This window comes from Dendrobates tinctorius, unplaced genomic scaffold (genome assembly GCF_039654945.1).
Source record: "Dendrobates tinctorius isolate UK_male_01 unplaced genomic scaffold, ASM3965494v1 ptg000020l, whole genome shotgun sequence".
Taxonomy (NCBI): Eukaryota; Metazoa; Chordata; class Amphibia; order Anura; family Dendrobatidae; genus Dendrobates; species Dendrobates tinctorius.
In genome coordinates this window covers 1,562,808-1,633,353 of record NW_027361688.1, presented here as the reverse complement: position 1 = coordinate 1,633,353, position 70,546 = coordinate 1,562,808, and the positions used below count along the sequence as shown (strand labels likewise).

Here is a 70,546-nt window from a genome sequence, read left to right as displayed (position 1 = left end):
TGCACCTGAGGACACCTCTGGAGCCTGGGGACCCAATGGGGGACAGCGGCGGCCCAAAGGTAAGGGCCTTACATTTCACAGCGGCCCCCAACCCTGCCTTACATTCGGGGGAGGCCTTACATTGAAGGACCCCCCCGTAACCCCCACCCTGTCTTACTTTCGGGGGGGTCCTACTTTCGGGGAAACAGGGTAGGAGGCAGAGATTGGGTCTCTGACATAGAGGACAGGGGAGAGAGATGCAGAACTGCTATATAGCTCTGTATAAGACAATGATGTTTACCGTCCATATACTGATGTAACCAAACCAACATATAGTAATATCGCCCCCACATACTGATGGATACGTCTACATCAGAGCTGGGGCTGTTTGTGTGCTACTCTTTTAAATGGGGAAATTAAGTGTATAGAAAAAAGTGATAAATCAAAGGTACCAAATGCATGAACCACCAAACTCCTATGCCCCCCACCATTACTCCTCGCCCACTGTAGCTGGCAAAGTCCATGTGTCTTCCTGCTGGTCCCCTTAAGGGTATGATTTTTTTTTTTCTCTACCCTTTATTTCCATATAATTTCCTCATATGAGTTATGATCTGATTTACCCCTGGTTTCATTTTTTTTGTCCCCTGTTCTCTCCTCCGCTGCCCCAGCCTGTCTCCGCATCCTAGTCCTCTCTTTGGTTCCACTATCCTGTATATGGCTCATATTATGTGCAGGTAATTTTGATTAAATCAAATGTTTGGATTTTATCCTTTTGGTGGTTTATGTAATCCATCTTTTTCTTTGTGTTTTATATCTATGGGAGCATTCCATCAATTTATGCAAATTCTGCATTTATGCATCTATTCTGGGAGCGAGGCCTTGGTATTTTGAGTTGCTTATTTTGACTTTTGTTCTATGTATACAGATGTAGAGAATCTAGCACTATAATTGTCAATGATTGATCTGCAGGTCCAGCTCTCACATTGTAATTACTCCGAGCAGGATGTCACCGGGGAGAGGAATCAGGTTTCTGACTATTGTTGGTGTCATCCCAGTAGAAGGGGACAAAAAAATGAGCGGGAAATTCAAAATCACTAACATTTCTGTGATTGGCCAATCAGTAGAGGAAGGGGCGGGGCTGATGCAAATTACTTTCCATCCCTGCCCTGGAAACGCGTCATCGCTGCAGTTCTCTTTCTGGTCCGCTCACAGACTATATAAAGGCGGACTGTGCACTCCTCAGTCATAGATTTCTGCTGACTACCTGGAAGATGTCTGGTCGCGGTAAAGGAGGGAAAGGTCTGGGGAAGGGCGGCGCCAAGCGGCACAGGAAGGTTCTCCGTGATAACATCCAGGGCATCACCAAGCCTGCCATCCGCCGTCTCGCTCGCAGGGGAGGAGTGAAGCGCATCTCCGGCCTCATCTATGAGGAGACCCGCGGCGTCCTGAAAGTCTTCCTGGAGAACGTGACGCCGTCACCTACACCGAGCACGCCAAGAGAAAGACCGTCACCGCCATGGACGTGGTGTACGCGCTCAAGCGCCAGGGCCGCACTCTCTACGGCTTCGGAGGTTAATTGTATTCTCTGCTCTATCCTGACAACCCAAAGGCTCTTTTAAGAGCCACCCACATCTTCTGAGGAGAAGCTACAGCTCCTGGGGAGGGAGAGGGGGAAGGGGCAGCTGATAGTCCTGGGCTGGGATGATTGCAGCCTGTGCTGCTGCAGCTGGATACATTGCAGGCACTAATGGGTTAACACTGAGGGCCTGGGGGGGAGTAATCTGGTGCTGCCTGTGGGCGGAGCCATAGCCCTACCGAGTGCTGATTGGCTGAGCACATGGGCTGATGGTTTCTTCTGCTCTTTGTTCTCTGTAACATGTGGTGTCAGGATGGCAGCGGTGGATCTGCTCTTGTCAGGCTGGGAGCTGAGATTACAGGGGTAGTTCCATCTCCAAGACCCTACATTAGTAAATGCCTCCAATTAGAAATGTAGTATAGTTCTTCTGATTTACTATTTCTCTTTCTTCGTGTGCAGTTATTGCAGAACCTTAGGTATCCATGATTACCAACAGTAGCAACTATGTAACATGGATACCTAAGGTCCTGCAACGATTGCACATGAGGAAAAAGTCAGCAAATCCGAAAAACTATACTATATTTCTAATTTGAGGTATTTGCTATTATTATTCTACCTTCTCCATATTGGATAGTATCTTGGAGCTGGGAATACCCCTTTAACTATCCGGTAGTGGTGAGTAAACCATATATATGGGGTGATAGTTTATACTTTTTAGGGGTTATACAGCGCTACATGGAGGGTAAACTACATCATGTGTCGGTATACAGAGCTACATGGAGGGTAAACAGTAGAATATGGGGGTGGAAAGCATAGAGGCATCAACAGCACAATCTGTGTATACAGCACTAGATGAACGGGATTGTGAAGGAAACCATGTTGTCTTCCACCTTGCTTCCTGAATTAACCACATACATGGAATTTTCTCCCTGCATCCCCCAACCTTAACCCCCGAAGTTTTTTCATTTTCATTTTTCACTCACCTTATTCTCAGAGCCACAATAGTCTCCATGGGAGACTAGAATCTGCCATAGCCCGATCGGCTCTGATACATACAGGCGATGATCAGATCGCCTCTATGTAGTGGAATTGCTCACTTGTTATGAGCGCCGACCACTGGGGGGCGCTCACAGCAAGCTGGCAGTGACAACCGTAGAGGTCTCCAGGAGACCAGGCCACAAATTCTCAGTCTGACTGAAGTCTGATGATTACGTGGCCTCTTCACAACATTGTTGATCTGCCCTATTTGAGGTTGTTGTCCTGCTGAAACTCAGTGTTGGTGTCGTCTCACAAACTGTCTGCGGCTTTAGACCCAGTACAAAGCAATCTTGCTCTCATCTGTGTGTAGAAGGTTGCACCACTTCTCCTTAGGCCGCCGGTCAATGTGTTCTTTGGCAAACTATAACCTTTTCAACATGTCTTTTTGTTAATCAGCAATGGTTCCTTATGAGGGTTTCTTGCACATAGTTTGGCTTCCTGTAGGCATCTTCTGGTGGTTGGAAGACTCACAGGTGACTGAAGATCTTCTCTGATCTCCCTGGACCTGATCACAGGGAGCTTCTTTGTCATTCTTCATAATCTATGTGAATGGTTGGCGTTCTTTTCCTACCACGTGCTTTGTTTCTTTTTTATTGCCATTTTAAAGCATTAAAAATCTAAAATGAGCAGCAAATTATTTTCTTCATATGTTTTCCCCTCTCTAATCAACTCCTTGATCGAAATTCTTTCTCCTTCTGTACAATGTCTGGAAAAGACCCATTTGACTCACTGACCAAGGGCTAAAATCAGCAGGTCCAACATTTGCTGCCTTTCTTTCATAGAGGGCCATTATTGGCACTTGCTTCTTCACAGCATAAATGAAATCACTAATTGAACTCCACGCTGGTACTAATTAGAACACCCCCACTTTTATTAAATGAGTCAATAATAGGGATGATCGGCTAGCTTTGGATACGTGATGATCCCAAATAGCTGCTTCGGTCACCTGGAGCGCTCCCGATAATCAGCTGGTCGCCGCCGCAGCTGCATGTGTCGCGGCTGTTTCATTGTCACAACACATGCATAGAGAGCCCAACAAACAGGCTATTTTTTTTTTTTTTTTAATTAACACTTGGTTTCACAGTCTCCATGGGACACTAGAAGCTGCAATCATCTGATCGCCTGAGCTGCACAGAGCACGGCTGAAGCCCTGCGCTGAGTAGCAGAAATGCTCACTTGCTGTGATCGCCGACCGCTGGGTGGTACTCATAGCTGTCCGGAAATGACATCCACAGTTGTTTCCTGCAGACCCCGGCTTGTCATACCAACACAAGGTCATGTGACACATTTGTCGATAGGTGGTATTAGTGACCTGTTCCGGCAAGCCTACAGCCTGCAATGATCCTCGGTCTACTGAACCACCACACAACCAGCTCTACCCTCTCCTACTCTATCCTCACCCTCCCTGTAGACTGTGAGCCCTCGCGGGCAGGGTCTCCTCTCCTTATGTACTTGTGTGTCCCTTGTCTTACACATGTTTATTATTCTTGTCTATATTTCCCCTTTTCACATGTAAAGCGCCATGGGATAATTGGCGCTATATAAATATATAATAATATGCGATGCGCTTCCGACGCGAGCATGTTAAATGACGCTGTCAGAGATTGACAGTGGCATTTAACATGTTAGCAGCCAAAGGTGGATCGGGATTCCATTCGCGACTATTAGGGGAAATCAGATGACATGTGCCGGAAAAGTTGTGTGCTCAGCCCGCAGCAAATAGGGGGAGGTGACCTTAGGTGTAACTATATGTCAAGGTTGGAAAGGGGTTAAAAAATCATTTTGCCTGATAATAGATTTTCCTTGTTCGTTGGATGATTGGTGGCCTCTTCAAAAAAAAAAGTTGATAATTGGGAAACAAGTGTTCCTAGGAATTCTTGTTGCAGCTTGTGTGAATGTGGAATGTAGTATAGGACTATACGACCGCTACATTGAGGAAGGTGTCTATAAAGGCAGCTGAGCCAATGGAGCTCAGGCACTTCTCGTCACCTGCGTCTTCTTGTCCTCCCACCCACAATCTTTCCTATTCACTAGACATGACGGGAACACAAGCAAACCAGAGAACATAGAAAAAAAACAGAGTTTATTATTCAAGTTATTCACTTTAAACTTTTTTTTGCAAAAACTTATACCTACGGTAAGTCAATAAATGTTCAAATATCAACGGAGCACGTCTAACATCAAGTACAAAACTAGTCCCATATGAGTCCTTACAGGACAATGAAGAGATCCCACAAACCACAATCAGGAGAAAAGCAACAATTTTTATTAAAGAATCAATTAAAAGCAGGAATAAAAAAGCTAGAGAAGCGTAAGTTTGGTTTATGGCCACCATATATAGCGAAGAGACAAGTAACCAGAAACAGGGGGAAGGGGTTTTGGGGGGGATGAGTTACCAGAGCTGGGTAGCCAGAACCGGAGATGAGCTAAGTAATCCGAGGGAGCAGAGATGACCAGGCCAGTGACGAGGGGACGATCCTGTGAGCTCTGATTTCCAAAGTACACGTTCGATACACGGGAGACCGGGGCCATGCTTCAAGGGAGAAGTTGGACAGCGTAAGGCTATGTGCACACGCTGCGGTTTTGGCCCTGCGGAACCGCAGCAGTTCCGCAGACATGGTACAGTACCATGTAACCCTATGGGTTTTCAAAACCGCAGTGCTCACGTTGCGTTTTTTTCAGCGTGTCAATTGTTTCTGCGGATTCCGCTGTGGTTTCACACCTTTAAAATAGTAGAGGTGTGAAACCGCAGGCCAAACCGCAGGAAAACCGCAGGTCACTTTACCTGCGGTTCCGCGGGGAAAAACCCGCAGGTGATTCTGCAGTGTGTGCACATAGCCTAACAGTTGTGGAAAGTGACTAATCAATAAGCGATTAGGGCCTAACGGCGTGGTATCCTAGGCCGATATTACGGCTCCTATTACCTACAGAGTGCCAGAGATGGCGGGAACGGGACAGATAATGACTGTGACGCACTGCAGGTGGTAGGGCCACTAGTAGGTATCAGCACCACTTACTCTTAATTTATCCAAGAAATATTTGATTAACCTATTAGTGTCCTCATCTTCTGCGTTGATGCATCCCTGTAATTGTTTACAAGAACACGACACTATGTGGGGGTATACAGCAGGATATGGAGGGTATATAGCACTATATGGGGTTAGACAGTAGGATATGGAGAGTATATAGCACTATATGGGGGTATGCAGCAGGATATGGAGGGTATATAGCACTATATGGGGGTATACAGCAGGATATGGAGGGTATATAGCACTATATGCGGGTATACAGCAGGATATGGAGGGTATATAGCACTATATGGGGGTATACAGCAGGATATGGAGGGTATATAGCACTATATGCGGGTATACAGCAGGATATAGAGAGTATAAAGCACTATATGGGGGTATACAGCAGGATATAGAGAGTATAAAGCACTATATGGGGGTATACAGCAGGATATGTAGGGTATATAGCACTATATGGGGGTATACAGCAGGATATTTAGGGTATATAGCACTATATGGGGGTATACAGCAGGATATGGAGGGTATATAGCACTATATGCGGGTATACAGCAGGATATGGAGGGTATATAGCACTATATGCGGGTATACAGCAGGATATGGAGGGTATATAGCACTATATGGGGGTATACAGCAGGATATGGAGGGTATATAGCACTATGCGGGTATACAGCAGGATATAGAGAGTATAAAGCACTATATAGTGTATACAGCAGGATATGGAGGGTATATAGTAGTATATGGGGTATACAGCAGGATATGGAATGTATATAGTACTATATGGGGGATACAGCAGTATATGGAGGGTATATAGCAGTTTATGGAGTATAGAGCACTATATGGATATATACAGCAGTATATGAAGGTATGTAGCGCTACATGAGTGTATGCAGCACTATATGGCGGTATACATCAGGATATGAAGGGGATATAGCACTATATGGAGCTATACATCAGGATATGAAGGGGATCTAGCACTATATGGAGGTATACAGCAGGATATTCAATTCAAAGAAGCTTTATTGGCAGGACTAAATACACATTAGTTTTGCCAAAGCAAGTGTACAAGAGGGAATAGGGATATAGGGATAGGGACTGTAGGGATGTTGGGTAGGGGCTGTAGGAAAGGTGGATGGGGGCAGATCCAGGGTGGGGGCCACAGAAGTCCATGGCATATCATGGCTGTTTTACTCGCAGTCTATTACATTGGCTCACATATTGCGCTGCTATCTCCACTGCGCTCTCTTCTTCCCCCAGCAGGATATATGTTTTCTCTTCCTCCTTCATGGTGATGAAATCCGGGAAGAGATGTGAGAGTCTCCTGAAGTGAGTGTCCCTCACTGCTGAGTATTTGGGGCAGTGTAGTGGGTGTCGATTCTCCAGGGCCTCCTGGTCACAGTGTTGGCACAGTCTTTGCTCCCTAGGATTGTAGCTCTGCCTGTGTCGGCCGGATTCGATGGCCAGACTGTGGGCACTGAGTCTATACCGCCTCAGGATCTTGCGGTCTCTGGGGTCAGGGATTTTCTCCAGATATGGGGCCAGTCTGTACAGTCATGGCCAAAAGTTTAGAGAATGACACATATTAATTCTTACAAAGTCTACTGCTTCATTTTTTCTAATGGCAATTTGCATATACTCCAGAATGTTATAAAGAGTGATCAGCTTAACAGCAATTACTTGCAAAGTCAATATTTGCCTAGAAAATTAACTCTATCCCCCAAAACACATTTCAACATCATTGCAGCCCTGCCTTAAAAGGACCAGCTAACATCGTTTCAGTGATTGATCTCCAGCCCTGTCCTCATCAACACCCACACCTGTGTTAATGGAGCAATCTGTCATGATTAAGTAAGAATGACACCACTGGACACTTTAAAAGGAGGCTGGTGCTTGGCATCATTGTTTCTCTTCTGTTAACCATGGTTATCTCTAAAGAAACACGTGCAGTCATCATTGCACTGCACAAAAATGGCCTAACAGGGAAGAGGATCGCAGCTAGAAAGATTGCACCTCAGTCAACAATCTATCGCATCATCAAGAACTTCAAGGAGAGAGGTTCCCTTGTTGCCAAAATGGCTCCAGGGCGCCCAAGAAAGACCAGCAAGCGCCAGGACCGTCTCTTAAAAGTGTTTCAGCTGCGGGATCGGGCTACCAGCAGTGCAGAGCTTGCTCAGGAATGGCAGCAGGCAGGTGTGAGTGCATCTGCACGCACTGTGAGGCGGAGACTCTTGGAGCAAGGCCTGGTCTCAAGGAGGGCAGCAAAGAAGCCACTTCTCTCCAGAAAAAAACATCATGGACAGACTGATATTCTGCAAGAGGTACAGGGAGTGGACTGCGGTAAAGTCATTTTCTCTGATGAATCCCCTTTTCGATTGTTTGGGACATCTGGAAAATGGCTTATTCGGAGAAGACCAGGTGAGCGCTACCACCAGTCTTGTCTCATGCCAACTGTCAAGCATCCTGAAACCATTCATGTGTGGGGTTGCTTCTCAGCCAAGGGAATGGGCTCTCTCTCAGTCTTGCCTAAAAACACAGCCATGAATAAAGAATGGTACCAGAATGTCCTCCAAGAGCAACTTCTCCCAACCGTCCAAGAGCAGTTTGGCGATCATCAATGCCTTTTTCAACATGATGGAGCACCTTGCCATAAAGCAAAGGTGATAACTAAATGGCTCAGGGAACAAAACATAGAGATTTTGGGACCATGGCCTGGAAACTCCCCAGATCTTAATCCCATTGAGAACTTGTGGTCAATCATCAAGAGACGGGTGGACAAACAAAAACCTTCAAATTCAGACAAAATAAAAGCATTGATTTTGCAAGAATGGACTGCTATCAGTCAGGATTTGATCCAGAAGTTAATTGAGAGCATGCCAGGGAGAATTGCTGAGGTCCTGAAGAAGAAGGGTCAACACTGCAAATATTGACTTGCTGTATTAACTCATTCTGTCAATATAACCTTTTGTTACTCAAAATATGATTGCAATTATATTTCTGTATGTGATAACAACATCTGACAAACACACATAAAAACCAGAGGGCAGCAGATCATGTGAAAATATAATATTTGTGTCATTCTCTAAACTTTTGGCCATGACTGTAGTCTCTCTGTAGACTCCGGTACATGGTTTCTGTGAGCTGATGATGTCGCTCTTCCAGTCACTTACGTACTTCTCCTGGCCTTCGTCTACCATCTTCCTGATTCCGGCTTTTGTCAGGTTGTTGTGATTGGTGTTCTGGTCAGGTTGGGTTTGGGTGGGCTGTTCCAAGGGTCCTGGTTTTTCTGTTTCACCTACATGTGTCAGGGCTTTATGGTGATGGGAGCTTGGATTGCTCCTTTGTAGGTGAGCCCGGAATGACAGTGCCCTCTTTAGGACCGTTAGGTGTAGAGGGAATCTGCCCAGCTCGGCCCGGCAAGCGCTGTTGGAGGTGCTCCGATGGACTTTGAGAAGGTGCTTGCAGAATTCCAGGTGGAATATTTCTGTTGGGCTGGAATCCCACCTTGACCAGTCTGGGTAGGTGTGAGGACCCCAGACTTCGCTGCCATACAGGAGGATTGGGGCGATGATAGAGTCGAAGATTTTTAACAAGACCCTCACTGGTGGCTTCAGATGGTAGAGTTTCTTTCGGATGGCATAGGTTTTGCAGGCCTTATCTTTCAGGGTCTCTATGGCTTGTTTGAACTCCCTGACCAGTGAATCTCTAGGCCCAGGTAGGTATATTTGTCCGTTCCTGTAAGGGCGCAGTTGTTGAGGATAAATGAAGGGTGCTGGTCTGATTTTCTCTTTCTCTTCTGGAACACCATGATGTTGGTTTTCTTTAGGTTGACCGGTAGAGCCCAGGTGGAGCTGAATTTCTCTAAGATTTTCAGGTTGTCTTGGAGGCCTTTCTCGGTTGGGGCCAGAAGCAGCAGGTCATCTGCATACAGCAGGAATTTCACCTGCTCGTCATGGAGGGTGAGACCTGGTGCTGTGGAAGATTCCAGAGCGGTAGCCAGCTCGTTGTTGTAAATGTTGAAGAGCGTTGGGCTTGGGCTGCAGCCTTGTCTGACTCCCCGGCTCTGCTGGAAATAGGCCGTTCTTCTGCCGCTCACACTCACACTGCAGAGGTTCTCGGTGTAGGAGCTTTTCATAACATCGTAGGTCTTTCCTCCTATTCCGCTCTCCAGTAATTTCAGGAATAAGTCTGGGTGCCACACCGAATCAAAGGCCTTTTTAAAGTCCACGAAACAGGCTTATATCTTCCCGTTCTTTGTATTGTGGACGTGTCTCTGAATGAGGCTGTGCAGGGTGTAGATGTGTTCAGTAGTGCGGTGGTTTGGCATGAACCCTGCTTGGCTCTTGCTGGGGACGTTGTGCTCAGTGAGGAAACTGAGGATCCTCTTGTTCAGGATGCTGTTGAACAGTTTTCCCAGGTTGCTGCTGACACATATTCCTCTGTAGTTGGCTGGGTCATACCTGTCCCCATTCTTGTGGATGGGTGTGATGAGTCCTTGGTTCCACGTACAAGGGAAGTAGCCGGCACTTAGCACAATATTGAACAGTTTAACCATTGCAGCCTGTATTTCTGGTGGGTTGTACCTCAGCATTTCTGGTAGGATTCCATCCAAGCCTCCGGCTTTTCTACACCTTATATATAAAATAGATAAAACGGTGTATGATGGTACACAGCAGGATATGGGGGATATATAGCACTATATGAAGGTATATAACGCTATATCATGGTAAACAACAAGATATAACCCTTTGCTCCTCAGACATTCCCAATGATGATCAGTGATTTGCTTCTGCTGCTGGGGGAGGGGCTGGTGACCGCGCTGTGCCCGATGGCTGCAGTCTGCTCTGCTCTATGGGAGTCGGAAACATCGGCCACTGAAGGGTTAACACTGAGTGTCTTCCAGGAAGTGACCCTGTGGGCGGAGCCATAGCCCTACTGAGTGCTGATTGGCTGAGCACTGAATATGAAATTCCCGCCCAACGGCTGATAGTTCCTCCGCTCTCCTTGTTCTCCACAGTGGTGCTCAGCGCTGTGTGGAGGGAAACATCATATAGCGCTATGTGGCCGTATACAGCACTATATGGAGGGAGTATTGTAGTATTTGGGCACAGACCGCATCATAACCAGGAATACAGCCCGATATTCAGTGTATAAGGCGTGATATCCTGTATCCAGCACTATGGATGGAGGGTGACACTATATGGCGATATACAGCACCACATGGGGGGGTGACACTATATGGCGATATACAGCACCACATGGGGGGTGACACTATATGGCGATATACAGCACCACATGGGGGGTGACACTATATGGAGATATACAGCACCACATGGGGGGTGACACTATATGGCGATATACAGCACCACATGGGAGGTGACACTATATGGCGATATACAGCACCACATGGGGGGTGACACTATATGGCGATATACGGCACCACATGGGGGGTGACACTATATGGCGATATACAGCACCACATGGGCGGTGACACTATATGGCGATATACAGCACCACATGGGCGGTGACACTATATGGCGATATACAGCACCACATGGGCGGTGACACTATATGGCGATATACAGCACCACATGGGGGGTGACACTATATGGCGATATACCGCACCACATGGGGGGGTGACACTATATGGCGATATACAGCACCACATGGGGGGTGACACTATATGGCGATATACAGCACCACATGGGGGTGACACTATATGGCGATATACAGCACTACATGGGAGGGTGACACTATATGGCGATATACAGCACCACATGCAGGGTGACACTATATGGCGATATACAGCCCCACATGGGGGGTGACACTATATGGCGATATACAGCACCACATGGGGGGGTGACACTATATGGAGATATACAGCAGCACATGGGGGGTGACACTATATGGCGATATACAGCACCACATGGGGGGTGACACTATATGGAGATATACAGCACCACATGGGGGGGTGACACTATATGGCGATATACAGCACCACATGGAGGGTGACACTATATGGTGATATACAGCACCACATGGAGGGTGACACTATATGGCGACATACAGCACCACATGGGGGGTGACACTATATGGAGATATACAGCACCACATGGGGGGTGACACTATATGGCGATATACAGCACCACATGGGGGGTGACAGTATATGGTGATATACAGCACCACATGGGGGGTGACAGTATATGGTGATATACAGCACCACATGGGGGGTGACACTATATGGCGATATACAGCACCACATGGGGGGTGACACTATATGGAGATATACAGCACCACATGGAGGGTGACACTATATGGCGATATACAGCACCACATGGGGGGTGACACTATATGGCGATATACAGCACCACATGGGGGGTGACACTATATGGAGATATACAGCACCACATGGGGGGTGACACTATATGGCGATATACAGCACCACATGGGGGGTGACACTATGTGGCGATATACAGCACCACATGGGGGGGTGACACTATATGGCGATATACAGCACCACATGGAGGGTGACACTATATGGTGATATACAGCACCACATGGAGGGTGACACTATATGGCGACATACAGCACCACATGGGGGGTGACACTATATGGAGATATACAGCACCACATGGGGGGTGACACTATATGGCGATATACAGCACCACATGGGGGGTGACAGTATATGGTGATATACGGCACCACATGGGGGTGACACTATATGGCGATATACGGCACCACCTGGAGGGTGACACTATATGGCGATATACGGCACCACGTGGGGGGTGACACTATATGGCGATATACGGCACCACGTGGAGGGTGACACTATATGGCGATATACAGCACCACATGGGGGGGTGACACTATATGGCGATATACAGCACCACATGGGGGGTGACACTATATGGCGATATACAGCACCACATGGGGGGGTGACACTATATGGCGATATACAGCACCACATGGGGGGTGACACTATATGGCGATATACAGCACCACATGGGGGGGGTGACACTATATGGCGATATAGGGCACCACATGGGGGGTGACACTATATGGCGATATACAGCACCACATGGAGGGTGACACTATATGGTGATATACAGCACCACGTGGGGGGTGACACTATATGGCGATATACAGCACCACATGGAGGGTGACACTATATGGCGATATACAGCACTACATGGAGGGTGACACTATATGGCGATATACAGCACTACATGGAGGGTGACACTATATGGCGATATACAGCACTACATGGGGGGTGACACTATATGGAGATATACAGCACCACATGGAGGGTGACACTATATGGCGATATACAGCACCACATGGGGGGTGACACTATATGGCGATATACAGCACCACATGGGGGTGACACTATATGGCGATATACGGCACCACATGGGGGGTGACACTATATGGAGATATACGGCACCACATGGAGGGTGACACTATATGGCGATAGATATACAGCACCACATGGGAAGTGATATGGAGGAATACTGTACTATAGTGATATGTAACACTATAGGGATATATAGCACAATATAACTTCATTGTAAGGACATATACAGCACTAGATAGGGGTGTTTGGTACTATGGGTGGACAAAACAGCACTATCTTGGTATACACATCAGTATATAGCTCTATATGAAGAGATTCCTGCACTATACCGATGTACACAGTGCAGCCCCCTCATTACTGTATATCGACCTTCCCGCACATTACACTCCGCAAGAGACTTTCAACTAATATCCGCACTAATCCATACCTCCCACTTCCAACTTCATGAATTGCACCAATTTTCTGGAATGCTCTTCCCCCAAAAATAGTAATAACTATAACTGATACAGTTTATTATGCATTTATATAGCGCCATTTATTCCATGGCGCTTTACATGTGAAAAGGGAAAATATAGACAAGAATAATAAACATGTGTAAGACAAGGGACACACAAGTACATAAGGAGAGGGGACCCTGCCCGCGAGGGCTCACAGTCTACAGGGATGGGTGAGGATAGAGTAGGAGAGGGTAGAGCAGGTCGGGCGGTGGTTCAGTGGACTGAGGATCATTGCAGGCTGTAGGCTTGTCGGACAGGTGGGTCTTCAGGTTCTTCTTGAAGGTTTCTGTTGATGGTGAGAGTCTGATGAGTTGCAGTTTAGGCAATCCCTCAAAATACATCTATTTAGAGCAGCCTATCACATCCCTAATCAAGGTTCATATATATTATATATAAAGATATAGCCCATTCTTTACTTCTCTGATCATAATGGTCCATTAAACTCCACCGCTCATGCAGCCTTATCCATCTGCATTCCCTCAAGATGGCTGGACCATCATTGTAATTACATCGCTGTATACACACTCTTGTACTGTCTCCCCCACCTCATTGTGGATTGTTATCTCTCACCAGCAGCGGCTTCATCATTTTGCTTTAATTCTTGTATTATCTTTAATGTTGTTACTTATGACTGTTGTATATGAACTGTTGAATTTTTAAAGCGCTGCGGAATATGTTGGTGCTATATAAAGATTATTACATGGCACAATATGGAGGGGATAAAGCACTATGCCGATGTATACCGAACTATATGTTCGTATATAGCACTATACTGGGGAACACAGCACTATAAGGGAGTACATGAAACATAGCAATGAGATGGTGGGGTTATATGACATTTTACCTTATTAGGTTTTGTTTCCTGTGACCCCTAATGTGGACACTGCCCCCCATACTCTGCACACACTGGATGTGCCCTGTCCTTCCACAAAGGCTCTTTTCAGAGTCACCACTGATCACACCTCCAACTACAGGACATGGAGGATAGGGGAGAGGAGGGTGTAAAACCCGATAGCGGACCACTAAGTGCTAGTCACTGCAGATTAACCATCATCAGTCCCAATGTACCAGCCCAATAGTGACAGGATTATACCCACTGCCAGGTGCAGCTACGGCTCCTGTATACTCTGTTCTATGGCTGAGATTCTGTATAACATCAGTACACACAGACCAGAACATCACAATCAGCGGCGTCAGCTCCTGTGGTGACGGTGTGGGTGGCTCTTAGAAGAGCCTTTGGGTTGTGTTGATGATACGGGGGTCGGTGGCAGCGCTCACTTGCTCTTGCTGGACTTGCTGCTCTCGGTCTTCTTGGGCAGCAGCACGGCCTGGATGTTGGGCAGGACGCCCCCCTGGGCGATGGTCACCCCACCCAGCAGCCTGTTCAGCTCCTCGTCATTGCGCACGGCCAGCTGCAGGTGTCGGGGGATGATGCGGGTCTTCTTGTTGTCCCGGGCGGCATTACCGGCTAATTCCAGGATCTCAGCGGTCAGATACTCCAGCACAGCGGCCAGATAGACCGGAGCCCCGGCGCCCACCCTCTCAGCATAGTTACCCTTGCGGAGAAGTCTGTGCACACGACCAACCGGGAACTGCAGTCCTGCCCGGGATGAGCGGGTCTTGGCTTTAGCACGGACCTTCCCTCCTTGTTTGCCGCGTCCAGACATCACTGCGCTCACAGTTATCAGCAGATAGAGAATGCTCTTGTGTGGGGAGTGCGCAGTCTCCTGCACCTTTTATAACCTGCTGCTGCCCCACCTCCTCTCCTGCCATTGGCTGGATCTGAAGTCACCAATGGAAACAAGACTTGTGGAAACACCAATGAGCTGCAGTGGGCGGAGATCATTACCTGTACATTGGTCACATGACTTTCTCACCCAATAGCACAGCGATCTGACAGCATTGCTCATTTGCATAGCCGGTCTATAAATACGGCCGCTCTGGGAGGAGCAGGATCATTATTCTCTCTCCAGTGAAGAGAACATTCTGCTCTCATCATGCCTGATCCTGCCAAGTCTGCACCAGCGGCCAAGAAGGGCTCCAAGAAAGCCGTGACCAAGACTCAGAAGAAGGATGGAAAGAAGCGGAGGAAGAGCAGGAAGGAGAGCTACGCCATCTATGTGTACAAGGTGCTGAAGCAGGTCCACCCCGACACCGGCATCTCCTCCAAGGCCATGGGCATCATGAACTCCTTCGTCAATGACATCTTTGAGCGCATCGCAGGGGAAGCCTCCCGCCTGGCTCACTACAACAAGCGCTCCACCATCACCTCCCGGGAGATCCAGACCGCTGTGCGGCTGCTGCTGCCCGGAGAGCTGGCCAAGCACGCCGTGTCCGAGGGCACCAAGGCCGTCACCAAGTACACCAGCGCCAAGTGATCTGCTCTGTGCTCTGCACCCACAACCCAAAGGCTCTTCTAAGAGCCACCCACCCCGTCTACATCAGAGCTGAATAACACTGTGTTGATAGGAGGCAGAGATTGGGTCTCTGATATTGAGGACAGGGGAGAGAGATGGGGCAAGGTGAGCTGCAGGGAGATGCAGAACTGCTATATAGCTCTGTATAAGACAATGATGTTTACCGTCCATATACTGCTCTTCATATACTGATGTAACCAAACAACATATAGTAATATCGCCCCCACATACTGATAGATACGTCTACATCAGAGCTGGGGCTGTTTGTGTGCTACTGTTTTAAATGGGGAAATGAAGCGTAGAGAAAAAAGTGATAAATCAAAGGTACCAAATGCATGAACCACCAAACTCCTATGCCCCCCACCATTACTCCTCGCCCACTGTAGCTGGCAATGTCCATGTGTCGTCCTGCTGGTCCCATTAAGGGTATGATTTTTTTCTGTTCCCTTTATTCTATTTATTTCCATATAATTTCCTCATATGAGTTCTGATCTACCCCTGGTTTCATTTTTTTTGTCCCCTGTTCTCTCCTCCGCTGCCCCAGCCTGTCTCCGCATCCTAGTCCTCTCTTTGGTTCCACTATCCTGTATATGGCTCATATTATGTGCAGGTAATTTTGATTAAATCAAATGTTTGGATTTTATTATCCTCTTGGTGGTTTATGTAATCCATCTTTTTCTTTGTGTTTTATATCTATGGGAGCATTCCATCAATTTATGCAAATTCTGCATTTATGCATCTATTCTGGGAGCGAGGCCTTGGTATTTTGAGTTGCTTATTTTGACTTTTGTTCTATGTATAGAATCTTGCACTATAATTGTCAATGATTGATCTGCAGGTCCGGCTCTCACATTGTAATTACTCCGAGCAGGATGTCACCGGGGAGAGGAATCAGGTTCCTGACTATTTTTAGTGTCATCCCAGTAGAAGGGGAGAAAAAAATGAGCGAGAAATTCAAAATCACTAACATTTCTGTGATTGGCCAATCAGTAAAGGAAGGGGCGGAGCTGATAATGCAAATTGCTTTCCATCCCTGCCCTGGAAACACGTCATCGCTGCAGTTCTCTTTCTGGTCCGCTCACAGACTATATAAAGGCGGACTGTGCACTCCTCAGTCATAGATTTCTGCTGACTACCTGGAAGATGTCTGGTCGCGGTAAAGGAGGGAAAGGTCTGGGGAAGGGCGGCGCCAAGCGGCACAGGAAGGTTCTCCGTGATAACATCCAGGGCATCACCAAGCCTGCCATCCGCCGTCTCGCTCGCAGGGGAGGAGTGAAGCGCATCTCCGGCCTCATCTATGAGGAGACCCGCGGCGTCCTGAAAGTCTTCCTGGAGAACGTGATCCGTGACGCCGTCACTTACACCGAGCACGCCAAGAGGAAGACCGTCACCGCCATGGACGTGGTGTACGCGCTCAAGCGCCAGGGCCGCACTCTCTACGGCTTCGGAGGTTAATTGTATTCTCTTTTCTATCCTGACAACCCAAAGGCTCTTTTAAGAGCCACCCACATCTTCTGAGGAGAAGCTACAGCTCCTGGGGAGGGAGAGGGGGAAGGGGCTGCTGATAGTCCTGTGCTGGGATGATTGCAGCCTGTGCTGCTGCAGCTGGATACATTGCAGGCACTAATGGGTTAACACTGAGGGCCTGGGGGGGAGTAATCTGGTGCTGCCTGTGGGCGGAGCCATAGCCCTACTGAGTGCTGATTGGCTGTGCACATGGGCTGATGGTTTCTTCTGCTGTTTGTTCTCTGTAACATGTGGTGTCAGGATGGCGGCGGTGGATCTGATCTTGTCAGGCTGGGAGCTGTGATTACAGGGGTAGTTCCATCTCCAAGACCCTACATTAGTAAATGCCTCCAATTAGAAATTAGTATAGTTCTTCTGATTTGCTATTTCTCCTTCCTTGTGTGCAGTTATTGCAGGACGTTAGATATCCATGATTACCAACACTAGCAACTATGTAACATGGATAACTAAGGTCCTGCAACGATTGCACATGAGGAAAAAGACAACAAATCTGAAAAACTATACTAGATTTCTAATTTGAGGTATTTGCTATTATTATTCTACCTATTATGTGTCCGTTTACTGCAATGTTTGTGGCAGAACAGAATGAGGATATACAGTACAATATGGGGGTGGAAAGCATAGAGGCATCAACAGCACAATCTGTGTATACAGCACTAGATGAACGGGAATGTGAAGGAAACCATGTTGTCTTCCACCTTGCTTCCTGAATTAACCATGTACATGGAATTTTCTCCCTGCATCCCCCAACCTTAACCCCCAGAGTTTTTTTCATTTTCATTTTTCACTCACCTTATTCTCAGAGCCACAATAGTCTCCATGGGAGACTAGAATCTGCCATAGCCCGATCGGCTCTGATACATACAGGCGATGATCAGATCGCCTCTATGTAGTGGAATTGCTCACTTGTTATGAGCGCCGACCACTGGGGGGCGCTCACAGCAAGCTGGCAGTGACAACCGTAGAGGTCTCCAGGAGACCAGGCCACAAATTCTCAGTCTGACTGAGGTCTGATGATTACGTGGCCTCTTCACAACATTGTTGATCTGCCCTGTTTGAGGTTGTTGTCCTGCTGAAACTCAGTGTTGGTGTCGTCTCACAAACTGTCTGCGGCTTTTAGACCCAGTACAAAGCAATCTTGCTCTCATCTGTGTGTAGAAGGTTGCACCACTTCTCCTTAGGCCGCCGGTCAATGTGTTCTTTGGCAAACTATAACCTTTTCAACTTGTCTTTGTGTTAATCAGCAATGGTTCCTTATGAGGGTTTCTTGCACATAGTTTGGCTTCCTGTAGGCATCTTCTGGTGGTTGGAAGACTCACAGGTGACTGAAGATCTTCTCTGATCTCCCTGGACCTGATCACAGGGAGCTTCTTTGTCATTCTTCATAATCTATGTGAATGGTTGGCGTTCTTTTCCTACCACGTGCTTTGTTTCTTTTTTATTGCCATTTTAAAGCATTAGAAATCTAAAATGAGCAGCAAATTATTTTCTTTATATGTTTTCCCCTCTCTAATCAACTCCTTGATCGAAATTCTTTCTCCTTCTGTACAATGTCTGGAAAGACCCATTTGACTCACTGACCAAGGGCTGAAATCAGCAGGTCCAACATTTGCTGCCTTTCTTTCATAGAGGGCCATTATTGGCACTTGCTTCTTCACAGCATAAATGAAATTACTAATTGAACTCCACGCTGGGACTAATTAGAACACCCCCGCTTTTATTAAATGAGTCAATAATAGGGTTGATCGGCTAGCTTTGGATACGTGATGATCCCAAATAGCTGCTTCGGTCACCTGGAGCGCTCCCGATAATCAGCTGGTCGCCGCCGCAGCTGCATGTGTCGCGGCTGTTTCACTGTCACAACACATGCATACAGAGCCCAACAAACAGGCTATTTTTTTTTTTTTTTTTAATTAACACTTGGTTTCACAGTCTCCATGGGACACTAGAAGCTGCAATCATCTGATTGCCTGAGCTGCACAGAGCACGGCTGAAGCCCTGCGCTGAGTAGCAGAAATGCTCACTTGCTGTGATCGCCGACCGCTGGGTGGTACTCATAGCTGTCCGGAAATGACATCCACAGTTGTTTCCTGCAGATCCCGGCTTGTCATACCAACACAAGGTCATGTGACACATTTGTCGATAGGTGGTATTAGTGACCTGTTCCGGCAAGCCTACAGCCTGCAATGATCCTCGGTCTACTGAACCACCACACAACCAGCTCTACCCTCTCCTACTCTATCCTCACCCTCCCTGTAGACTGTGAGCCCTCGCGGGCAGGGTCTCCTCTCCTTATGTACTTGTGTGTCCCTTGTCTTACACATGTTTATTATTCTTGTCTATATTTCCCCTTTTCACATGTAAAGCGCCATAGAATAATTGGCGCTATATAAATATATAATAATATGCGATGCGCTTCCGGCGCGAGCATGTTAAATGACGATGTCAGAGATTGACAGTGGCATTTAACATGTTAGCAGCCAAAGGTGGATCGGGATTCCATTCGCGACTATTAGGGGAAATCAGATGACATGTGCCGGAAAAGTTGTGTGCTCAGCCCGCAGCAAATAGGGGGAGGTGACCTTAGGTGTAACTATATGTCAAGGTTGGAAAGGGGTTAAAAAATCATTTTGCCTGATAATAGATTTTCCTTGTTCGTTGGATGATTGGTGGCCTCTTCAAAAAAAAAAGTTGATAATTGGGAAACAAGTGTTCCTAGGAATTCTTGTTGCAGCTTGTGTGAATGTGGAATGTAGTATAGGACTATACGACCGCTACATTGAGGAAGGCGTCTATAAAGGCAGCTGAGCCAATGGAGCTCAGGCACTTCTCGTCACCTGCGTCTTCTTGTCCTCCCACCCACAATCTTTCCTATTCACTAGTCATGATGGGAACACAAGCAAACCAGAGAACATAGAAAAAAAACAGAGTTTATTATTCAAGTTATTCACTTTAAACTTTTTTTTGCAAAAATTTATACCTACGGTAAGTCAATAAATGTTCAAATATCAACGGAGCACGTCTAACATCAAGTACAAAACTAGTCCCATATGAGTCCTTACAGGACAATGAAGAGATCCCACAAACCACAATCAGGAGAAAAGCAACAATTTTTATTAAAGAATCAATTAAAAGCAGGAATAAAAAAGCTAGAGAAGCGTAAGTTTGGTTTATGGCCACCATATATAGCGAAGAGACAAGTAACCAGAAACAGGGGGAAGGGGTTTTGGGGGGGATGAGTTACCAGAGCTGGGTAGCCAGAACCGGAGATGAGCTAAGTAATCCGAGGGAGCAGAGGTGACCAGGCCAGTGACGAGGGGACGATCCTGTGAGCTCTGATTTCCAAAGTACACGTTCGATACACGGGAGACCGGGGCCATGCTTCAAGGGAGAAGTTGGACAGCGTAAGGCTATGTGCACACGCTGCGGTTTTGGCCCTGCGGAACCGCAGCAGTTCCGCAGACATGGTACAGTACCATGTAACCCTATGGGTTTTCAAAACCGCAGTGCTCACGTTGCGTTTTTTTCAGCGTGGTTTTGCTGCGGTTTATAAACCGCAGCATGTCAATTGTTTCTGCGGATTCCGCTGTGGTTTCACACCTTTAACATAGTAGAGGTGTGAAACCGCAGGTCACTTTACCTGCGGTTCCGCGGGGAAAAACCCGCAGGTGATTCTGCAGTGTGTGCACATAGCCTAACAGTTGTGGAAAGTGACTAATCAATAAGCGATTAGGGCCTAACGGCGTGGTATCATAGGCCGATATTACGGCTCCTATTACCTACAGAGTGCCAGAGATGGCGGGAACGGGACAGATAATGACTGTGACGCACTGCAGGTGGTAGGGCCACTAGTAGGTATCAGCACCACTTACTCTTAATTTATCCAAGAAATATTTGATTAACCTATTAGTGTCCTCATCTTCTGCGTTGATGCATCCCTGTAATTGTTTACAAGAACACGACACTATGTGGGGGTATACAGCAGGATATGGAGGGTATATAGCACTATATGGGGTTAGACAGTAGGATATGGAGAGTATATAGCACTATATGGGGGTATGCAGCAGGATATGGAGGGTATATAGCACTATATGGGGGTATACAGCAGGATATGGAGGGTATATAGCACTATATGCGGGTATACAGCAGGATATGGAGGGTATATAGCACTATATGGGGGTATACAGCAGGATATGGAGGGTATATAGCACTATATGCGGGTATACAGCAGGATATAGAGAGTATAAAGCACTATATGGGGGTATACAGCAGGATATGTAGGGTATATAGCAGTATATGGGGGTATACAGCAGGATATGGTGGGTATATAGCACTATATGGGGGTATACAGCAGGATATTTAGGGTATATAGCACTATATGGGGGTATACAGCAGGATATGGAGGGTATATAGCACTATATGCGGGTATACAGCAGGATATGGAGGGTATATAGCACTATATGCGGGTATACAGCAGGATATGGAGGGTATATAGCACTATATCGGGGTATACAGCAGGATATGGAGGGTATATAGCACTATATGCGGGTATACAGCAGGATATAGAGAGTATAAAGCACTATATGGTGTATACAGCAGGATATGGAGGGTATATAGTAGTATATGGGGTATACAGCAGGATATGGAATGTATATAGTACTATATGGGGGATACAGCAGTATATGGAGGGTATATAGCAGTTTATGGAGTATAGAGCACTATATGGATATATACAGCAGTATATGAAGGTATGTAGCGCTACATGAGTGTATGCAGCACTATATGGCGGTATACATCAGGATATGAAGGGGATATAGCACTATATGGAGCTATACATCAGGATATGAAGGGGATATAGCACTATATGGAGGTATACAGCAGGATATTCAATTCAAAGAAGCTTTATTGGCAGGACTAAATACACATTAGTTTTGCCAAAGCAAGTGTACAAGAGGGAATAGGGATAGGGACTGTAGGGATGTTGGGTAGGGGCTGTAGGAAAGGTGGATGGGGGCAGATCCAGGGTGGGGGCCACAGAAGTCCATGGCATATCATGGCTGTTTTTCTCGCAGTCTATTACATTGGCTCACATATTGCGCTGCTATCTCCACTGCTCTCTCTTCTTCCCCCAGCAGGATATATGTTTTCTCTTCCTCCTTCATGGTGATGAAATCCGGGAAGAGATGTGAGAGTCTCCTGAAGTGAGTGTCCCTCACTGCTGAGTATTTGGGGCAGTGTAGTGGGTGTCGATTCTCCAGGGCCTCCTGGTCACAGTGTTGGCACAGTCTTTGCTCCCTAGGATTGTAGCTCTGCCTGTGTCGGCCGGATTCGATGGCCAGACTGTGGGCACTGAGTCTATACCGGCTCAGGATCTTGCGGTCTCTGGGGTCAGGGATTTTCTCCAGATATGGGGCCAGTCTGTACAGTCATGGCCAAAAGTTTAGAGAATGACACATACTAATTCTTACAAAGTCTACTGCTTCATTTTTTCTAATGGCAATTTGCATATACTCCAGAATGTTATAAAGAGTGATCAGCTTAACAGCAATTACTTGCAAAGTCAATATTTGCCTAGAAAATTAACTCTATCCCCCAAAACACATTTCAACATCATTGCAGCCCTGCCTTAAAAGGACCAGCTAACATCGTTTCAGTGATTGATCTCCAGCCCTGTCCTCATCAACACCCACACCTGTGTTAATGGAGCAATCTGTTATGATTAAGTAAGAATGACACCACTGGACACTTTAAAAGGAGGCTGGTGCTTGGCATCATTGTTTCTCTTCTGTTAACCATGGTTATCTCTAAAGAAACACATGCAGTCATCATTGCACTGCACAAAAATGGCCTAACAGGGAAGAGGATCGCAGCTAGAAAGATTGCACCTCAGTCAACAATCTATCGCATCATCAAGAACTTCAAGGAGAGAGGTTCCCTTGTTGCCAAAATGGCTCCAGGGCGCCCAAGAAAGACCAGCAAGCGCCAGGACCGTCTCTTAAAAGTGTTTCAGCTGCGGGATCGGGCTACCAGCAGTGCAGAGCTTGCTCAGGAATGGCAGCAGGCAGGTGTGAGTGCATCTGCACGCACTGTGAGGCGGAGACTCTTGGAGCAAGGCCTGGTCTCAAGGAGGGCAGCAAAGAAGCCACTTCTCTCCAGAAAAAAACATCATGGACAGACTGATATTCTGCAAGAGGTACAGGGAGTGGACTGCGGTAAAGTCATTTTCTCTGATGAATCCCCTTTTCGATTGTTTGGGACATCTGGAAAATGGCTTATTCGGAGAAGACCAGGTGAGCGCTACCACCAGTCTTGTCTCATGCCAACTGTCAAGCATCCTGAAACCATTCATGTGTGGGGTTGCTTCTCAGCCAAGGGAATGGGCTCTCTCTCAGTCTTGCCTAAAAACACAGCCATGAATAAAGAATGGTACCAGAATGTCCTCCAAGAGCAACTTCTCCCAACCGTCCAAGAGCAGTTTGGCGATCATCAATGCCTTTTTCAACATGATGGAGCACCTTGCCATAAAGCAAAGGTGATAACTAAATGGCTCAGGGAACAAAACATAGAGATTTTGGGACCACGGCCTGGAAACTCCCCAGATCTTAATCCCATTGAGAACTTGTGGTCAATCATCAAGAGACGGGTGGACAAACAAAAACCTTCAAATTCAGACAAAATAAAAGCATTGATTTTGCAAGAATGGACTACTATCAGTCAGGATTTGATCCAGAAGTTAATTGAGAGCATGCCAGGGAGAATTGCTGCGGTCCTGAAGAAGAAGGGTCAACACTGCAAATATTGACTTGCTGTATTATCTCATTCTGTCAATATAACCTTTTGTTACTCAAAATATGATTGCAATTATATTTCTGTATGTGATAACAACATCTGACAAACACACATAAAAACCAGAGGGCAGCAGATCATGTGAAAATATAATATTTGTGTCATTCTCTAAACTTTTGGCCATGACTGTAGTCTCTCTGTAGACTCCGGTACATGGTTTCTGTGAGCTGATGATGTCGTTCTTCCAGTCACTTACGTACCTCTCCTGGCCTTCGTCTACCATCTTCCTGATTCCGGCTTTTGTCAGGTTGTTGTGATTGGTGTTCTGGTCAGGTTGGGTTTGGGTGGGCTGTTCCAAGGGTCCTGGTTTTTCTGTTTCACCTACATGTGTCAGGGCTTTATGGTGATGGGAGCTTGGATTGCTCCTTTGTAGGTGAGCCCGGAATGACAGTGCCCTCTTTAGGACCGTTAGGTGTAGAGGGAATCTGCCCAGCTCGGCCCGGCAAGCGCTGTTGGAGGTGCTCCGATGGACTTTGAGAAGGTGCTTGCAGAATTCCAGGTGGAATATTTCTGTTGGGCTGGAATCCCACCTTGACCAGTCTGGGTAGGTGTGAGGACCCCAGATTTCGCTGCCATACAGGAGGATTGGGGCGATGATAGAGTCGAAGATTTTTAACAAGACCCTCACTGGTGGCTTCAGATGGTAGAGTTTCTTTCGGATGGCATAGGTTTTGCAGGCCTTATCTTTCAGGGTCTCTATGGCTTGTTTGAACTCCCTGACCAGTGAATCTCTAGGCCCAGGTAGGTATATTTGTCCGTTCCTGTAAGGGCGCAGTTGTTGAGGATAAATGAAGGGTGCTGGTCTGATTTTCTCTTTCTCTTCTGGAACACCATGATGTTGGTTTTCTTTAGGTTGACCGGTAGAGCCCAGGTGGAGCTGAATTTCTCTAAGATTTTCAGGTTGTCTTGGAGGCCTTTCTCGGTTGGGGCCAGAAGCAGCAGGTCATCTGAATACAGCAGGAATTTCACCTGCGCGTCATGGAAGGTGAGACCTGGTGCTGTGGAAGATTCCAGAGCGGTAACCAGCTCGTTGATGTAAATGTTGAAGAGCGTTGGGCTTGGGCTGCAGCCTTGTCTGACTCCCCGGCACTGCTGGAAATAGGCCGTTCTTCTGCCGCTCACACTCACACTGCAGAGGTTCTCGGTGTAGGAGCTTTTCATAACATCGTAGGTCTTTCCTCCTATTCCGCTCTCCAGTAATTTCAGGGATAAGTCTGGGTGCCACACCGAATCAAAGGCCTTTTAAAGTCCACGAAACAGGCGTATATCTTCCCGTTCTTTGTATTGTGGACGTGTCTCTGAATGAGGCTGTGCAGGGTGTAGATGTGTTCAGTAGTGCGGTGGTTTGGCATGAAGCCTGCTTGGCTCTTGCTGGGGACGTTGTGCTCAGTGAGGAAACTGAGGATCCTCTTGTTCAGGATGCTGTTGAACAGTTTTCCCAGGTTGCTGCTGACACATATTCCTCTGTAGTTGGCTGGGTCGTACCTGTCCCCATTCTTGTGGATGTAATTATAGAAGGATAGGGAAAATGAAGGGAGGTCAGCTCACCAGTCTCGGTTGCGATCCATAATCCTCCTGCGCACGGAGTCACCTTGATCAGGGGTGTTGACTGAAGCAAAATAAAGGATGGAATCTCCAGCGCTGGACTTCAGTTAAAAATACATCATTTATTGTATTGATGAACCATGAGTAAGACCCTCTAGGTCGAAACGCGTTGGTTGGAGACCACCAGAGACCCCATCTGCCTGTATGTCCTTATCCACACTTTTTTCTGTTCGATTTTAAGAATTTACAATAAATGATGTATTTTTAACTGAAGTCCAGCGCTGGAGATTCCATCCTTTATTCTTGTGGATGGGTGTGATGAGGCCTTGGTTCCACGTACAAGGAAGTAGCCGGCACTTAGCACAATATTGAACAGTTTAACCATTGCAGCCTGTATTTCTGGTGGGCTGTACCTCAGCATTTCTGGTAGGATTCCATCCAAGCCTCCGGCTTTTCTACACCTTATATATAAAATAGATAAAACGGTGTATGATGGTACACAGCAGGATATGGGGGATATATAGCACTATATGAAGGTATATAACGCTATATCATGGTAAACAACAAGATATAACCCTTTGCTCCTCAGACATTCCCAATGATGATCAGTGATTTGCTTCTGCTGCTGGGGGAGGGGCTGGTGACCGCGCTGTGCCCGATGGCTGCAGTCTGCTCTGCTCTATGGGAGTCGGAAACATCGGCCACTGAAGGGTTAACACTGAGTGTCTTCCAGGAAGTGACCCTGTGGGCGGAGCCATAGCCCTACTGAGTGCTGATTGGCTGAGCACTGAATATGAAATTCCCGCCCAACGGCTGATAGTTTCTCGCGCTCCTTGTTCTCCTCAGTGTAACACGTGGTGCTCAGCGCTGTGTGGAGGGAAACATCATATAGCGCTATGTGGCCGTATACAGCACTATATGGAGGGAGTATTGTAGTATTTGGGCACAGACCGCATCATAACCAGGAATACAGCCCGATATTCAGTGTATAAGGCGTGATATCCTGTATCCAGCACTATGGATGGAGGGTGACACTATATGGCGATATACAGCACCACATGGGGGGGTGACACTATATGGCGATATACAGCACCACATGGGGGGTGACACTAAATGGCGATATACAGCACCACATGGGGGTGACACTATATGGCGATATATAGCACCACATGGGGGGGTGACACTATATGGCGATATACAGCACCACATGGGGGGTGACACTATATGGCGATATACAGCACCACATGGGGGGTGACACTATATGGCGATATACAGCACCACATGGGGGGTGACACTATATGGCGATATACAGCACCACATGGGGGGGTGACACTATATGGCGATATACAGCACCACATGGGGGGGTGACACTATATGGCGATATACAGCACCACATGGGGGGTGACACTATATGGCGATATACGGCACCACATGGGGGTGACACTATATGGCGATATACGGCACCACCTGGAGGGTGACACTATATGGCAATATACGGCACCACGTGGGGGGTGACACTATATGGCGATATATGGCACCACGTGGGGGGTGACACTATATGGCGATATACGGCACCACGTGGGGGGTGACACTATATGGCGATATACAGCACCACATGGGGGTGACACTATATGGCGATATACGGCACCACCTGGAGGGTGACACTATATGGCGATATACAGCACCACATGGGGGGTGACACTATATGGCGATATACAGCACCACATGGGGGGTGACACTATATGGAGATATACGGCACCACATGGAGGGTGACACTATATGGCGATAGATATACAGCACCACATGGGAAGTGATATGGAGGAATACTGTACTATAGTGATATGTAACACTATAGGGATATATAGCACAATATAACTTCATTGTAAGGACATATACAGCACTAGATAGGGGTGTTTGGTACTATGGGTGGACAAAACAGCACTATCTTGGTATACACATCAGTATATAGCTCTATATGAAGAGATTCCTGCACTATACCGATGTACACAGTGCAGCCCCCTCATTACTGTATATCGACCTTCCCGCACATTACACTCCGCAAGAGACTTTCAACTAATATCCGCACTAATCCATACCTCCCACTTCCAACTTCATGAATTGCACCAATTTTCTGGAATGCTCTTCCCCCAAAAATAGTAATAACTATAACTGATACAGTTTATTATGCATTTATATAGCGCCATTTATTCCATGGCGCTTTACATGTGAAAAGGGAAAATATAGACAAGAATAATAAACATGTGTAAGACAAGGGACACACAAGTACATAAGGAGAGGGGACCCTGCCCGCGAGGGCTCACAGTCTACAGGGATGGGTGAGGATAGAGTAGGAGAGGGTAGAGCAGGTCGGGCGGTGGTTCAGTGGACTGAGGATCATTGCAGGCTGTAGGCTTGTCGGACAGGTGGGTCTTCAGGTTCTTCTTGAAGGTTTCTGTTGATGGTGAGAGTCTGATGAGTTGCAGTTTAGGCAATCCCTCAAAATACATCTATTTAGAGCAGCCTATCACATCCCTAATCAAGGTTCATATATATTATATATAAAGATATAGCCCATTCTTTACTTCTCTGATCATAATGGTCCATTAAACTCCACCGCTCATGCAGCCTTATCCATCTGCATTCCCTCAAGATGGCTGGACCATCATTGTAATTACATCGCTGTATACACACTCTTGTACTGTCTCCCCCACCTCATTGTGGATTGTTATCTCTCACCAGCAGCGGCTTCATCATTTTGCTTTAATTCTTGTATTATCTTTAATGTTGTTACTTATGACTGTTGTATATGAACTGTTGAATTTTTAAAGCGCTGCGGAATATGTTGGTGCTATATAAAGATTATTACATGGCACAATATGGAGGGGATAAAGCACTATGCCGATGTATACCGAACTATATGTTCGTATATAGCACTATACTGGGGAACACAGCACTATAAGGGAGTACATGAAACATAGCAATGAGATGGTGGGGTTATATGACATTTTACCTTATTAGGTTTTGTTTCCTGTGACCCCTAATGTGGACACTGCCCCCCATACTCTGCACACACTGGATGTGCCCTGTCCTTCCACAAAGGCTCTTTTCAGAGTCACCACTGATCACACCTCCAACTACAGGACATGGAGGATAGGGGAGAGGAGGGTGTAAAACCCGATAGCGGACCACTAAGTGCTAGTCACTGCAGATTAACCATCATCAGTCCCAATGTACCAGCCCAATAGTGACAGGATTATACCCACTGCCAGGTGCAGCTACGGCTCCTGTATACTCTGTTCTATGGCTGAGATTCTGTATAACATCAGTACACACAGACCAGAACATCACAATCAGCGGCGTCAGCTCCTGTGGTGACGGTGTGGGTGGCTCTTAGAAGAGCCTTTGGGTTGTGTTGATGATACGGGGGTCGGTGGCAGCGCTCACTTGCTCTTGCTGGACTTGCTGCTCTCGGTCTTCTTGGGCAGCAGCACGGCCTGGATGTTGGGCAGGACGCCCCCCTGGGCGATGGTCACCCCACCCAGCAGCCTGTTCAGCTCCTCGTCATTGCGCACGGCCAGCTGCAGGTGTCGGGGGATGATGCGGGTCTTCTTGTTGTCCCGGGCGGCATTACCGGCTAATTCCAGGATCTCAGCGGTCAGATACTCCAGCACAGCGGCCAGATAGACCGGAGCCCCGGCGCCCACCCTCTCAGCATAGTTACCCTTGCGGAGAAGTCTGTGCACACGACCAACCGGGAACTGCAGTCCTGCCCGGGATGAGCGGGTCTTGGCTTTAGCACGGACCTTCCCTCCTTGTTTGCCGCGTCCAGACATCACTGCGCTCACAGTTATCAGCAGATAGAGAATGCTCTTGTGTGGGGAGTGCGCAGTCTCCTGCACCTTTTATAACCTGCTGCTGCCCCACCTCCTCTCCTGCCATTGGCTGGATCTGAAGTCACCAATGGAAACAAGACTTGTGGAAACACCAATGAGCTGCAGTGGGCGGAGATCATTACCTGTACATTGGTCACATGACTTTCTCACCCAATAGCACAGCGATCTGACAGCATTGCTCATTTGCATAGCCGGTCTATAAATACGGCCGCTCTGGGAGGAGCAGGATCATTATTCTCTCTCCAGTGAAGAGAACATTCTGCTCTCATCATGCCTGATCCTGCCAAGTCTGCACCAGCGGCCAAGAAGGGCTCCAAGAAAGCCGTGACCAAGACTCAGAAGAAGGATGGAAAGAAGCGGAGGAAGAGCAGGAAGGAGAGCTACGCCATCTATGTGTACAAGGTGCTGAAGCAGGTCCACCCCGACACCGGCATCTCCTCCAAGGCCATGGGCATCATGAACTCCTTCGTCAATGACATCTTTGAGCGCATCGCAGGGGAAGCCTCCCGCCTGGCTCACTACAACAAGCGCTCCACCATCACCTCCCGGGAGATCCAGACCGCTGTGCGGCTGCTGCTGCCCGGAGAGCTGGCCAAGCACGCCGTGTCCGAGGGCACCAAGGCCGTCACCAAGTACACCAGCGCCAAGTGATCTGCTCTGTGCTCTGCACCCACAACCCAAAGGCTCTTCTAAGAGCCACCCACCCCGTCTACATCAGAGCTGAATAACACTGTGTTGATAGGAGGCAGAGATTGGGTCTCTGATATTGAGGACAGGGGAGAGAGATGGGGCAAGGTGAGCTGCAGGGAGATGCAGAACTGCTATATAGCTCTGTATAAGACAATGATGTTTACCGTCCATATACTGCTCTTCATATACTGATGTAACCAAACAACATATAGTAATATCGCCCCCACATACTGATAGATACGTCTACATCAGAGCTGGGGCTGTTTGTGTGCTACTGTTTTAAATGGGGAAATGAAGCGTAGAGAAAAAAGTGATAAATCAAAGGTACCAAATGCATGAACCACCAAACTCCTATGCCCCCCACCATTACTCCTCGCCCACTGTAGCTGGCAATGTCCATGTGTCGTCCTGCTGGTCCCATTAAGGGTATGATTTTTTTCTGTTCCCTTTATTCTATTTATTTCCATATAATTTCCTCATATGAGTTCTGATCTACCCCTGGTTTCATTTTTTTTGTCCCCTGTTCTCTCCTCCGCTGCCCCAGCCTGTCTCCGCATCCTAGTCCTCTCTTTGGTTCCACTATCCTGTATATGGCTCATATTATGTGCAGGTAATTTTGATTAAATCAAATGTTTGGATTTTATTATCCTCTTGGTGGTTTATGTAATCCATCTTTTTCTTTGTGTTTTATATCTATGGGAGCATTCCATCAATTTATGCAAATTCTGCATTTATGCATCTATTCTGGGAGCGAGGCCTTGGTATTTTGAGTTGCTTATTTTGACTTTTGTTCTATGTATAGAATCTTGCACTATAATTGTCAATGATTGATCTGCAGGTCCGGCTCTCACATTGTAATTACTCCGAGCAGGATGTCACCGGGGAGAGGAATCAGGTTCCTGACTATTTTTAGTGTCATCCCAGTAGAAGGGGAGAAAAAAATGAGCGAGAAATTCAAAATCACTAACATTTCTGTGATTGGCCAATCAGTAAAGGAAGGGGCGGAGCTGATAATGCAAATTGCTTTCCATCCCTGCCCTGGAAACACGTCATCGCTGCAGTTCTCTTTCTGGTCCGCTCACAGACTATATAAAGGCGGACTGTGCACTCCTCAGTCATAGATTTCTGCTGACTACCTGGAAGATGTCTGGTCGCGGTAAAGGAGGGAAAGGTCTGGGGAAGGGCGGCGCCAAGCGGCACAGGAAGGTTCTCCGTGATAACATCCAGGGCATCACCAAGCCTGCCATCCGCCGTCTCGCTCGCAGGGGAGGAGTGAAGCGCATCTCCGGCCTCATCTATGAGGAGACCCGCGGCGTCCTGAAAGTCTTCCTGGAGAACGTGATCCGTGACGCCGTCACTTACACCGAGCACGCCAAGAGGAAGACCGTCACCGCCATGGACGTGGTGTACGCGCTCAAGCGCCAGGGCCGCACTCTCTACGGCTTCGGAGGTTAATTGTATTCTCTTTTCTATCCTGACAACCCAAAGGCTCTTTTAAGAGCCACCCACATCTTCTGAGGAGAAGCTACAGCTCCTGGGGAGGGAGAGGGGGAAGGGGCTGCTGATAGTCCTGTGCTGGGATGATTGCAGCCTGTGCTGCTGCAGCTGGATACATTGCAGGCACTAATGGGTTAACACTGAGGGCCTGGGGGGGAGTAATCTGGTGCTGCCTGTGGGCGGAGCCATAGCCCTACTGAGTGCTGATTGGCTGTGCACATGGGCTGATGGTTTCTTCTGCTGTTTGTTCTCTGTAACATGTGGTGTCAGGATGGCGGCGGTGGATCTGATCTTGTCAGGCTGGGAGCTGTGATTACAGGGGTAGTTCCATCTCCAAGACCCTACATTAGTAAATGCCTCCAATTAGAAATTAGTATAGTTCTTCTGATTTGCTATTTCTCCTTCCTTGTGTGCAGTTATTGCAGGACGTTAGATATCCATGATTACCAACACTAGCAACTATGTAACATGGATAACTAAGGTCCTGCAACGATTGCACATGAGGAAAAAGACAACAAATCTGAAAAACTATACTAGATTTCTAATTTGAGGTATTTGCTATTATTATTCTACCTATTATGTGTCCGTTTACTGCAATGTTTGTGGCAGAACAGAATGAGGATATACAGTACAATATGGGGGTGGAAAGCATAGAGGCATCAACAGCACAATCTGTGTATACAGCACTAGATGAACGGGAATGTGAAGGAAACCATGTTGTCTTCCACCTTGCTTCCTGAATTAACCATGTACATGGAATTTTCTCCCTGCATCCCCCAACCTTAACCCCCAGAGTTTTTTTCATTTTCATTTTTCACTCACCTTATTCTCAGAGCCACAATAGTCTCCATGGGAGACTAGAATCTGCCATAGCCCGATCGGCTCTGATACATACAGGCGATGATCAGATCGCCTCTATGTAGTGGAATTGCTCACTTGTTATGAGCGCCGACCACTGGGGGGCGCTCACAGCAAGCTGGCAGTGACAACCGTAGAGGTCTCCAGGAGACCAGGCCACAAATTCTCAGTCTGACTGAGGTCTGATGATTACGTGGCCTCTTCACAACATTGTTGATCTGCCCTGTTTGAGGTTGTTGTCCTGCTGAAACTCAGTGTTGGTGTCGTCTCACAAACTGTCTGCGGCTTTTAGACCCAGTACAAAGCAATCTTGCTCTCATCTGTGTGTAGAAGGTTGCACCACTTCTCCTTAGGCCGCCGGTCAATGTGTTCTTTGGCAAACTATAACCTTTTCAACTTGTCTTTGTGTTAATCAGCAATGGTTCCTTATGAGGGTTTCTTGCACATAGTTTGGCTTCCTGTAGGCATCTTCTGGTGGTTGGAAGACTCACAGGTGACTGAAGATCTTCTCTGATCTCCCTGGACCTGATCACAGGGAGCTTCTTTGTCATTCTTCATAATCTATGTGAATGGTTGGCGTTCTTTTCCTACCACGTGCTTTGTTTCTTTTTTATTGCCATTTTAAAGCATTAGAAATCTAAAATGAGCAGCAAATTATTTTCTTTATATGTTTTCCCCTCTCTAATCAACTCCTTGATCGAAATTCTTTCTCCTTCTGTACAATGTCTGGAAAGACCCATTTGACTCACTGACCAAGGGCTGAAATCAGCAGGTCCAACATTTGCTGCCTTTCTTTCATAGAGGGCCATTATTGGCACTTGCTTCTTCACAGCATAAATGAAATCACTAATTGAACTCCACGCTGGGACTAATTAGAACACCCCCGCTTTTATTAAATGAGTCAATAATAGGGTTGATCGGCTAGCTTTGGATACGTGATGATCCCAAATAGCTGCTTCGGTCACCTGGAGCGCTCCCGATAATCAGCTGGTCGGCGCCGCAGCTGCATGTGTCGCGGCTGTTTCACTGTCACAACACATGCATACAGAGCCCAACAAACAGGCTATTTTTTTTTTTTTTTTTAATTAACACTTGGTTTCACAGTCTCCATGGGACACTAGAAGCTGCAATCATCTGATTGCCTGAGCTGCACAGAGCACGGCTGAAGCCCTGCGCTGAGTAGCAGAAATGCTCACTTGCTGTGATCGCCGACCGCTGGGTGGTACTCATAGCTGTCCGGAAATGACATCCACAGTTGTTTCCTGCAGATCCCGGCTTGTCATACCAACACAAGGTCATGTGACACATTTGTCGATAGGTGGTATTAGTGACCTGTTCCGGCAAGCCTACAGCCTGCAATGATCCTCGGTCTACTGAACCACCACACAACCAGCTCTACCCTCTCCTACTCTATCCTCACCCTCCCTGTAGACTGTGAGCCCTCGCGGGCAGGGTCTCCTCTCCTTATGTACTTGTGTGTCCCTTGTCTTACACATGTTTATTATTCTTGTCTATATTTCCCCTTTTCACATGTAAAGCGCCATAGAATAATTGGCGCTATATAAATATATAATAATATGCGATGCGCTTCCGGCGCGAGCATGTTAAATGACGATGTCAGAGATTGACAGTGGCATTTAACATGTTAGCAGCCAAAGGTGGATCGGGATTCCATTCGCGACTATTAGGGGAAATCAGATGACATGTGCCGGAAAAGTTGTGTGCTCAGCCCGCAGCAAATAGGGGGAGGTGACCTTAGGTGTAACTATATGTCAAGGTTGGAAAGGGGTTAAAAAATCATTTTGCCTGATAATAGATTTTCCTTGTTCGTTGGATGATTGGTGGCCTCTTCAAAAAAAAAAGTTGATAATTGGGAAACAAGTGTTCCTAGGAATTCTTGTTGCAGCTTGTGTGAATGTGGAATGTAGTATAGGACTATACGACCGCTACATTGAGGAAGGCGTCTATAAAGGCAGCTGAGCCAATGGAGCTCAGGCACTTCTCGTCACCTGCGTCTTCTTGTCCTCCCACCCACAATCTTTCCTATTCACTAGTCATGATGGGAACACAAGCAAACCAGAGAACATAGAAAAAAAACAGAGTTTATTATTCAAGTTATTCACTTTAAACTTTTTTTTGCAAAAATTTATACCTACGGTAAGTCAATAAATGTTCAAATATCAACGGAGCACGTCTAACATCAAGTACAAAACTAGTCCCATATGAGTCCTTACAGGACAATGAAGAGATCCCACAAACCACAATCAGGAGAAAAGCAACAATTTTTATTAAAGAATCAATTAAAAGCAGGAATAAAAAAGCTAGAGAAGCGTAAGTTTGGTTTATGGCCACCATATATAGCGAAGAGACAAGTAACCAGAAACAGGGGGAAGGGGTTTTGGGGGGGATGAGTTACCAGAGCTGGGTAGCCAGAACCGGAGATGAGCTAAGTAATCCGAGGGAGCAGAGGTGACCAGGCCAGTGACGAGGGGACGATCCTGTGAGCTCTGATTTCCAAAGTACACGTTCGATACACGGGAGACCGGGGCCATGCTTCAAGGGAGAAGTTGGACAGCGTAAGGCTATGTGCACACGCTGCGGTTTTGGCCCTGCGGAACCGCAGCAGTTCCGCAGACATGGTACAGTACCATGTAACCCTATGGGTTTTCAAAACCGCAGTGCTCACGTTGCGTTTTTTTCAGCGTGGTTTTGCTGCGGTTTATAAACCGCAGCATGTCAATTGTTTCTGCGGATTCCGCTGTGGTTTCACACCTTTAACATAGTAGAGGTGTGAAACCGCAGGTCACTTTACCTGCGGTTCCGCGGGGAAAAACCCGCAGGTGATTCTGCAGTGTGTGCACATAGCCTAACAGTTGTGGAAAGTGACTAATCAATAAGCGATTAGGGCCTAACGGCGTGGTATCATAGGCCGATATTACGGCTCCTATTACCTACAGAGTGCCAGAGATGGCGGGAACGGGACAGATAATGACTGTGACGCACTGCAGGTGGTAGGGCCACTAGTAGGTATCAGCACCACTTACTCTTAATTTATCCAAGAAATATTTGATTAACCTATTAGTGTCCTCATCTTCTGCGTTGATGCATCCCTGTAATTGTTTACAAGAACACGACACTATGTGGGGGTATACAGCAGGATATGGAGGGTATATAGCACTATATGGGGTTAGACAGTAGGATATGGAGAGTATATAGCACTATATGGGGGTATGCAGCAGGATATGGAGGGTATATAGCACTATATGGGGGTATACAGCAGGATATGGAGGGTATATAGCACTATATGCGGGTATACAGCAGGATATGGAGGGTATATAGCACTATATGGGGGTATACAGCAGGATATGGAGGGTATATAGCACTATATGCGGGTATACAGCAGGATATAGAGAGTATAAAGCACTATATGGGGGTATACAGCAGGATATGTAGGGTATATAGCAGTATATGGGGGTATACAGCAGGATATGGTGGGTATATAGCACTATATGGGGGTATACAGCAGGATATTTAGGGTATATAGCACTATATGGGGGTATACAGCAGGATATGGAGGGTATATAGCACTATATGCGGGTATACAGCAGGATATGGAGGGTATATAGCACTATATGCGGGTATACAGCAGGATATGGAGGGTATATAGCACTATATCGGGGTATACAGCAGGATATGGAGGGTATATAGCACTATATGCGGGTATACAGCAGGATATAGAGAGTATAAAGCACTATATGGTGTATACAGCAGGATATGGAGGGTATATAGTAGTATATGGGGTATACAGCAGGATATGGAATGTATATAGTACTATATGGGGGATACAGCAGTATATGGAGGGTATATAGCAGTTTATGGAGTATAGAGCACTATATGGATATATACAGCAGTATATGAAGGTATGTAGCGCTACATGAGTGTATGCAGCACTATATGGCGGTATACATCAGGATATGAAGGGGATATAGCACTATATGGAGCTATACATCAGGATATGAAGGGGATATAGCACTATATGGAGGTATACAGCAGGATATTCAATTCAAAGAAGCTTTATTGGCAGGACTAAATACACATTAGTTTTGCCAAAGCAAGTGTACAAGAGGGAATAGGGATAGGGACTGTAGGGATGTTGGGTAGGGGCTGTAGGAAAGGTGGATGGGGGCAGATCCAGGGTGGGGGCCACAGAAGTCCATGGCATATCATGGCTGTTTTTCTCGCAGTCTATTACATTGGCTCACATATTGCGCTGCTATCTCCACTGCTCTCTCTTCTTCCCCCAGCAGGATATATGTTTTCTCTTCCTCCTTCATGGTGATGAAATCCGGGAAGAGATGTGAGAGTCTCCTGAAGTGAGTGTCCCTCACTGCTGAGTATTTGGGGCAGTGTAGTGGGTGTCGATTCTCCAGGGCCTCCTGGTCACAGTGTTGGCACAGTCTTTGCTCCCTAGGATTGTAGCTCTGCCTGTGTCGGCCGGATTCGATGGCCAGACTGTGGGCACTGAGTCTATACCGGCTCAGGATCTTGCGGTCTCTGGGGTCAGGGATTTTCTCCAGATATGGGGCCAGTCTGTACAGTCATGGCCAAAAGTTTAGAGAATGACACATACTAATTCTTACAAAGTCTACTGCTTCATTTTTTCTAATGGCAATTTGCATATACTCCAGAATGTTATAAAGAGTGATCAGCTTAACAGCAATTACTTGCAAAGTCAATATTTGCCTAGAAAATTAACTCTATCCCCCAAAACACATTTCAACATCATTGCAGCCCTGCCTTAAAAGGACCAGCTAACATCGTTTCAGTGATTGATCTCCAGCCCTGTCCTCATCAACACCCACACCTGTGTTAATGGAGCAATCTGTTATGATTAAGTAAGAATGACACCACTGGACACTTTAAAAGGAGGCTGGTGCTTGGCATCATTGTTTCTCTTCTGTTAACCATGGTTATCTCTAAAGAAACACATGCAGTCATCATTGCACTGCACAAAAATGGCCTAACAGGGAAGAGGATCGCAGCTAGAAAGATTGCACCTCAGTCAACAATCTATCGCATCATCAAGAACTTCAAGGAGAGAGGTTCCCTTGTTGCCAAAATGGCTCCAGGGCGCCCAAGAAAGACCAGCAAGCGCCAGGACCGTCTCTTAAAAGTGTTTCAGCTGCGGGATCGGGCTACCAGCAGTGCAGAGCTTGCTCAGGAATGGCAGCAGGCAGGTGTGAGTGCATCTGCACGCACTGTGAGGCGGAGACTCTTGGAGCAAGGCCTGGTCTCAAGGAGGGCAGCAAAGAAGCCACTTCTCTCCAGAAAAAAACATCATGGACAGACTGATATTCTGCAAGAGGTACAGGGAGTGGACTGCGGTAAAGTCATTTTCTCTGATGAATCCCCTTTTCGATTGTTTGGGACATCTGGAAAATGGCTTATTCGGAGAAGACCAGGTGAGCGCTACCACCAGTCTTGTCTCATGCCAACTGTCAAGCATCCTGAAACCATTCATGTGTGGGGTTGCTTCTCAGCCAAGGGAATGGGCTCTCTCTCAGTCTTGCCTAAAAACACAGCCATGAATAAAGAATGGTACCAGAATGTCCTCCAAGAGCAACTTCTCCCAACCGTCCAAGAGCAGTTTGGCGATCATCAATGCCTTTTTCAACATGATGGAGCACCTTGCCATAAAGCAAAGGTGATAACTAAATGGCTCAGGGAACAAAACATAGAGATTTTGGGACCACGGCCTGGAAACTCCCCAGATCTTAATCCCATTGAGAACTTGTGGTCAATCATCAAGAGACGGGTGGACAAACAAAAACCTTCAAATTCAGACAAAATAAAAGCATTGATTTTGCAAGAATGGACTACTATCAGTCAGGATTTGATCCAGAAGTTAATTGAGAGCATGCCAGGGAGAATTGCTGCGGTCCTGAAGAAGAAGGGTCAACACTGCAAATATTGACTTGCTGTATTATCTCATTCTGTCAATATAACCTTTTGTTACTCAAAATATGATTGCAATTATATTTCTGTATGTGATAACAACATCTGACAAACACACATAAAAACCAGAGGGCAGCAGATCATGTGAAAATATAATATTTGTGTCATTCTCTAAACTTTTGGCCATGACTGTAGTCTCTCTGTAGACTCCGGTACATGGTTTCTGTGAGCTGATGATGTCGTTCTTCCAGTCACTTACGTACCTCTCCTGGCCTTCGTCTACCATCTTCCTGATTCCGGCTTTTGTCAGGTTGTTGTGATTGGTGTTCTGGTCAGGTTGGGTTTGGGTGGGCTGTTCCAAGGGTCCTGGTTTTTCTGTTTCACCTACATGTGTCAGGGCTTTATGGTGATGGGAGCTTGGATTGCTCCTTTGTAGGTGAGCCCGGAATGACAGTGCCCTCTTTAGGACCGTTAGGTGTAGAGGGAATCTGCCCAGCTCGGCCCGGCAAGCGCTGTTGGAGGTGCTCCGATGGACTTTGAGAAGGTGCTTGCAGAATTCCAGGTGGAATATTTCTGTTGGGCTGGAATCCCACCTTGACCAGTCTGGGTAGGTGTGAGGACCCCAGATTTCGCTGCCATACAGGAGGATTGGGGCGATGATAGAGTCGAAGATTTTTAACAAGACCCTCACTGGTGGCTTCAGATGGTAGAGTTTCTTTCGGATGGCATAGGTTTTGCAGGCCTTATCTTTCAGGGTCTCTATGGCTTGTTTGAACTCCCTGACCAGTGAATCTCTAGGCCCAGGTAGGTATATTTGTCCGTTCCTGTAAGGGCGCAGTTGTTGAGGATAAATGAAGGGTGCTGGTCTGATTTTCTCTTTCTCTTCTGGAACACCATGATGTTGGTTTTCTTTAGGTTGACCGGTAGAGCCCAGGTGGAGCTGAATTTCTCTAAGATTTTCAGGTTGTCTTGGAGGCCTTTCTCGGTTGGGGCCAGAAGCAGCAGGTCATCTGAATACAGCAGGAATTTCACCTGCGCGTCATGGAAGGTGAGACCTGGTGCTGTGGAAGATTCCAGAGCGGTAACCAGCTCGTTGATGTAAATGTTGAAGAGCGTTGGGCTTGGGCTGCAGCCTTGTCTGACTCCCCGGCTCTGCTGGAAATAGGCCGTTCTTCTGCCGCTCACACTCACACTGCAGAGGTTCTCGGTGTAGGAGCTTTTCATAACATCGTAGGTCTTTCCTCCTATTCCGCTCTCCAGTAATTTCAGGGATAAGTCTGGGTGCCACACCGAATCAAAGGCCTTTTAAAGTCCACGAAACAGGCGTATATCTTCCCGTTCTTTGTATTGTGGACGTGTCTCTGAATGAGGCTGTGCAGGGTGTAGATGTGTTCAGTAGTGCGGTGGTTTGGCATGAAGCCTGCTTGGCTCTTGCTGGGGACGTTGTGCTCAGTGAGGAAACTGAGGATCCTCTTGTTCAGGATGCTGTTGAACAGTTTTCCCAGGTTGCTGCTGACACATATTCCTCTGTAGTTGGCTGGGTCGTACCTGTCCCCATTCTTGTGGATGTAATTATAGAAGGATAGGGAAAATGAAGGGAGGTCAGCTCACCAGTCTCGGTTGCGATCCATAATCCTCCTGCGCACGGAGTCACCTTGATCAGGGGTGTTGACTGAAGCAAAATAAAGGATGGAATCTCCAGCGCTGGACTTCAGTTAAAAATACATCATTTATTGTATTGATGAACCATGAGTAAGACCCTCTAGGTCGAAACGCGTTGGTTGGAGACCACCAGAGACCCCATCTGCCTGTATGTCCTTATCCACACTTTTTTCTGTTCGATTTTAAGAATTTACAATAAATGATGTATTTTTAACTGAAGTCCAGCGCTGGAGATTCCATCCTTTATTCTTGTGGATGGGTGTGATGAGGCCTTGGTTCCACGTACAAGGAAGTAGCCGGCACTTAGCACAATATTGAACAGTTTAACCATTGCAGCCTGTATTTCTGGTGGGCTGTACCTCAGCATTTCTGGTAGGATTCCATCCAAGCCTCCGGCTTTTCTACACCTTATATATAAAATAGATAAAACGGTGTATGATGGTACACAGCAGGATATGGGGGATATATAGCACTATATGAAGGTATATAACGCTATATCATGGTAAACAACAAGATATAACCCTTTGCTCCTCAGACATTCCCAATGATGATCAGTGATTTGCTTCTGCTGCTGGGGGAGGGGCTGGTGACCGCGCTGTGCCCGATGGCTGCAGTCTGCTCTGCTCTATGGGAGTCGGAAACATCGGCCACTGAAGGGTTAACACTGAGTGTCTTCCAGGAAGTGACCCTGTGGGCGGAGCCATAGCCCTACTGAGTGCTGATTGGCTGAGCACTGAATATGAAATTCCCGCCCAACGGCTGATAGTTTCTCGCGCTCCTTGTTCTCCTCAGTGTAACACGTGGTGCTCAGCGCTGTGTGGAGGGAAACATCATATAGCGCTATGTGGCCGTATACAGCACTATATGGAGGGAGTATTGTAGTATTTGGGCACAGACCGCATCATAACCAGGAATACAGCCCGATATTCAGTGTATAAGGCGTGATATCCTGTATCCAGCACTATGGATGGAGGGTGACACTATATGGCGATATACAGCACCACATGGGGGGGTGACACTATATGGCGATATACAGCACCACATGGGGGGTGACACTAAATGGCGATATACAGCACCACATGGGGGTGACACTATATGGCGATATATAGCACCACATGGGGGGGTGACACTATATGGCGATATACAGCACCACATGGGGGGTGACACTATATGGCGATATACAGCACCACATGGGGGGTGACACTATATGGCGATATACAGCACCACATGGGGGGTGACACTATATGGCGATATACAGCACCACATGGGGGGGTGACACTATATGGCGATATACAGCACCACATGGGGGGGTGACACTATATGGCGATATACAGCACCACATGGGGGGTGACACTATATGGCGATATACGGCACCACATGGGGGTGACACTATATGGCGATATACGGCACCACCTGGAGGGTGACACTATATGGCAATATACGGCACCACGTGGGGGGTGACACTATATGGCGATATATGGCACCACGTGGGGGGTGACACTATATGGCGATATACGGCACCACGTGGGGGGTGACACTATATGGCGATATACAGCACCACATGGGGGTGACACTATATGGCGATATACGGCACCACCTGGAGGGTGACACTATATGGCGATATACAGCACCACATGGGGGGTGACACTATATGGCGATATACAGCACCACATGGGGGGTGACACTATATGGCGATATACAGCACCACATGGGGGTGACACTATATGGCGAAATACAGCACCACATGGGGGTGACACTATATGGCGATATACAGCACCACATGGGGGGTGACACTATATGGCAATATACAGCACCACATGGGGTGGTGACACTATATGGCGATATACAACACCACATGGAGCGTGACACTATATGGTGATATACAGCACCACATGGGGGGTGACACTATATGGCGATATACAGCACCACATGGGTGGTGACACTATATGGCGATATACAGCACCACATGGGGGGTGACATGGAGGAATACTGTACTATATTCACGATATGTATAGCACTATATAGGGGATTTGCCACTATTCTGATGTATACATCAGTATATAGCACTATATGGAGGGATTTCAGCACTATACAGATATTTACGGCACAATTTGGAGAGTATAAATTACGACACGGATGAATCTAAAACTATTATGTTTTAGATTCATAAATAGTATATAGTATAGCACTATACAGAGGGAATAGAGCACAATACTGGGGTACACAGCACTATAAGAAGGTGACTAAGAAGGCAGCAAAAGCCAAGAAGCCCCTGCCGAGAAATAAGATTAAGCTGCCCTGTTCTCCCACAGAGGCTCTTCTCAGTGCCACCACCCTGTAATGGCAGAGCTGTGTGACCAGTGCCACAACCTTGTCCCGGCAGAGCTGTGTGATCAGTGCCACCACCTTGCCCCGGCAGAGCTGTGTGATCAGTGCCACCACCATGTCCCGGCAGAGCTGTGTGATCAGTGCCACAACCTTGTCCCGGCAGAGCTGTGTGATCAGTGCCACCACCTTGCCCCGGCAGAGCTGTGTGATCAGTGCCACCACCATGTCCCGGCAGAGCTGTGTGATCAGTGCCACCACCCTGTAATGGCAGAGCTGTGTGACCAGTGCCACCACCATGTCCCGGCAGAGCTGTGTGATCAGTGCCACCACCATGTCCCGGCAGAGCTGTGTGATCAGTGCCACCACCCTGTAATGGCAGATCTGTGTGATCAGTGCCACCACCATGTCCCAGCAGAGCTGTGTGATCAGTGCCACAACCTTGTCCCGGTAGAGCTGTGTGATCAGTGCCACCACCGTGCCCCGGCAGAGCTGTGTGATCAGTGCCACCACCATGTCCCGGCAGAGCTGTGTGATCAGTGCCACAACCTTGTCCCGGCAGAGCTGTGTGATCAGTGCCACCACCTTGCCCCGGCAGAGCTGTGTGATCAGTGCCACCACCATGTCCCGGCAGAGCTGTGTGATCAGTGCCACCACCCTGTAATGGCAGAGCTGTGTGACCAGTGCCACCACCATGTCCCGGCAGAGCTGTGTGACCAGTGCCACCACCATGTCCCGGCAGAGCTGTGTGATCAGTGCCACCACCATGTCCCGGCAGAGCTGTGTGATCAGTGCCACCACCCTGTAATGGCAGAGCTGTGTGATCAGTGCCACCACCATGTCCCGGCAGAGCTGTGTGATCAGTGCCACCACCCTGTAATGGCAGAGCTGTGTGATCAGTGCCACCACCATGTCCCGGCAGAGCTGTGTGATCAGTGCCACCACCATGTCCCGGCAGAGCTGTGTGATCAGCGCCACAACCTTGTCCCGGCAGAGCTGTGTGATCAGTGCCACCACCTTGCCCCGGCAGAGCTGTGTGATCAGTGCCACCACCTTGTCCCGGCAGAGCTGTGTGATCAGTGTCACCACCTTGTCCCGGCAGAGCTGTGTGATCAGTGCCACCACCTTGTCCCGGCAGAGCTGTGTGATCAGTGTCCAAGTTTCACCCTCTGATTCCGTCATCAGCGCCATTATAGTGTTTATAGGGGCAGAGCTTTCATGTTACTGACAGGTGATCATTTCCCTCTCACATCCTGTGTCTGGATGTGGGACGCTATGTGAGGATTGGGGGGGGATCTGTGGTGATGATGATGAGGGGGCTTCACTATAAAGAGCAGTGTACAGGGATATGGAAGTAAAGCGTCATCAGAGGCCGCTGCTGCAGAAGCCTCCTGTAGACATGATGTGACCTTCTCCTGCATTATGGCAGCCTGTGACCAGTGTGAACTGCGGATACCCAGCAGCACTTCATGGAGGAGGGAACAACGAGATTACTGGGAGTTGTGCTGAGCGTCTCCTGCATAATGATTGGTTGCACACAGCCAATGGAGTATAAGGGGTGTGTTTCACGTAAACCAATGAGAGCGATCCCATGAGTATAAATTCCCTGCTCTTGTTCCTCCTCTCATCACATCTGTGTACATCTCTACAGAGCTATGGCCAGAACTAAGCAGACCGCCCGTAAATCCACCGGAGGGAAAGCTCCCCGCAAGCAGCTGGCCACAAAGGCTGCCAGGAAGAGCGCGCCTGCCACTGGTGGAGTCAAGAAGCCACACCGCTACCGCCCAGGAACAGTCGCTCTCCGGGAGATCCGCCGCTACCAGAAGTCCACCGAGCTGCTGATCCGTAAGCTTCCCTTCCAGCGCCTGGTGAGGGAGATCGCCCAGGACTTTAAGACTGATCTGCGCTTCCAGAGCTCGGCGGTGATGGCTCTACAGGAGGCCAGTGAGGCTTATCTGGTGGGACTGTTCGAGGACACCAACCTGTGCGCCATCCACGCCAAGAGGGTCACTATCATGCCCAAAGACATCCAGCTGGCCCGCAGGATCCGTGGGGAGAGAGCTTAGATCCGCCCCGGGCACTGAAGACAGCACAAAGGCTCTTCTCAGAGCCACCAAATTCCCCCACTAAGGAGCCAATGCCTAAACTATCCGGATCCTGCACTGGGTCTTTGTGTCAATAGCCTCCAATGTGTACTGTGGAGATGGGCTATCTTTTATTGGTTGCGAGTTTCACTAATGGAAATAATTCATAAACTAAACTTAGTTTATTGTGTGCCTGAGGAGCAAAAAGGGTTAATTTGACATCAATATAAAGTGCAGAGATGTAATTATCTTGTATAGGAAATCTTTCTCTAGATGCAGCTACCCAGGGAACTGTTACATCCAGGGCTCCTCACCTTGTCCTGATGCCGGAGCCATAGCACTACTGAGTGCTGAGGATGAAATTCCCTCACACGGCTGATACCTTCCCGCTCTTTGTTCTCCTGGGTGTAACATGCGGCGGCTCTCAGGCCGTGAGTGAATATGTAATATATTCAGCACTATAGTGCGGTATACCGCATCATATTGCTGTAATGATTTATGTGGAGGTATATAGTAATAGATTACCATAGTAAGCTTTATAGGGGGTATAACAATAAGAATGTTATTTCTATAGCACTAACATATATTCGGCAGCACTTTACAATGTAAAGATATTACAAACTAGCAGTTCCGGGAGTGCGAGCCCTGCTCACAATCTATACGGAAACAGGTGGACACAATGAGAAGAATGTGCTCGTTCAGTGCACTCAGCCAGTATGTGTGTAACTACAGTGACCAAGTGCTATTGGGTGCATGGAGGATGTGGAGACAGATGAATAAGAGGGACCGACTAAGGAAAAATAAGGGGGAGGGCAGAGTTAGATTAATGAAATAAGGTGATTAGTCTCTATAAAGAGATATTTGCAAACCACACAATGTGGAGGCTGGGTACCAATCAGCTCATTCTGGGTAGTGCATTCCAGGAAACTGGCACAGCACAAGTCCTGGATAAGAGGGAGGTTCAGATTAAGGAGGATATTTAAGACTAAATCAGAGCAGGGGTAGGGTGACAGTGCCCTCTACCCCTCCATATGCTGCTGTATACTTTATCAGGTGTTCCACACTGATTTTCATTCACAATGGATTGCATCAGGTCAATCAGTGAAAATATGATTACGAACAAGGGAACATCAGATTAGAAACACAATATCCTCCCTCAGATCATATTCTCATTCATGTACAAGGTTTAATCCACTTTGAATAAACAATTTTGAATCGCGGGAGCTCTCAGATTGCTGGAACATTAGTCGGTGAGTCTCTGCTGATGGCAAATGTGAGGGGTGAACGCATCGTTGTGTACTCACCATATAGTGCTGCATACACTATACAGTGGATGTATAAAGCCATGTGGGCATATTCAACAAAATGTGTTGACAGAGTATATACAGCACTATATGGGGGAACATTCCTCAGTATATGGATGATGTAAAGCAGTATTTGGTAGTTTAAAGCTTTTTATAGGCAGAGGCTACAAGCACTAAGCTGTTTACAGCACAATAGTTAGTGTCTATAGTTTAATAGTGATGGGATTTTTTTTATCATTTACATTAGTGTTTGGTGTAAAATACAGCTCACACCAGAGATCAGCGGCGTCAGCTCTTGTGGTGACGGTGTGGGTGGCTCTTAGAAGAGCCTTTGGGTTGTGTGGATGATACGGGGTCGGTGGCAGCGCTCACTTGCTCTTGCTGGACTTGCTGCTCTCGGTCTTCTTGGGCAGCAGCACGGCCTGGATGTTGGGCAGGACTCCCCCCTGGGCGATGGTCACCCCACCCAGCAGCCTGTTCAGCTCCTCGTCATTACGCACGGCCAGCTGCAGGTGTCGGGGGATGATGCGGGTCTTCTTGTTGTCCCGGGCGGCATTACCAGCTAATTCCAGGATCTCAGCGGTCAGATACTCCAGCACAGCGGCCAGATAGACCGGAGCCCCGGCACCCACCCTCTCAGCATAGTTACCCTTGCGGAGAAGTCTGTGCACACGACCAACCGGGAACTGCAGTCCTGCACGGGATGAGCGAGTCTTGGCTTTAGCACGGACCTTCCCTCCTTGTTTGCCGCGTCCAGACATCACTGCACTCACAGTTATCAGCAGATACAGAATGCTCTTGTGTGGGGAGTGTGCAGTCTCCTGCACCTTTTATAACCTGCTGCTGCCCCGCCTCCTCTCCTGCCATTGGCTGGATCTGAAGTCACCAATGGAAACAAGACTTGTGGAAACACCAATGAGCTGCAGTGGGCAGAGATCATTACGTGTACATTGGTCACATGACTTTCTCACCCAATAGCACAGCGATCTGACAGCATTGCTCATTTGCATGGGCGGTCTATAAATACGGCCGCTCTGGGAGGAGCAGGATCATTATTCTCTCTCCAGTGAAGAGAACATTCTGCTCTCATCATGCCTGATCCTGCCAAGTCTGCACCAGCAGCCAAGAAGGGCTCCAAGAAAGCCGTGACCAAGACTCAGAAGAAGGATGGAAAGAAGCGGAGGAAGAGCAGGAAGGAGAGCTACGCCATCTATGTGTACAAGGTGCTGAAGCAGGTCCACCCTGACACCGGCATCTCCTCCAAGGCCATGGGCATCATGAACTCCTTCGTCAATGACATCTTTGAGCGCATCGCAGGGGAAGCCTCCCGCCTGGCTCACTACAACAAGCGCTCCACCATCACCTCCCGGGAGATCCAGACCGCTGTGCGCCTGCTGCTGCCCGGAGAGCTGGCCAAGCACGCCGTGTCCGAGGGCACCAAGGCCGTCACCAAGTACACCAGCGCCAAGTGATCTGCTCTGTGCTCTGCACCCACAACCCAAAGGCTCTTCTAAGAGCCACCACCCCGTCTACATCAGAGCTGAACACTGTGTTGATAGGAGGCAGAGATTGGGTCTGATATAGAGGACAGGGGAGAGAGATGGGGCAAGATGAGCAGCAGGGAGATGCAGAACTGCTATATAGCTCTGTATAAGACAATGATGTTTACCGTCCATATACTGCTCTTCATATACTGATGTAACCAAACAACATATAGTAATATCGCCCCCACATACTGATAGATACGTCTACATCAGAGCTGGGGCTGTTTGTGTGCTACTGTTTTAAATGGGGAAATGAAGCGTAGAGAAAAAAGTGATAAATCAAAGGTACAAAATGCATGAACCACCAAACTCCTATGCCCCCCACCATTACTCCTCGCCCACTGTAGCTGGCAATGTCCATGTGTCGTCCTGCTGGTCCCATTAAGGGTATGATTTTTTTCTGTTCCCTTTATTCTATTTATTTCCATATAATTTCCTCATATGAGTTATGATCTGATTTACCCCTGGTTACATTTTTTTTTGTCCCCTGTTCTCTCCTCCGCTGCCCCAGCCTGTCTCCGCATCCTAGTCCTCTCTTTGCTCCCCTGACCAGTGATGATCTCGGTGATTTCTCTCGGTCTCACGCCGCCATTGCTCTGTGACTAGATGTAACGTCCTGGAGATAAAAGCGGGAAAATGACAGGAAAAAGTGCGGGAAATTCAAAACCCCCAACAGCTCTGTGCTCCGCCCACATGTGAGGAGAAGCCGCAGCTCCTGCTGCTGGGGGAGGGGCTGGTGACCGCGCTGTGCCTGGATGGCTGCACTCTGCTCTGCGGGAGCCGGAAACATCGGCCACTGAAGGGTTAACACTGAGTGTCTGCGGGGAAGTGACCCTGTGGGCGGAGCTATAGCCCTACTGAGTGCTGATTGGCTGAGCACTGAATATGAAATTCCCGCCCAACGGCTGATAGTTTCTCGCGCTCTTTCTTCTCCTCAGTGTAACACGTGGTGTCATGGCGGCGGCTCCTGTCAGGCTGAGGAGAGCTGTAGACTCCTCACTATGTGAGTATTGTGTGTCCAGCATCATACGGCCGTATATACCGCTCTGTATGGGGTTACACACCGCTGTAGGGCTATTCCTCACAGTGTGGAGTGTGTGTCCTTTGTTCTCACCCATCTGTGGCCCAAATTCGTTAACCCCTTAACACCAGTTGCTTATTAACATGTTTAAAATTGACGTTCTGATGCCCAGAACCTGCTGGGACCCCCTGATAATGTGGGGGCATCACTGCCTGTATCTGCAGAGTGACATCAGCGCCCAAAGTCATTTAACCCCTTCAATAACGGCGCCCACTTTACCCATTTCTGTCGCTGCCACCACTTGCCTTGACATCAGGGCCCCTCACTATATTTAGTGATTTTTGTTGCTAAACCTGAAAAAAATGACATGAAACAAACATCAGCAGTTATATTCCCCTGATATTACACACCCTTCATCCCCAGACCGGTGGAGGCTCCTGATCAATGATCAACTAAAGGCTGATCTATTTCTAGATCTGAATCTCACATTGTCATTAATGGAGAAGCCGATCACTTGATTATAGTGGCAGGAGATACATGAGCACAGTACAGTATGGAGGGTATATAGCAGTATATGGAGGGTATATAGTGCTATAAGGGGGTATACAGCAGGATATGGAGGGAATATAGCAGTATATGGGGGTAATACAGCAGGATATGGAGGGTATATAGCACTATATGGGGTATACAGCAGGATATGGAGGGTATATAGCAGTATATGGAGGGTATACAGCAGGATATGGAGGGTGTATATAGCACTATAGGGGTATACAGCAGAATATGGAGGGTATATAGCACTATATGGGGGTATACAGCAGGATATGGAGGTATACAGCACTATATGGGGGTATACAGCACTATATGGGGGTATACAGCAGGATATGGAGTATATAGCACTATATGGGGGTATGCAGCAGGATATGGAGGGTATATAGCAGGATATGGAGGGAATATAGCACTATATGAAGAAATACAGTTGTATTTTCACTGCACACAGAGCTATGTATATGGGGGTACACAGCAGGCTATGGACAATTTAGAGATGTATATATCAGTATGTGGGGGTAATATTACTATGTTAGTTTGGTTACATCAGTATATGTAGAGCAGTATATGGACGGTAAACATTGTGTTATACAGAGCTATATAGCAGTTCTGCATCTCATCTTGCCCTCTCTCTCTCACCTTTGCTCCGTCAGAAACCCAATCTGTGCATCTTATCAACAGTGGTCAGTCAGTGCAATCACATGTTCCCCAGTAAGAATAGAACAAAAGCAGCCCCAGCTCTGATGTAGACGGGGTGGGTGGCTCTTAGAAGAGCCTTTGGGTTGTGGGTGCAGAGCACAGAGCAGATCACTTGGCGCTGGTGTACTTGGTGACGGCCTTGGTGCCCTCGGACACGGCGTGCTTGGCCAGCTCTCCGGGCAGCAGCAGGCGCACAGCGGTCTGGATCTCCCGGGAGGTGATGGTGGAGCGCTTGTTGTAGTGAGCCAGGCGGGAGGCTTCCCCTGCGATGCGCTCAAAGATGTCATTGACGAAGGAGTTCATGATGCCCATGGCCTTGGAGGAGATGCCGGTGTCGGGGTGGACCTGCTTCAGCACCTTGTACACATAGATGGCGTAGCTCTCCTTCCTGCTCTTCCTCCGCTTCTTTCCATCCTTCTTCTGAGTCTTGGTCACGGCTTTCTTGGAGCCCTTCTTGGCCGCTGGTGCAGACTTGGCAGGATCAGGCATGATGAGAGCAGAATGTTCTCTTCACTGGAGAGAGGGAGAATAATGATCCTGCTCCTCCCAGAGCGGCCGTATTTATAGAACGGCCATGCAAATGAGGAATGCTGTCAGATCGCTGTGTTATTGGGTGAGAAAGTCATGTGACCAATGTACACGTAATGATCTCCACCCACTGCAGCTCATTGGTGTTTCCACAAGTCTTGATTCCATTGGTGACTTCAGATCCAGCCAATGGCAGGAGAGGAGGCGGGGCAGCAGCAGGTTATAAAAGGTGCAGGAGACTGCGCAGTCCCCACACAAGAGCATTCTGTATCTGCTGATAACTGTGAGCGCAGTGATGTCTGGACGCGGCAAACAAGGAGGGAAGGTCCGTGCTAAAGCCAAGACCCGCTCATCCCGGGCAGGACTGCAGTTCCCGGTTGGTCGTGTGCACAGACTTCTCCGCAAGGGTAACTATGCTGAGAGGGTGGGCGCCGGGGCTCCGGTCTATCTGGCCGCTGTGCTGGAGTATCTGACCGCTGAGATCCTGGAATTAGCCGGTAATGCCGCCCGGGACAACAAGAAGACCCGCATCATCCCCCGACACCTGCAGCTGGCCGTGCGCAATGACGAGGAGCTGAACAGGCTGCTGGGTGGGGTGACCATCGCCCAGGGGGGCGTCCTGCCCAACATCCAGGCCGTGCTGCTGCCCAAGAAGACCGAGAGCAAGTCCAGCAAGAGCAAGTGAGCGCTGCCACCGACCCCGTATCATCCACACAACCCAAAGGCTCTTCTAAGAGCCACCCACACCGTCCCCACAAGAGCTGACGCCGCTGATCTCTGGTGTGATCTGTATGTACTGATCTGTCATGTATACCACCTTATAGTGCTGTTCACAAACATTGCTATATAACTTCATATAGTGCAGTAATTTCTCCTTATACTGCTGTATACCCACCATATATGAATAGCCATTTAATACTGTGTATGTCTATACAGTGCTGCATACTGCTATACAATAAATGATGCCCTTCATCCTTCTGATATCTATAACTTTGTATGTAACCCCCCTTCTCATGTACAGCACCATGGAATTAATGGCGCTATATAAATAGTAATCTACTGTTCTGTAGTCCCCATATAGTGCTGTATGCAGGGCTGGACTGGGTTGTCTGTGCTCCACAGGGGGAATTGACTAGGGGCCACCCTACAGCTATATGCAAATGACTTGGCAGTCATCCCTGATATAGTGGAGCCGGCGTTGACTAAATCACAGGCGGCTCCTGCACATCTACTTTGCACCATCATAACTGGGATGTATAATTACGGTAGTTTGCATTAAATGATGCTATCCATTGTTAAGGAGGTAAGTTATTGATCGGTGGAATCTGACCATTGGAAACCGCACCGATCTGAAAGCTGGGGAACTTATCAAATAAAAGGCTCTACTGTCCCCATTTTAAAATGGAGCTGCAGATGGGATGTTTGACCGCAGCTCCATTCATCCTTTTTGGGGGCTTCTAGAAAAAGCCTTAGGGAATGAACAGATCAGTAGTCAAGTCATACATGCTGCTCTATACTATTGGGGATAGGAGTTCACATTCTGTAGATCGGTGCAGGTCCCAGCAGTCAGACCAATCTATCACTTATAACTTATCCTTTGGCCACGTTCACACATTTCAGTATTTGTAAGGCAAAACCAGGAGTGGAACAGAGGAAAAGTATTAGACAGCTCACCACATCTGTGTTTAACACCCCTGGTTTTGGATTATAAATACTTAGACAAAATACTGACCGAACATTGAATGTACTGAACATGACCTTAGGCTAGGTGATTACTTGTTTACACCGCAGAACCACTGTAGGTGCATATTTGCTACTGTATAATAGTCACAGGACAGGGAGTCTGTTTGAAATCAAGAATCTTCCCCTTACAGATAAGGCCTGTTTCACACTTCCGTTTTTTCAAATCCGTCAAAATCCGTTGGTTTCCGTTAAAAAACGGATCCGCCATTTTTTTTGCAGGATCCGTTTTTTGTCCCATAGCGGTTACCGCGGATCCGGGTTTTAAAAAACGGATCCGTTTGCATCCGTTTCCGTCAAAAAAACGGAAACGGACCCGTTTGGCGGACACAAAAACGGAAGTGTGAAACAGGCCTAAAGAACAAGTGACCTCCATACACAACACAATCCACTATACCAACACCAATAATACCACATACAAGGAACAAATACAATCACACCACATATTACTACCACATAGTGACCAAATATCTAATATCACATACAGGGGACAAATACCACCACACCATGACCGGACCACATAGTGACCAAATTAGGCTAGTTTCACACTAGCGCTTTTGAGCGCAGCGACGGCCTGCGCACGGCCGCCGCTAAGCCCCACCCCCTGCCTCGCCTCCGCTGGTAGCTCCGCCTACCGGCGCATGAACGCTGCATGCGTCCTGCGTCCCCTATCTTTATCACTGGGGGCGCAGGCCATGCGCAGTATGCGTTTGGCGTCGCATGCGTCCTTTTGAAGGTGCGCCGACCTGCGCCAAACGCAACCTGCTGCAGTTTGGTTGCGCTCGGCGCACCGTCAAAAAGGCGCATGCGCCGCCAAACGCATACTGCGCACGGCCTGCGCCCCCAGTGACAAAGATAGGGGACGCATGCAGCGTCATGCGCCGGTAGGCGGAGCTACCGGCGGAGGCGGGGCTTAGCGGCGGCCGTGCGCAGGCCGTCGCTGCGCTCAAAAGCGCTAGTGTGAAACTAGCCTTATACCACATACAGGAGACATACTGCCACACCACAACCAGACCACATATTACCTCCACAAAGTGACCAAATACTACCACATACAAGAGAAATACCACCAGATCACATACTACCACCATATAGTAAGAGTACTACAATACTGATCATTAAACTGCACCTGTCAGCAATTTTGGCCGATATAAGATGCGGCCACTGCCTTTCAGGGCTTAGCTACATCATTGTATAATGCTGTAGATAAGCCCCTGATCCGACCTGAAAAATAAGTTTTATTATACTCACCTGAGGGCTGTCCGATCCGATAGGCGCTGGACCCGGACCTGCAACACCCATCTCCTTAAGATGCCGCCCTCCTGCTTGCTTCACGGGCTCCCCGACATCTCACTCCTGCACAGGAGTAATCTGCCCTGTTGAGTGCAGAGAAAATTCCTGCAGTGTGCAGGTGCTGGCCCTCTGACCTTTCCTGGCACCTGTGCACTGCAGTAATTTGCTCTGAGTATAATAAAACTTATTTTTCTTATCTTTCAGGTCGGATCGGTGCATTTAGAGCATTATATAATGCTGTAGATAAGCCCTGAAAGGCAGAGGCCACATCTTATATCGGCCAAACCTGGTGACAGGTTCCCTTTAATAAAAATCACTATACTAGTAACACTAATATTACCACCAATGACATTATACACTGGAGCTCTGTATATAGTGTACAGGTAATACAGTGATCACCAGTAACATTGACACTATGTACAGAGCTTCTGTGCATAGTGTACAGATAATACAGTGATCACCAGTGTTACGATTGGCGGAAGGTACTAAATAAAAAATAAATGAAGTGCCTTCGCCACTCAGGGTCCACCGTGCGGCAGGTGATATAACCGCTGTTAGAGAGGCAGAGCACTGTGGCGGTAATGTGCACGGGGTTAACTGTACCCTAAGTGCACTGAAGCGAGCTCTGTTATGCGCACAGAGCTGCAGGCAAAAGTATAAACAAATACGCTGAGTCTGTTCGGGGTCACACTGGCGAGGAATACGGACGAGTGAGAGGCGTTAAAAGCACGCATTACACACAGACCAATGATTCTCTATGGGGTACCTCGCACCAGCCGTATATTTCTCATCCGTATTCTACGGTCCGTGCCAATCGCAGCATGCTGCAATTGTCAGCGTACTACGGCCGTAGTACGCCAATGCAAGTCTATGGGTGCGCAAAAAATACGGATTATACACGGACCACACATGTGACTTGCGAGAAATACGCACCAGGTGTCTTTTAGCAAAGCCGGCAATTCAGTGCGCTATACATGCTATATGTGTGAGACAAAGGTCTCGATAGCCGGTTCAGACTCCAACCTTTGCGGGGAGCCGGCTTCCGGAGAAATCGCACAGACATGGTGACAACCGCAGATGGATTCCTGGTCAGAGTCTGTATTAAAGTTGGTGCGAGACACCTCCATGGGCTCGGGAGGTAGAACCTCCGGCTCGTCTAGCTCAAGGGGTACAAAAAATTTGGGTGCCGAAACGGATTTGCGCTGGGAGTGAGCCCGCTCCATACCGCGCTCCGAAAAACGGAGATCGATACGTGAAGAGACTGAGATTAGCTCTTCCAAGCTAGTGGGAATCTCTCTAGTAGAGAGAGCATCCTTCACATGCTCCGCTAGACCTCGCCAAAAAACGGGGATTAGGGCCTTGTCGGACCATTCCAACTCGGACGCCAGTTTCCAAAAACAGACGGCATACTGGCTAACCGAGAGTGACCCCTGAGTAAGGGCGAGTAACTGTAGGGACGTATCATGCGTCACCCGAGGACCGAGAAAAACTTGCCTGATGGCAGTTAGCAAGTTAGCCGCGGACCGAATCTCGGGGTCACCACGCTCCCACAGAGGCGTAGCCCATTCCAGCGCCTTGCCCGATAGTAGGGAGATAACAAAAGCCACCTTAGCCCGCTCCGTAGGGAATTGCGCAGCCAGCAGCTCCAGGTGTATCGAGCACTGGCTTATAAAACCCCTACAGGAGGCGCCATCCCCATCATATTTATCGGGCAACGGGAGGCGGGTAACTGTCAGTGCAAGGGCGGACATGGACATACGTCCTACCGCATCTGTGAGTGCCTGGACGGCAGCATCTGTAGCCTGCGCAGCTGTGAGAGACGTCTCCAGGGTAGCAAGACGAGCCTCGAGCTGACGCACAAGCTGTAACAGCTGCTGCTAATCTGCCATCTCTAGCCAAACCCTGGCGCTAGTATTATGTTACGAGTGGCGGAAGGCACTAAATAAAAAATAAATGAAGTGCCTTCGCAACTCGGGGTCCACCATGCGGCAGGTGATATAACCGCTGCTAGAGAGGCAGAGCACTGTGGCGGTAATGTGCACGGGGTTAACTGCACCCTAAGTGCACTGAAGCGAGCTCTGTTATGCTCACAGAGCTGCAGGCAAAAGTATAAAATACGCTGAGTTTGTTTGGGGACACAGACTAACAGCGAAACTGTCACGGTATTTAGAGTCACAGAAGTAGCCTTAGGCCGCAGGACTACTCCCTCTAGACCTACCGTTAAATAGGACAGGAGGCGTCGCAATTGCAGACGTGGGAGAACTGCAATCGCAGCGCGGTGTGAACAGAGCCACTGAGGAGACACCGCAATATCGCTGGCGCGATGCAGGACGCTGGCTGCTGAGAAGCTATAGCTGGAGCTGGCGCTGCTACTGGCGGCTGCCCAATCACTCACACAATCGTAATAACCAAGGAGGGGGATATTTAATGAGTCAGTCACCAGTCCAAGCATCCATCACCAAACACACAGCAGCAAGTATGAAAAATACTAGCGCATGGCGGAACAGTCATGCGCACTTTTTATAGTGACCGGGACCTTCCGGAAATCTCCAGAGCCCTGAGCTGAATCAATGGAATCAGGAGCATGACCTGAGCACCTGACTCCTGAACTCCAATGAGAGCTCATTCCAGGAGCATGCTCAGAAGCTGGCTGAAAGGACTTAGCCTCTGGAGACAAATGTGAGGATCTGGATCTCTGCATAAGTATGGCAGAACACAGATTCCTAACAACCAGTGACATTATACACAGAAGCTCTGTATATAGTGTCAGTGTACAGGTAATACAGTGATCACCTGTGACATTATACACAGGAGCTCTGTATATAGTGTACAGATAATACAGTGATCACCAGTGACATTATACACAGGAGCTCTGTATATAGTGTCAGTGTACAGGTAATACAGTGATCACCAGTGACATTATACACAGGAGCTCTGTATATAGTGTACAGATAATACAGTGATCACCAGTGACATTATACACAGGAGCTCTGTGTATAGTGTCAGTGTACAGGTAATACAGTGATCACCAGTGACATTATACACAGGAGCTCTGTATATAGTGTACAGATAATACAGTGATCACCAGTGACATTATACACAGGAGCTCTGTATATAGTGTCAGTGTACAGGTAATACAGTGATCACCAGTGACATTATACACAGGAGCTCTGTAAATAGTGTACAGGTAATACAGTGATCACCAGTAACATTGACACTATGTGCAGAGCTCCTGTGTATAGTGTACAGATAATACAGCTATCACCAGTGACATTATACACAGGAGCTCTGTACATAGTGTCAGTGTACAGATAATACAGTGATCACCAATGACTTTATACACTGGCACTGCGTAGATAATGTCAGTGTAGAGGTAATAAAGTGATCACCAGTGTCATTATACACAGGAGCTCTGTATATAGTGTCAGTGTACAGATAATACAGTGATCACCAGTGACCTTATACACAGGAGACATACAAGAGGATAGCTGGCAGCACTTCCAGGATCAAGGAGATGCACGCTCAAAGTCCAAAGACCCAGTTGGACATAAAAAGTCCCAAGAAGATGAAAAGGAGCACCATCCAGTCCGGGTGAAGAAATGTGCAAAAATTTATTTCGCCATGAAAATATACAATGTTTCGACCGACACGGTCTTTTTCATACTTGAAAAAGACCGTGTGTCGGTCGAAACATATATTTTCATGATGAAATAAATTTTTGCACATTTCTTCACCCGGACTGGATGCTGCTCCTTTTCATTATACACAGGAGATCTGTACACAGTATACAGTATATAGTGTAAATGTACAAGTAACACACTGACTCACCGGTGAAGTCTGTAGTTGAAGTCTTTTATCTTCATCCAGTGTAGACCGCCATCACTTCTTCCAGCCAGGACTCGTCTCTGCAGAAAATAACACTTATCTATAGCTGATCGCTTCCTGAGCACAATCCCCAACTTCTACACTATAGGACCCCCTTTTGTTCTCCCCCATGGAAGACAGTAACCTCAAAAGTAAATTAAATTACAGCAGTAATAATGTCCTGCCAATGTGTATTTAGTCCTGCCAATAAAGCTTCTTTGAATTTGATGTCCCCTGATTGCCCCCTACAGTAATTATGTCCGGACTTGCCACCATAAACCAATAATGTATGTTCCTCATCCTGACCTCTATACAGTAATTATGTCACCCTTTTATTTAATAAAGTGCCAGATCCTGGGCCCCTTTATTTAATGTCCACATCCTGGACCCCAATGTCCACTTTAAGGCCGGGGTCACTAACCTGCACAAAATACGGTCCGTAGTTTACAGGCGTAATACGGATGAATGACCCCTAAATATTGCTCCGTATGTCATCCGTAAGCAAGGTGTGGTTGCGTATTTTGCGCATGTCAGCATCCGTATGTAATCCGTATGGCGAGATTTTCTCGCAGGCTTGCAAAATGGACATATAATGGAGCCCTATGACAGGGTTTCTAACAGAAACCAAAGAATAGATATAGACACATAGAATGCATATATATATATATATATATATATATATATATATATATATACAGTTGTGGCCAAAAGTATTGACACCCCTGCAATTCTGTCAGATAATACTCAGTTTCTTCCTGAAAACGACAATAAAACCAAATAATTTGTGATTGCAATCTTCATTTAATTTGTCTTAAATGAAAAAAACACAAAAGAGAATGAAGCAAAAAGCAAAACATTGATCATTTCACACAAAACTCCAAAAATGGGCCAGACAAAAGTATTGGCACCCTCAGCCTAATACTTGATTGTACAACCTTTAGCCAAAATAACTGCGACCAACCGCTTCCGGTAACCATCAATGAGTTTCTTACAATGCTCTGCTGGAATTTTAGACCATTCTTCTTTGGCAAACTGCTCCAGGTCCCTGATATTTGAAGGGTGCCTTCTCCAAACTGCCATTTTTAGATCTCTCCACAGGTGTTCTATGGGATTCAGTTCTGGACTCATTGCTGGCCACCTTAGAAGTCTCCAGTGCTTTCTCTCAAACCATTTTCTAGTGCTTTTTGAATTGTGTTTTGGGTCATTGTCCTGCTGGAAGACCCATGACCTCTGAGGGAGACGCAGCTTTCTCACACTGGGCCCTACGTTATGCTGCAAAATTTGTGGGTAGTCTTCAGACTTCATAATGCCATGCACACGGTCAAGCAGTCCAGTGCCAGAGGCAGCAAAGTAATCCCAAAACATCAGGAAACCTCCGCCATGTTTGACTGTAGGGACCGTGTTTTTTTCTTTGAATGCCTCTTTTTTTCTCCTGTAAACTCTATGCTGATGCCTTTGCCCAAAAAGCTCTACTTTTGTCTCATCTGACCAGAGAACATTCTTCCAAAACGTTTTAGGCTTTTTCAGGTAAGTTTTGGCAAACTCCAGCCTGGCTTTTTTATGTCTCGGGGTAAGAAGAGGGGTCTTCCTGGGTTTCCTACCATACAGTCCCTTTTCATTCAGACATCAACGGATAGTACGGGTTGACACTGTTGTACCCTCGGACTGCAGGGCAGATTGAACTTGTTTGGATGTTAGTCAAGGTTCTTTATCCAACATCCGCACAATCTTGCGTTGAAATCTCTTGTCAATTTTTCTTTTCCGTCCACATCTAGGGAGGTTAGCCACAGTGCCATGGGCTTTACACTTCTTGATGACACTGCGCACGGTAGACACAGGAACATTCAGGTCTTCGGAGATGGACTTGTAGCCTTGAGATTGCTCATGCTTCCTCACAATTTGGTTTCTCAAGTCCTCACACAGTTCTTTGGTCTTCTTTCTTTTCTCCATGCTCAATGTGGTACACACAAGGACACAGGACAGAGGTTGAGTCAACTTTAATCCATGTCAACTGGCTGCAAGTGTGATAAAGTTATTGCCAACACCTGTTAGGTGCCACAGGTAAGTTACAGGTGCTGTTAATTACACAAATTAGAGAAGCATTACATGATTTTTTGAACAGTGCCAATACTTTTGTCCACCCTCTTTTTTATGTTTGGTGTGGAATTATATCCAATTTGGCTTTAGGACAATTCTTTTTTCATTTAAGACAAATTAAATGAAGATAATAATAACAAAGAATTTGTGTTTGCAATCATTTTCAGGAAGAAACTGAGTATTATCTGACAGAATTTCAGGGGTGTCAATACTTTTGGCCACAACTGTATATATATATATATATATATATATATATATATATATATATATATGTATTCTATGTGTATATATCCTTTCTTTATTAAACCTGTCAGTGTTAGTTTACTGTATAGTGCACTGAATTGCCGGCTTTGCTAAAAGACACCTGGTGCGTATTTCTCGCAAGTCACATGTGTGGTCCGTGTGTAATCCGTATTTTTTGCGCACCCATAGACTTGCATTGGCGTATTACGGGCGTAGTACGCTGAAAATCGCAGCATGCTGCGATTGGCACGTACCGTAGAATACGGATGAGAAATATATGGCTGGTGCGAGGGACCCCATAGAGAATCATTGGTCCGTGTCTAATGCGTGCTTTTAGCTCCTCTTACTCGGCCGTATTCCTCGCCAGTGTGACCGTGGCCTAATAAGGTCCCTATCCTGGGCCTCTTCCAGTAATAATGTCTCCATCCTAGACCCTTATTTCCACTTTAATAATGTTCCATTCCTGGTCCCCCATGTCTGCCCCTATGGCCACTACCTTGCCCATTCACAGAGTGAGTGGGATTCTCCTCACCTTTTTTGCAGCGCCTTGCCACCAGCTCTATTCTTGCTGTGCGGCATTTGCAGCACAGTGTGCGTTTGCTGTTGCAGCATCACTGTACCAGACGTCTAAACGGTAGGTCTAGACGGAGCCTGTCCCGCCTGTCTGGGCGACTCCTGTGACTGTATACCGCGTCTGTGTCTCTGAGTTCTGTGAGGTTAAAACAGACTCACGGTTTTGTTTATGCATTTATGCTTGCAGCTCTGTGGGTGAAACAGTCTGCTTCTGCATATGGTCATGCTTGCAGCTCTGTGAGTGCAACAGAGTTTGCTTTTTGTGCACTAGGTGCAGCTAAAAAATGTGCACATTACCGCCTTAAGTGATCTGCCTCTCTCAGCAGCAGTTTTGTCATCTACCGCACGGTGGACCCCGAGCGGTGAACGCACTTTATTTTAATTTTATTTTGTGCATTCCACCGCTCATAAAACCAGTTGCTCTATACTCATCCACCTGGAGCTCAGACAGCGGCCTTGCCCTGGCCTCACATCAAGGATAATAGAAAAAATTTGAGTCCGGCTCAACAGGACTGGATTTTCCTTTTTCTTTTTATTTTTCAAAAGAAATTGTGCATACGAAGGAAAAATGTACATGGTCGACATGACCCAGTTGACACGTTTCGACTGCACTAAGCAATCTTATTCATGACATGGCCAACCACATAGTCCTCCATACAGTATTATGGGCCGCATATAATGCTCCTCCATGCAGTATATCACGGGCCCCATGTAATGCTCCTCTGTACAGCACATCACTGGCCCCATGTAATGCTCCTCTGTACAGCACATAACAGCCCCCATGTAAAGCTCCTCCGTACAGCAAAACACGGGCCCATGTAATGCTCCTAGGTACAGCACATCACGGGCCCCATGCAATGCTTCTCCATACAGTATTATAGGCCCCATGCTCCTCCATACAGTAGACATCGCAGAGTCAGAGGGCGCTGAATACACTGCAGCTGCCAAGAATGAGGCGTCGAGGAGAGGTGAGTATTAGAAGGGTGCCCGTGCCAGCGCTGGCACCGGGCTCCCCCGACTCACAGACCTCATGCCCCATTCGCTCAGAGCCCCCCCCAATTTTTTTTCTTCCTCCTCTCTGGGGCCCACCGGGCATTTTACCGGTGTCCCAGTCCGACTCTGGCGATATATCTACATATGTATACTCCCTATATATTGCTCTGTACTCCCCATATAGCTTTTTATACCCACATAGTCTTATACACCTTCCATATTCTGCTGTATTTGCCCATATACTGTATACAATTAGGCCAGATATTTTGACCGTATCTTTGCAGCTTTTCCACTTTCAAGCTGTGTAAACTTGAATGCTGATAGGATGAGCAGATTATTATTATAGCGCATTTATAATATGGCACTTTACATAATAAATACAAGTACAGTCATCTTAAACAATACAAGTCACGACTAGTACAGGGATGAGAGGGGACCCTGTCCACAAGGGCTCACAATCTACAAGGGATGGGTGAGGATACAGTAGGCAAGGGTAGAGCTGGTCGTGCGGCGGTTACAGGTTTGTCAGAAGAGGTGGGTGTTCAGGTTTTTTTTTAAAGGTTTCCATGGTAGGTAAGAGTCTGATATGTTGGGGTAGAGAGTTCCAGAGTAGGGGGGATGCGCGGGAGAAATCTTGTATGCGATTGTGGGAAGAGGAGATAAGAGGGTAGTAGAGAAGGTTATCTTATGTGGATGGGAGGTTGCATGCAGGTAAGTATCAGGAGACGAGGTCACAGATGTATGGGGGACTCAGGTTGTGGATGGCTTTGTATGTCATGGTTAGGGTTTTGAACTGGAGTCTTTGGGTAATGGGGAGCCAGTGCAGGGATTGACAGAGGGAAGAGGCCAGGGAATAGCAAGGGGACAGGTGTTAGGCGTCGAGTTTCCCCCACTGCACAGGAGGAATCTCAAGCCATGTCCTCTGCAGTCTCCCATTCCTCTGCAGCCGCAGAGATTCATGCTCGGCAGAGACATCGGTCCAGGCATCTTGCGCAGGCTGATGCTAGGAATCTGGATGCTCCTTCTGGCTCTGCTATTACTCCATGCTTGAGTCAGCAGCAAGCAGACGCTTCTGGGACTAAGTCCTGTCTTTTGGGTGCTGAGCATGCCCGTGGGACGACCTCTCATTGGAGGTCGGAGGTCACATGCGCAGGTCCCGTTCCTGCTCGGATTGGTCCTCTACTGGGAAGGTCCCTGAAGGACGCCGCTGTAAAAAAAGCTGCATGGCCGCTCGGCCATGCACTAGTATAGACTTATGGGTAGTTGTGTGTGTGAAGATGGATGCATGAGACGGTGACCGACTCATTATGATCCCCTCCCTTTGGTTGTGTATGGTATAGGGGTTACAGAGTGAGTCAGCGCCAGTAGTGGCATAGTATATGTGCCACAGAGCATCCTGCTATCCACACGAGTGTTATCGCCATATAGTGCCATCCAGCACAAGGCACCTCTGCACCGCACGAGCAGCAGCGCTCCTTACAGCGGCGCCGTGCGCTAGTTAAGCGCTTTCCTCCCTGCTCTGGGTGGTTAGTGGCGTGCGCCGGAGCGGTGCAGAGCGCACTTGGTGCAATTTATATTTTCTTTTCTCTTGCTGGCACCACAGCTGTGGCGCTGAGTGCTAGTGGTCTAGAGGGACTCTAGCCCCGAGTCTCTGAGGCAGAGTTCTGTGATCGTCAGCTGGTGCTCACCCAGCCGAGCCCTGTGAGTATTAACAGGCTCCGGCATTTGTTTCAGTGGCTCTGTGAGGTAACAGAGTTCGCTCCTGTGCACACCGGGTCAGCGGATATCCCCTCGGTGTTCACTTAGTTCTCCGCCATTACCAAGCAGCAGTTTACCATCTCTGCACGGTGGACCCCGGGCTGTGAACGCACCTTATTCCATCTTTATAATTTGGTGCGGTCCGCAAACCCGTAACACAGGTGGATTAGTCGGGCAGCAGAGTTTAGAATAGATTGGAGGGGTGCGTGAGTGTTAGAGGGGAGGCCACAGAGCAGGAGGTTGCAGTAGTCAAGGCGGGAGATGATGAGGGCATGAACTAGGGTTTTTGCAGATCCTTGGTTGAGGAATGTACGGATCCGTGAAATATTTTTGAGTTGAAGTCGGCAGGTAGTGGAAAGAGCTTGGATATGTGGTGTGAAAGAGAGATCAGTGTCAAGGATAACCCCGAGGCAGCGAGCTTGTGGGATTGGAGAGAGTGGGCAGCCATTTACTTTAATGGATAGGTCCGTTGGGGGGGGGGGGGTCGAGTGAGATGGGGGAAAGATTATTAATTCTGCTTTGTTTATATTAAGTTTTAGAAATCTAGCGGAGAAGAAGAATGAAATAGCGGACTGACATTGAGGGATTCTGTTTTGAAGGGAGGTCATATCTGGAGGTCGTAAATGGCTGCACATCCAGTTGGAAGAATGTCTCAAGTGGGGTACCACAGGGCTCTGTCCTGGGCCCTGTATTGTTCAACATCTTTATCAACGATTTAGATGAAGGAATTGAGGGTAAACTGATTAAATTTGCTGATGACACAAAGCTAGGAGGGATAGCTAATACTAGAGAAGAGAGAGAGAGGATTCAAAAAGATTTAAATAAACTGGAGAAGTGGGCAGTAACTAACAGAATGGTTTTTAACAGGGAGAAATGCAAAGTACTACATCTGGGCAATAAAAATGAAAAAAGCATATACAGTGGGGAAAAAAAGTATTTAGTCAGTCAGCAATAGTGCAAGTTCCACCACTTAAAAAGATGAGAGGCGTCTGTAATTTACATCATAGGTAGACCTCAACTATGGGAGACAAACTGAGAAAAAAAAATCCAGAAAATCACATTGTCTGTTTTTTTTTTCATTTTATTTGCATATTATGGTGGAAAATAAGTATTTGGTCAGAAACAAAATTTCATCTCAATACTTTGTGATATATCCTTTGTTGGCAATGACAGAGGTCAAACGTTTTCTGTAAGTCTTCACAAGGTTGCCACACACTGTTGTTGGTATGTTGGCCCATTCCTCCATGCAGATCTCCGCTAGAGCAGTGATGTTTTTGGCTTTTCGCTTGGCAACACGGACTTTCAACTCCCTCCAAAGGTTTTCTATAGGGTTGAGATCTGGAGACTGGGTAGGCCACTCCAGGACCTTGAAATGCTTCTTACGAAGCCACTCCTTCGTTGCCCTGGCGGTGTGCTTTGGATCATTGTCATGTTGAAAGACCCAGCCACGTTTCATCTTCAATGCCCTTGCTGATGGAAGGAGGTTTGCACTCAAAATCTCACGATACATGGCCCCATTCATTCTTTCATGTACCCGGATCAGTCGTCCTGGCCCCTTTGCAGAGAAACAGCCCCAAAGCATGATGTTTCCACCACCATGCTTTACAGTAGGTATGGTGTTTTATGGATGCAACTCAGTATTCTTTTTCCTCCAAACACGACAAGTTGTGTTTCTACCAAACACTTCCAGTTTGGTTTCATCAGACCATAGGACATTCTCCCAAAACTCCTCTGGATCATCCAAATGCTCTCTAGCAAACTTCAGACGGGCCCGGACATGTACAAGCTTAAGCAGTGGGACATGTCTGGCACTGCAGGATCTGAGTCCATGGTGGCGTAGTGTGTTACTTATGGTAGGCCTTGTTACATTGGTCCCAGCTCTCTGCAGTTCATTCACTAGGTCCCCCCGCGTGGTTCTGGGATTTTTGCTCACCGTTCTTGTGATCATTCTGACCCCACGGGGTGGGATTTTGCGTGGAGCACCAGATCGAGGGAGATTATCAGTGGTCTTGTATGTCTTCCATTTTCTAATTATTGCTCCCACAGTTGATTTCTTCACTCCAAGCTGGTTGGCTATTGCAGATTCAGTCTTCCCAGCCTGGTGCAGGGCTACAATTTTGTTTCTGGTGTCCTTTGACAGCTCTTTGGTCTTCACCATAGTGGAGTTTGGAGTCAGACTGTTTGAGGGTGTGCACAGGTGTCTTTTTATACTGATAACAAGTTTAAACAGGTGCCATTACTACAGGTAATGAGTGGAGGAAAGAGGAGACTCTTAAAGAAGAAGTTACAGGTCTGTGAGAGCCAGAAATCTTGATTGCTTGTTTCTGACCAAATACTTATTTTCCACCATAATATGCAAATAAAATGAAAAAAAAAACAGACAATGTGATTTTCTGGATTTTTTTTTCTCAGTTTGTCTCCCATAGTTGAGGTCTACCTATGATGTAAATTACAGACGCCTCTCATCTTTTTAAGTGGTGGAACTTGCACTATTGCTGACTGACTAAATACTTTTTTTCCCCACTGTATAGAATGGGAGGAATAGGGCTAAGTGACAGCACATGTGAAAAAGACTTGGGTATACTAATAGATCACAGACTGAATATGAGTCAACAGTGTGATGCAGCAGCAAAAAAGGCAAATGCAATTCTAGGATGTATTAACAGAAGCATACAGTCTAGATCACGTGAAGTCATTATTTCCCTCTACTCCTCTTTGGTCAGACCTCATCTGGAATATTGTGTCCAGTTTTGGGCACCACATTTTAAAAAAGACATCAACAAACTGGAGCAAGTTCAGAAAAGAGCGACCAGAATGGTGACCGGTCTGCAAACCCTGTCTTATGAGGAAAGGTTGCAGGATTTGGGAATGTTTAGTTTGCAAAAGAGAAGACTGAGAGGAGACTTAATAGCTGTCTACAAATATCTAAAGGGCTGTCACATTGTAGAAGGATCAACTTTATTCTCATTTGCACAAGGAAAGACTAGAAGCAATGGGATGAAACTGAATGGGAGGAGACACAGATTAGATATTAGAAAAAACTTTTTGACAGTTAGAGTGATCAATGAGTGGAACAGGCTGCCACGAGAAGTGGTGAGTTCTCCTTCAATGGAAGTCTTCAAACAGAGGCTGGACAGACATCTGACTGGGATGATTTAGCGAATCCTGCTTTGAGCAGGGGGTTGGACCAGATGGCCCAGGAGGTCCCTTCCAACTCTACGATTCTATGATTCTATGGAGCAGTGCTGCCGGAAGCCAGATTGTAAGCGGTCAAAGAGGGAGCCACAAGAGAGGTGGGAGGACAGTTCAAGAACGTCGTGTTGTTCCAGCAGATCAGGTGATGTGTAATAATGGGTGTGGTCTCAGGATGCCCCGCCCTTTATCAGTGTACAGAATTATTACAGGAAATATATATATCTTTGTACCATGTTAGCCAGTAGATAGAAAAATATTCAGAATTGAGAGTACTCAGTGGTTGATACCTTTTAATGGCTAACTGAAAAGATGGTAACACATTGCAGCTTTCGAGACTACTCAGGTCTCTTCATCAGGCTCTTAATTTTTTTTAAAGGAAAAATGGCCAAAAGATTTAACTGACTCTATGAAGTGACAAATTGTTAGCAGTCTTGTAGAGGGTGCAGCACTCCTTAGATTAGCAAGATATTGGTGCGATAATAGAATTGGCAAGGGTACAATAAACGTGAGGGGGGGGGGGGAATCACAGATTAACTGCCAAGGATGTGAGAAGAATCAGACGTGAAGCAACCAAGAAGCCATTGTATTCCCCTGCTGTCATATTTCAGTCATGGAGACCAATGTGGAGGTGAGGAGGCTGAGCCCGACCACCACTGAGCAAGACACAAGAGGACAAGGAGTTTAGAGGCACTGCTGAGATCTGTGCACCCCCTAAAATTCTTCACACAGTGTATACCCTCCATCCATATATTGTATACTTTCTATATAGTGCTGTATGTTATCTGTATATTGCTGTAAACCCTTTGTCCATATAGTGCGGTATGATCCCCATGTAGCACTGCACACCTCCATATAGTGCTTTATACCCCTATATAGTGTGTCGTGTTATAGCATCCATATATATTATTAAAGCACCCTTAATTCCAGGGTGCTTTACATGTGAATAAGTGGTTACATACAATATATATCCTGTATCTGTGTATATAACCATTTCAGTAAACAGATTATGGTGTATTCCTGGGTGAAGTTTTGGTGGCAATTGGGTAAGGAAGGTAGGAGGGTAGAGGACACAAAGCGCTCTTGTGAGAAACGGAGATTACGTCTGGGAAGGTACCTGGAAATTATTTGGAGATGTATGGGGGAAACAGATTATGGACGGCCCTTTACGTTTTATGTTAGTTCAAGTTAGAGGTCGTCAAGGTTTGGATATAGAGTTTGAAGGACAGGACAGAGTCAAGAGTTACTCTGAGGCAGCAGATTTCTGGTACAAAGCAAAGCATGATGTCATTTATAGTGATAGATGGGATAGGGGGCTAATTGAGATGAAGGAAAGAAAAGTTCGGTTTTCTCCACATTGAGCTGTATGATGTTTGATGAAGAGGAGGGCATGACTGATACCGACTTTGTGTGATTCTGGAGCAAGAGGTGACGTCTGGGCCAGGGCTGTAGATCTGAGTGTCATCAAGCGTATAGGTGGTACTGGAAGCCGTGGGTCTTTATGAGTTGTCCCATGCCAAAGGTATAAATTAAGAAGAGTAGGGGGTCCCAGGACAGAGTCTTGAAGGACACAGCCAGGATGAAGAGGTAGTATGGGAATGGTAGATGCTAAATGTGCAGTTGAAAAAGTAATAAAAACAATCCAGGAGATGGCAAGGTCTGTGATGTCAAGAGAACAAAGAGTAGGAGGGAGTGGTAAAGACAATTCTCTATACTTCTCCTTTTATAGCTGTCCTTTGCCTAATAATAATAATAATGACCATTTCTTCCATGGCTCTTTACATGTGAAAAGGAGTAAACATAAAAAAACAAGTAATCATGAAACAATACAAGTGACCTACTGGTACAGGAGGAGAAAGGTTTGGGAAGACATAGCTTTGTAATTTTGATTAGGGCAGTCTGTGTGGTGGGGACAGAAGCCAGATTGTAGATTGGCAAAGAGTGAGTTGTTTGACAGGTGGCGGAAAAGTTCAATGTTCCAGGAACTTGGAGGCAAATGGGAGTAGCAATATGGGGTAGTAGCTGGATGGTATAGGTTGGGTCAAGGGATTATTTCTTCAGGATAGATGTGATTGTTGCATTTTTGAAAGCAGAAGGGAAGACCAGAGGTTAATCATAGGTTGGAGAGACAGCTTAGGGACCATACTTGTGGTGAGGTTAGGGAATAGGTGAGATGGGGTTAAGTAGTGAGTAGAGATGGGTGAACCCAGACAGTAAAGTTCAGTGTCCATACCAATCATCTACTGTTTGGACACGTGCTTCCACAGGAAGTCCTTATTACTGTTTGAGTTCGGCTCTCCCGAACACCAGGTGTTTTTCGCGCTGTCATCTGCATGACAATGCGAGAAACACCGGTAGCACTGATCGGCTGTAAGATCATGACCATCGGTAAGAGCACTGCGTTTCCCACACTGTCAAATGATAGCGTGAGCCCGCAGCTGTTACTGGAGGTAAAAAGTTTACCTACAGTCACAGGCATCGGCTGATGGGTCTGCTACTTCCAACAGCCTACGTCTGCTGCCATTAATAACTGAAAGAGTAGGTTGCGGGAGCTGGGAGCATTTATCAGTCTGCATTACAAATAAATATAAAATTGGCGTGTTTCCCTCTAATTTTGATACTCAGCCTGGCAAAACAGACAGCTGTGGGCTGCAACTCTCAGCTGTCAGCTTTAGCAAGGCTGGTTATCAAGAATAGAGGGGTCCACACGTTTTTTTTAAAAATATATATTAATTTAAATAAATTTTTAAAATAAGGCATGGGGTACCCACCATTTTTGGCAACTATCCAATCTAAAGCAGACAGCTGGGTGCTGGTATTCTCAGGCTGGTAAGGGGTCATGGATGTTGGCCCCCCCCAGCCTAAATATAGCTGCCGGTAGATGCATCTTTCCTTGGGTGGCTATTAGATGCGCCAATTCAGGCGCTTTGCCCAACTTTTCCCATTTGCCCTGTGACAGTGGAAAGGGGGGTTCATAACAGTGGGGTTGATGTCACCTTTGTATTGTCTAGTGACATCAGGCCCACAGCTTAATAATGGAGAGGCGTCTATGAAACGCCTGTCCATTGCTAAGTCTATAGTTATATGGTAAATAAAGACACAGCCAGAATAAAGTCCTTTATTTTAAATTAAAGAAAAAAACGTTTACTTTTTATTTAAAAATAAACACAGTTATACTCACCTAACGCCCATTCCTTTGTAGCTATGGTCTCCTGTATAAAATAGAAAATAATAAACAACAAAAATACTCAACTATCGTCCATTCCATTGAAGCCATGGTCTCCTGTTAAAAAAAAAAAAAAAAAAAAGAAACAACCATATCCTTCACCTGTCTGATGTTTTGTTCCACACCATAATCCATGTCTGGGATACTTAGTTTTCAGTCTGAATGATGCCAAGATGCCACCGTCCAGTCTGAAAACCACTGAGTGAGTTGCTGCAAGCTCAGCGTCAGTGACTGGCGGTGACGTCATCGAGGTTACCGCAGGTCACAGGATGCATTCCCAGTCGGGCCCCTAAACTGCGTTGAATTCACTGAGCTCAGCGCTGTACCGTGAGACTTTTTTATTTCTATATTGCATTTGTTTTATTTTTCAGTTCTAGAATAAAAGGCATTTTGGGGTGTTTTGACATGGGAACGTGAGGCATGCATCTAAAGATATATAAATTAAAAAGACTGATAATTACAGTAAATTAGCTACACAAATCAGAGAGCATCACAGCAGCCACAAAATAAGATTTTTTTTTTTTTTAGTAAGCAGCACAGAAAGTTAAAACAAAAAGTGATGGGATACAATCACTTGTAAAAGACGTATTATGAAGACAAACCGGTTTAGTGGAAGCTGCAAATAGTAACGAAAAGCCAACTTGTAATATAGGCACAGACAGGGTCCACCAACTCCAGAGACAATTTCTCAGTGCATCCCTGATATATTTCAGAGAGGGGCCTTCCGCTGTGTCCTAATCCAGTCTATGGAACTTTTTTGTTTTCTTCTTAAGATAATCCCTCTAAGGCTACTTTCACACTAGCGTCGGCTGACGTACGTCGCAATGCGTCGTTTTGGAGAAAAAACGCATCCTGCAAAGTTGCCCGCAGGAATCGTTTTTTCTCCATAGACTTGCATTAGCGACGCATTGCGACGTATGGCCACACGTCGCATCCGTCTTGCGACGGACGCGTCGTGTTTTGGCGGCCGCGACGCACACAAAAACATTACATGTAACGTTGTTTTGTGCGTCGTGTCCCCCATGTTCGACCGCGCATGCGCGGCCGAAACTCCGCCCCCTCCTCCCTGGACATTACAACGAGGCAGTGGATGCGTTGAAAAACTGCATCCGCTGCCCCCGTTGTGAAAAACTTTCACAACGTGCGACGGTACGTAGGC

General features: G+C 47.1%; 10 protein-coding genes and 2 pseudogenes across 10 annotated transcripts; 8 read left to right on the top strand and 4 right to left on the bottom strand.

Moving 5' to 3' along the window:
• Window positions 1-285: 285 nt before the first annotated feature.
• On the top strand, window positions 286-1,606 carry LOC141083258 (histone H4-like; annotated as a pseudogene).
• A 13,077-nt stretch (window positions 1,607-14,683) lies between these two features.
• On the bottom strand, window positions 14,684-15,179 carry LOC141083142 (histone H2A type 1). The gene has a single exon (XM_073567325.1). It carries the CDS (start codon window positions 15,132-15,134, stop codon window positions 14,742-14,744), a length of 393 nt encoding a protein of 130 aa, XP_073423426.1. The 5' UTR covers window positions 15,135-15,179; the 3' UTR covers window positions 14,684-14,741.
• A 233-nt stretch (window positions 15,180-15,412) lies between these two features.
• Window positions 15,413-15,895, top strand: LOC141083253 (histone H2B 1.1-like). The gene has a single exon (XM_073567423.1). It carries the CDS (start codon window positions 15,465-15,467, stop codon window positions 15,843-15,845), a length of 381 nt encoding a protein of 126 aa, XP_073423524.1. The 5' UTR covers window positions 15,413-15,464; the 3' UTR covers window positions 15,846-15,895.
• Window positions 15,896-16,916: 1,021 nt separating this feature from the next.
• LOC141083254 (histone H4) lies at window positions 16,917-17,390 on the top strand. The gene has a single exon (XM_073567424.1). The coding sequence runs from the start codon at window positions 17,028-17,030 to the stop codon at window positions 17,337-17,339; it is 312 nt and encodes a 103-aa protein (XP_073423525.1). The 5' UTR covers window positions 16,917-17,027; the 3' UTR covers window positions 17,340-17,390.
• Window positions 17,391-29,184: 11,794 nt separating this feature from the next.
• Window positions 29,185-29,679, bottom strand: LOC141083141 (histone H2A type 1). Its single transcript, XM_073567324.1, has one exon. The coding sequence runs from the start codon at window positions 29,633-29,635 to the stop codon at window positions 29,243-29,245; it is 393 nt and encodes a 130-aa protein (XP_073423425.1). The 5' UTR covers window positions 29,636-29,679; the 3' UTR covers window positions 29,185-29,242.
• A 239-nt stretch (window positions 29,680-29,918) lies between these two features.
• LOC141083251 (histone H2B 1.1-like) lies at window positions 29,919-30,396 on the top strand. Its single transcript, XM_073567421.1, has one exon. It carries the CDS (start codon window positions 29,966-29,968, stop codon window positions 30,344-30,346), a length of 381 nt encoding a protein of 126 aa, XP_073423522.1. The 5' UTR covers window positions 29,919-29,965; the 3' UTR covers window positions 30,347-30,396.
• A 1,026-nt stretch (window positions 30,397-31,422) lies between these two features.
• On the top strand, window positions 31,423-31,891 carry LOC141083252 (histone H4). The gene has a single exon (XM_073567422.1). The coding sequence runs from the start codon at window positions 31,529-31,531 to the stop codon at window positions 31,838-31,840; it is 312 nt and encodes a 103-aa protein (XP_073423523.1). The 5' UTR covers window positions 31,423-31,528; the 3' UTR covers window positions 31,841-31,891.
• Window positions 31,892-44,273: 12,382 nt separating this feature from the next.
• On the top strand, window positions 44,274-44,800 carry LOC141083140 (histone H3-like; annotated as a pseudogene).
• Window positions 44,801-46,381: 1,581 nt separating this feature from the next.
• On the bottom strand, window positions 46,382-46,868 carry LOC141083139 (histone H2A type 1). Its single transcript, XM_073567323.1, has one exon. The coding sequence runs from the start codon at window positions 46,829-46,831 to the stop codon at window positions 46,439-46,441; it is 393 nt and encodes a 130-aa protein (XP_073423424.1). The 5' UTR covers window positions 46,832-46,868; the 3' UTR covers window positions 46,382-46,438.
• Window positions 46,869-47,117: 249 nt separating this feature from the next.
• On the top strand, window positions 47,118-47,594 carry LOC141083138 (histone H2B 1.1-like). Its single transcript, XM_073567322.1, has one exon. It carries the CDS (start codon window positions 47,162-47,164, stop codon window positions 47,540-47,542), a length of 381 nt encoding a protein of 126 aa, XP_073423423.1. The 5' UTR covers window positions 47,118-47,161; the 3' UTR covers window positions 47,543-47,594.
• Window positions 47,595-49,936: 2,342 nt separating this feature from the next.
• Window positions 49,937-50,423, bottom strand: LOC141083137 (histone H2B 1.1-like). Its single transcript, XM_073567321.1, has one exon. It carries the CDS (start codon window positions 50,367-50,369, stop codon window positions 49,989-49,991), a length of 381 nt encoding a protein of 126 aa, XP_073423422.1. The 5' UTR covers window positions 50,370-50,423; the 3' UTR covers window positions 49,937-49,988.
• Window positions 50,424-50,665: 242 nt separating this feature from the next.
• Window positions 50,666-51,150, top strand: LOC141083136 (histone H2A type 1-like). Its single transcript, XM_073567320.1, has one exon. The coding sequence runs from the start codon at window positions 50,704-50,706 to the stop codon at window positions 51,091-51,093; it is 390 nt and encodes a 129-aa protein (XP_073423421.1). The 5' UTR covers window positions 50,666-50,703; the 3' UTR covers window positions 51,094-51,150.
• The last annotated feature ends 19,396 nt before the right edge of the window (window positions 51,151-70,546 follow it).

Coding starts and splice junctions, on each gene's coding strand:
- LOC141083253 (XM_073567423.1), top strand. CDS start 15,465: ATGCCTGATCCTGCCAAGTCTGCACCAGCGGCCAAGAAGGGCTCCAAG.
- LOC141083138 (XM_073567322.1), top strand. CDS start 47,162: ATGCCTGATCCTGCCAAGTCTGCACCAGCAGCCAAGAAGGGCTCCAAG.
- LOC141083251 (XM_073567421.1), top strand. CDS start 29,966: ATGCCTGATCCTGCCAAGTCTGCACCAGCGGCCAAGAAGGGCTCCAAG.
- LOC141083254 (XM_073567424.1), top strand. CDS start 17,028: ATGTCTGGTCGCGGTAAAGGAGGGAAAGGTCTGGGGAAGGGCGGCGCC.
- LOC141083136 (XM_073567320.1), top strand. CDS start 50,704: ATGTCTGGACGCGGCAAACAAGGAGGGAAGGTCCGTGCTAAAGCCAAG.
- LOC141083137 (XM_073567321.1), bottom strand. CDS start 50,369: ATGCCTGATCCTGCCAAGTCTGCACCAGCGGCCAAGAAGGGCTCCAAG.
- LOC141083141 (XM_073567324.1), bottom strand. CDS start 29,635: ATGTCTGGACGCGGCAAACAAGGAGGGAAGGTCCGTGCTAAAGCCAAG.
- LOC141083252 (XM_073567422.1), top strand. CDS start 31,529: ATGTCTGGTCGCGGTAAAGGAGGGAAAGGTCTGGGGAAGGGCGGCGCC.
- LOC141083139 (XM_073567323.1), bottom strand. CDS start 46,831: ATGTCTGGACGCGGCAAACAAGGAGGGAAGGTCCGTGCTAAAGCCAAG.
- LOC141083142 (XM_073567325.1), bottom strand. CDS start 15,134: ATGTCTGGACGCGGCAAACAAGGAGGGAAGGTCCGTGCTAAAGCCAAG.